The sequence below is a fragment of the Pongo abelii genome, chromosome 11 (assembly GCF_028885655.2).
Source record: "Pongo abelii isolate AG06213 chromosome 11, NHGRI_mPonAbe1-v2.0_pri, whole genome shotgun sequence".
NCBI lineage: Eukaryota > Metazoa > Chordata > Mammalia > Primates > Hominidae > Pongo > Pongo abelii.
This window is the reverse complement of record NC_071996.2, coordinates 121,754,226-121,823,002: the sequence shown is the minus strand read 5'-3', so window position 1 is coordinate 121,823,002 and position 68,777 is coordinate 121,754,226. Positions and strand designations below refer to the sequence as shown.

At 50.8% G+C, this 68,777-nt stretch overlaps 3 protein-coding genes, 1 non-coding gene and 1 pseudogene across 15 annotated transcripts in view; all 5 read right to left on the bottom strand.

The window, feature by feature from the left end:
* SLC11A1 (solute carrier family 11 member 1) overlaps positions 1–7,037 on the bottom strand; it is a 13,228-nt gene extending 6,191 nt beyond the window's left edge. Inside the window, exons 1-8 of one of the 3 annotated variants that reach the window (XM_063713047.1) lie at positions 6,767–7,037; positions 6,040–6,182; positions 4,777–4,899; positions 3,885–4,004; positions 2,393–2,499; positions 1,906–1,976; positions 1,504–1,571; positions 1,181–1,336 (exon numbers count right to left, since the gene is read on the bottom strand). In XM_063713047.1, coding sequence (XP_063569117.1) covers positions 1,181–1,336; positions 1,504–1,571; positions 1,906–1,976; positions 2,393–2,499; positions 3,885–4,004; positions 4,777–4,899; positions 6,040–6,182; positions 6,767–6,773 — 795 coding nt within the window. In that variant the 5' untranslated portion in view covers positions 6,774–7,037. The remainder of the gene's footprint in view (positions 1–1,180; positions 1,337–1,503; positions 1,572–1,905; positions 1,977–2,392; positions 2,500–3,884; positions 4,005–4,776; positions 4,900–6,039; positions 6,183–6,766) is intronic. The other 2 variants (XM_054549836.2, XM_024243856.3) reach the window with 2 other exon arrangements.
* A 9,693-nt stretch (positions 7,038–16,730) lies between these two features.
* Positions 16,731–32,680, bottom strand: CATIP (ciliogenesis associated TTC17 interacting protein). 10 transcript variants are annotated; one of them, XM_054549828.2, is made up of 11 exons: positions 32,559–32,669; positions 32,238–32,400; positions 31,701–31,901; positions 31,343–31,398; positions 28,783–28,869; positions 26,229–26,396; positions 24,381–24,505; positions 22,028–22,104; positions 21,610–21,698; positions 21,126–21,404; positions 16,731–19,313 (listed from the first exon to the last, which is right to left on the bottom strand). In XM_054549828.2, the coding sequence occupies exons 1-10, from the start codon at positions 32,652–32,654 to the stop codon at positions 21,162–21,164; spliced, it is 1,305 nt and encodes a 434-aa protein (XP_054405803.1). In that variant the 5' UTR covers positions 32,655–32,669; the 3' UTR covers positions 16,731–19,313; positions 21,126–21,161. The 10 variants fall into 10 exon arrangements, with proteins under 10 accessions (XP_054405803.1, XP_054405806.1, XP_054405804.1 ...); XM_054549831.2 differs by having other exon boundaries at positions 16,734–19,313; positions 32,308–32,400; positions 32,586–32,679; XM_054549829.1 differs by lacking the exon at positions 16,731–19,313 and having other exon boundaries at positions 21,036–21,404; positions 32,586–32,680.
* Positions 32,681–34,758: 2,078 nt separating this feature from the next.
* On the bottom strand, positions 34,759–35,386 carry LOC100939313 (large ribosomal subunit protein eL19-like; annotated as a pseudogene).
* A 6,495-nt stretch (positions 35,387–41,881) lies between these two features.
* PNKD (PNKD metallo-beta-lactamase domain containing) lies at positions 41,882–65,947 on the bottom strand. The gene is made up of 9 exons (XM_002812848.6): positions 65,594–65,947; positions 48,837–48,952; positions 48,594–48,706; positions 47,939–47,997; positions 47,096–47,188; positions 46,578–46,741; positions 45,136–45,222; positions 44,135–44,250; positions 41,882–43,898 (listed from the first exon to the last, which is right to left on the bottom strand). The coding sequence occupies exons 1-9, from the start codon at positions 65,755–65,757 to the stop codon at positions 43,725–43,727; spliced, it is 1,086 nt and encodes a 361-aa protein (XP_002812894.1). The 5' UTR covers positions 65,758–65,947; the 3' UTR covers positions 41,882–43,724.
* On the bottom strand, positions 60,347–60,447 carry LOC112132515 (small nucleolar RNA U13). Its single transcript, XR_002914278.1, has one exon. It is a non-coding gene; the product is annotated as a small nucleolar RNA U13 (small nucleolar RNA).
* Positions 65,948–68,777: the final 2,830 nt, after the last annotated feature.

Here is a 68,777-nt window from a genome sequence, read left to right as displayed (position 1 = left end):
GTTTTGTTTACTTCAGAGTCCCTTTCACAATTATTATTATTATTATTATTATTATTTTGACAGGGTCTCACTGTGTCACTGAGAGTGCAGTGGTGGGATCTCAGCTCACTGCAGCCTCGACCTCCGGGGCTCAAGCCTCAACCTCCTGAGTAACTAGGACTACAGGTGTGCACAACACCCAACTAATTTATTTTATTTTTTGTTGGTAGAGACAGGGTTTTACCATGTTGCCCAGGCTGGTCTCGAACTCCTGGGCTCAAGCGATCCACCTGCCTCTGCCTACGGAAGTGTTGGGATTACAGGCGTGAGCCACCTCGCCCAGCTCTATAGTTCTTTTTCTTTTTCTCTTTTTGAGACGGAGTCTTGCTCTGTCACTCATGCTGGAGTGCAATGTCACCATTTCCCCTCACTGCAACTTCCGCCTACTGGCTTCAAGTGATTCTCCTGCCTCAGCCTCCCGAGTAGCTGGGATTACAGGCACGCGCCACCACTTCCGGCTAATTTTTTATATTTTTAGTACAGACGGGATTTCACCATGTTGCCAGGCTGGTCTCAAACTCCTGACCTTGTGATCCGCCCGCCTCGGTCTCCCGAAGTGCTGGGATTACAGGCGTGAGCCACCGCGCCCGGCCTATAATTCTTTCCTTTGTTGGTTTACTTGCTTGTCATCCGTCTACCCCACCAGCACGGAAACTCTAGAAGGGCAGAGGCCTTGACTGTCTGTTCCTTCCAGCGCACAGTAGACACTTTTTTTTTTTTTTTTTTTGAGACAGAGTCTCGCTCTGTCGCCAGGCTGGAGTGGTGCGGTGGCGCGATCTCGGCTCACTGCAACCTCTGCCTCGCGGGTTCAAGCGATTCCCCTGCCTCAGCCTCCCAAGCAGCTGGGACTACAGGCGCGCGCCACCACGCCCAGCTAGTTTTTGTATTTTCAGTAGAGACGGGGTTTCGCCATGTTGGCCAGGATGGTGTCGATCTCTTGACCTCGTGATCCGCCCGCCTCCGCCTCCCAAAGTGCTGGGATTACAAGCATGAGCCGCCGCGCCCCGCCTGACCCTCAATTATTACAGGCTCCGAAAATCCTGACGGAAGGAGCCAGAGGGGAGGGGCTCCAGGCTTGGAGGCGGAGCCAGCATGGCTCCGACTGAGTGGGGGTCTCCTTTCCCCTCCCCTCTCTGCTCACCTTGACCAGGGCCGAGTGCAGGTAGATATTGTGGGGCATGATGATGGCGCCAACAATGCCCACCGCCTGCAGCAGCTCGGGGTGGCCGCAGCCCGGGCACGAGGGCAGGAACAGGCCCCGAAGAAGCGCTCCCTGCTCAGGACGCGCCACCACATACTGCAGGGAGGAGCCTGGTCAGGACAAGCCCCGCCCCTCGCAACCATGCCGCGGTCACCATTTCTCAGTCTCCATCCCACCCCAGCCCCCCGCAGCCAGCGGCCAGAGGGAAGGGAGAGGAATGATCTTGGGAGGTCCACAGTGGGGTTGCAGCACTGGCTTCCTACCTCATAGCCAAAGGTCAAGGCCATAATGGTTATAAGGAGTCCAAAAAAAGCTTCCAGCTTCCGCAACCCTACGGAGCAGAACAAACAAACTAAACAAACCAACGAAAAAAATCTGTAACATCAACAATTCGTAATGGCTAATACTACGAGCGCTTCTAGGCACAGTGCCAAGTGCTTAACATATGTTACCTCACTCAGTCTTCACAACCACCCTCTGATGTCTGTGCTATTATTTCCCCACGTTACAGGTGAAGAAAGGGATGTCCAAGTAACTCGCTAGAGGCCACCCAGGGAGAGTGAGGGAGCTCAGGTGCGCTCCCAGGCAGTTCGATGTCAGAGCCCTTCTCCCAGTACAGCACCCTCACCACCACCACTCCCCTATGAGGTGGGGTGTGCACCCACCATAGTTATCGAGGAAGAGGAAGAAGAAGGTGTCCACGATGGTGATGAGGACGCCACCCCAGAGTGGGATTCTGAAACCAGAATGGCCCAGGTCAGCCCAGCCTGGTCCAGGGGTCTCTAACTCCTACGGAGCCTCAGGGCTGGAGACAGGAATCTGGCCTCCTGGGAGCAGGACCCTAAGCGCCCCCAGACAGCTAGGTCAAGGGGTGTGGGAGTGTGGCATAGAACAGTAGAGGCAGGGCAGAGCTAGAGGAGAGACCTGGCACCCGGCGCAGCAGGGAGTTTGGGGCTGCAGTCCCAAAGTCCTGCATGACTCACATCTGTGTGACTTTAGATAGGTCACTTTACATTTCTGGAAAACAGGGCAGCAGCCCTGCTTCAGAGGGGACAGCAGGATAAAATAGACTCTGGGAGGGACTGGGTGGGGGGAAGTAGCAGCAGCTGTTCTCTGCTTGGCCTGAAGAGTTGGGGTACACTGGGGTGGTACCGTCCAGCTGAGAGCAGATTGAATGCAATGGCCGTGCCGATGACTTCCTGCATGTCGGAACCCACAATGGCTAGCTCGATGGTCAGCCAGAGGACGGTGCGAGGCACCTATGGGGAGGAGATGATCCTTCATTAAGGGTGGGCCGGTTATCTGTCTGTCGTCTCAGACTACATTTGTCTGTCATCTCAGACTACATTTACAAGACAGTCTTGCCAATGGGCTTCCTACATTATGTAGGAAGAGCATACAGGAGATGGAAAGGCAGAGATAAACTTTTTTTTTTTTTTTTTTTTGAGATGGAGTTTTGCTCTTGTTGCCCAAGCTGGAGTGCAATGGCACGATCTCGGCTCACCACAATCTCCGCCTCCCGGGTTCAAGCGATTCTCTTGCCTCAGCCTCCCGAGTAGCTGGGATTACAGGCATGCGCCACCATGCCGGGCTAGTTTTGTATTTTTAGTAGAGACGGGGTTTCTCCATGTTGGTCAGGTTGGTCTCGAACTCCCGACCTCAGGTGATCCACCTGCCTTGGCCTCCCAGAGTGCTGGGACTACAGGCATGAGCCACCGCCCCTGGCTGAGATAAACCATTTTTTTCCCCCTGCTTCTTGTGGTATTTCTGGCAGTGGCACCAGGCAACCTGGATTCTGGCAGCACTAGTGGCCATTTCATCAGCATCAATAATGCTTCCAGGAGTTCAGCAGCAAAGGATGGCTCTGGGGCTTGTGCCAGGGGTGTAGCAGCTTTCTGATCTTTGGGTAACACCCTATTCCCTTGCCCCTCAAGCCCTCCCAAACCTTTCAATCCCTGCATTCAATACCTTTGAAATGTCCACTGCTATAATTTCTGTTTTCCAAACTGGACACACAACAACCAAGTCCCCAGGGTCCACCCCAGCCAATGACCATTCCTGAGCTGATGCCTCCCCATTTTTTGTCTTGGGCAAGTCACTTTCCCAAATTTTAATTACCCCTTCTGTGAAATGACATGCCTCTCATGTCCCTCTAGGCTATGTGCTATCAGTTTGAGCCTCAGTCTTTCCATCTATCAAATGGAATTGGGGCCGGGTGCAGTGGCTCATGCCTGTAATCCCAGAACTTTGGGAAACTGAGGTGGGTGAATCATCTGAGGTCAGGAGTTCGAGACCAGCCTGGCCAACATGGTGAAACCCCAGCTCTCCTAAAAATACAAAAATTAGCCGATCATTGTGATGGGCACCTGTAATCCCAGCTACTCGAGAGGCTGAGGCAGAAGAATCGCTTGAACCTGGGAGGTAGAGGTTGCAGTGAGCTGACATTGTACCACTGCACTCCTGACTGGGTGACAGAGCGAGAGTCCGACTGAAACAAACAAACAAACAACAACAACAACAACAAAAACAAATAGACTTGGGATGCCCCATGTGAGATCATGTATTTATTTGATAGTGGAAGCTGAAAATGGCTGTTTGGGGTTTGGGGCCAGTGGTTCTCCCTGTCCAGGCCCCCCAAGCTCACCTTAGGGTAGTAGAGATGGCAGACCTCGCCCAAGTCCTTGCCTGTCACCACGCCCAGACGTGCAGCCAGTCGCTGGCAGAGCAAGCCCAACACCGTGGCCCAGAGCAGCACCCAGAGAAGCTGTGAGGAGGCAGGGAGAGGCCTTCAGCCAGAGAGGCCAGCCTCAGAAAGCCCCTGAGCTTGTGGTACCCTCTAACCAAGGACACTCCTCAGGGAGGGGGTGGGAGAGATGGAGTCCCATCCTGGCTGGGCGCTGGTAGCTCACGCCTGTAATCCCAGCACTTTAAAAGGCTAAGGTGGGAGGATTGCTTGAGTCCAGGAGTTCAAGAGCAGCCTGAGCAACATAGTGAGACCCCATCTCTAAATAAATAAATAAATTACGCCAGACAAGGTAGCTCACACCTGTAATCCCAGCACTTTGGGAGGCCAAGGCGGGTGGATCACTTGAGGTCAGGAGTTCAAGACCAGCCTGGCCCACATAGTGAAACCCCATCTCTACTAAAAATACAAAAATTAGCTGGGCATGGTGGCATGTACTACTCAGGAGGCTGAGGCAGGAGAATCACTTGAACCCAGGAGGCAGAGGTTGCAGTGAGCCGAGATTGTGCCACTGCACTCCAGCCTGGGCGACAGAGTGAGACTCTGTCTCAAAAAATAAAATTAAATAAATAAATAAATATACATATTTTTTAGAGAGGAGTCCAGTCCCCTACCCCCCACACAAATGCCCCACCTTCTGGCAGGGCTGCCCTGGGGACCCTTTTCGGGCCCATTTGAATTTAACACCAGCTCCCAGGCCACACTGGAGAAACATGGCCAGCAGGGGCCTTCAACACTTAGCCTGGTCACCTCCCTCTCGAAAGTGTCCCCACTCAGGTCCCGACTTAGTTACTTTGAATCCCGCCACGGCGCCAGCCTGAAGATCCGACTCGATGTTTCCTGGGTCCAGGAAAGCAATGCTCATGAGGAAGCCAGGCCCCGTGAAGGCCCATAGCTTCCGCAGGCTGAAGGTGCCCTGTGTGGGGGTGACAGGAGTAGAGTGAGGGGGTCCTGGTATAGGGATGGTGGCAGCTGGCCTTGGCCATCCCCTAGAGGAGCCCCAACAGGCTCATCAGCCCAGCCCTGCCCTCCATGGCCCTTTCCTGGGTCTGCCACCCAGAGGATGGGGAGGGCATGGGTGGAGGAAGCAGCATGCTCTGATGAGTCACAGAGGATCTTTTTCTGGATCTGTTAAGCTCAGCAGCCGGCTTGCACCTGAACTGCCTGCCCCTCTCAAGCCCTGACTTGTCAGGTCCTCAGAGACCTCACAGGGGGCTGTCTAAGGGGGTGAGGGGGCCAAGCCTCCCTAACCCAGCTCCTCCCTCGCCAGCTCCTTTTCCGACCACAGGGCCTCCTCTCTGTGGTCCGCTGAGGCTATGGTCCCCCTACCCTGTTCCAGGGCATGGTGTATCGACTTAGAAATCTGCTGAAGATATTGGAGGCTGGGAGCGGTGGCTCGTGCCTGTAATCCCAGCACTTTGGAAGGCGGAGGTGGGCGGATCACTTGAGCTCAGGAGTTTGAGACCAGCCTGGCCAACATGGTGAAACCCTGTCTCTACTAAAAATACAAAAATTAGCCTGGCATGGTGGTGCATGCCTGTAATCCCAGCTACCCGGGAGGCTGGAGCAGGAGAATCGCTTAAACTCGGGAGGCAGAGGTTGCAGTGAGCTGAGATCGCACCACTGCACTCCAGCCTGGGCAAAGAGCAAGACTCCATTTCCAAAGAAAGAGAAGATACTGGAAATGCAGGTGACAGCATCCTAGATGCTAGATGCCAGCCTGCAGCCTCCTTCACTTCTCCCTATGCCCTTTCCTAAATGCTAAAACATGTCCTCAAGGTTCCAATCCCAATTCCCCTCGGGCCTCTTTTCCTTCATAGGAAAGCTGAGATTCATAGAGAAGGCCATTTAATCATTTTTAGACAAATACTGAAGCACCCCAGCTAAGCACTGAGGACGGAAGCAGGAAGGGGCAGTTGCCACTGTCCACCACTGCTGCTCAGAACTGGAAGGGACTTGCCACCCATGATCATAAGGAGACCCCATTCTCCAGCCCATGGGATCCCACAGGATCTTGTCAATCTTGCAAGCCCCCAGGAAGTTTCCAGTATCCCACCGGTTTTGTGTCTGGGATGGGGATCTTCTCACTCAGGTAGGTCTCTCTGGGAGGTGCTTTCTGTGGCCCTGGGCTGGTCGGGCTGGTCGGGCTGGAGATGGAGCCATAGCTGGACCTGCTTAGCCTTTGGGGACCCTTGTCACCTGTGGGGGCCCATGAAGCATGGTGAGTGTCCTGCCTCTTTCTGGTGGCCCAGAGTTAAAGCCGCCTGCTCCCTTCCCTCCTCCTCCCGGAAAAGTGGAGAAACTAAGGTCCCTGGCCCCCATCTTGGGTCCATCACCGCCACCTCTCAACCAAACATTCCAGATGTGTGGGACATGGCAGCTTCAGAATTACTGTCCTCTCATATGAGGACAGATGCCCAGAGGCAGATCTCCTGCCACAGAAAATGCAGAGAGACCCTAGGCTCTAAGAAGGGCAAGCTGAGGCCACATGTCTGCCCCTTGGCCCGACCCCTCACCTTCTCCGGCAGCCCAGAAAGCTCCAGGGGCTTTGATCCACGGACTTCAGACAAAGGAAAGGTAGACCCCTTAGGGGTGTGAAGGACTCCACCCAGTGAGATTGAGTCTGGTGTCCAGAACTGTGTTCTAGACTAGGACTCCCACGGGGGACCAGACGCTTCCACAGGGAACCAAGGGCTTTCTTGCTTCCTCAAGTCTCCACCAGCCTAGTGACCTCCTCCACTCCACCCCCCAATCAGGCTCTGTCCCTAGGGGCCACTACTCACCTGTCATTGAAATGCCGACTTCAGGTACTCTGGGAGTGTGAGCGGTGCTCTGGGCAGCTCCTCAGCCTGCACCCCCTCTCTGGGCACTGGTGCAAGTGAGTGTGCCAGCCCACGCCCTGTTACCCATCCGCAGCTGAGCGCCCTGCCTCTTACATCAACATTCGCTTCACATCGGCCAATTCACACACACACACAACATGGGGTGTTGTGAAACATTTTCCAAAGGCAGAAGTGGCCAGCCCTGGCGGAAGGGTCTGGTTACCCATGGAGTGGACCTTTGTTCCCCTCCCAGCCTGCCCTGTGCCCCACAACACATCTGTTCCCCTTCCAGGCACCCCATGTTCTGTGCCTCCCAAGTTAGCTCTGATTTCAGATGCTTCTTGCCCCTTACGTATTCATGTCAATACCCCATGACCCCCCCCCCGCCACACACACACACACACACACACACACGCACACACGCATACACACACACAAAGTCAGGTCTTTCTTCTTCTCTTCGATCTGGAGTTCCAAGGCCCCTCGTTGGCCTAATGCGAGTCTTCATGTCCTCAAAGGCCTCAGTTTCCCTTTGAGGGCCACAGAGGAAGGCACTGCAGAAGGGACATGCATTGAAGATTCAGACTCAGGATGTCCCCAGAAGATGGGACACTGGGATTTGGTCCTGGTTCAACCACTGATTCACTTGAGATTGTCACCAGATCATGTCCCTTCTCAGAGTTGTTTATTCTATTCCACCCCCACTCTTTTTTTGGTTTTTTTTTTTTTTTTTTGGAGACAAGGTCTCGCTCTGTCACCCAGGCTAGAGTGAAGTGTGAAGTGCAGTGTTGCCATCATAGTTTACTGCGCCTCAAACTCCCTTTTTTTTTTTTTTTTTTTTTTTTTTGAGACAGAGTCTTACTCTGTTGCCCAGACTGGAGTGCAGTGGCATAATCTCAGCTCACTGCAACCTCTGCCCTCCATGTTTAAGCAATTCTCCTGCCTCAGCCTCCTGAGTAGCTGGGACTACAGGCATGCACCACCACACCCGGCTACTTTTTGTATATATGTACGTATGTATTTATTTATTTTGAGATGGCGTCTTGCTCTGTCACCCAGGCTGAAGTGCAATGGCGCGACCTTGGCTCACCGAAACTTCTGCCTCCTGGGTTCAAGCAATTCTCCTGCCTCAGCCTCCTGAGTAGCTGGGATTACAGGCACCCGCCAACTACACCCGGCTAATTTTTGTATTTTTAGTAGAGATGGGATTTCACCACGTTGGCCAGGCTGGTCTCAAACTCCTGACCTTGTGATCTGCCCGCCTCAGTCTCCCAAAGTGCTGGGATTACAGGTGTGAGCCACCGTGCCCAGCCAATTTTTGTATCTTTTTTTTAGTAGAGACGGGGTTTCACTATGTTGGCCAGGCTGGTCTCGAACTCCTGGGCTCAAGTGATCCATCCACCTCAACCTCCCAAAGTGCTGGGATTACAGGTGTGAGCCACCATGCCTGGCTTATAGCCTTAAACTCTTGAGCTCAAGAGATCCTCTCTTCTCAGCCTCTCAGGTAGCTGGGAATACAGACCTATGCCGCCATGCTCGACCGTTTCTTCTATTAACTGAGGGGCTCACAGGAGTTTGAGACCAGCTTGGGCAACACAGTGAGATCTCATCTCTACAAAAAATTTAAAAATTAGCTGGACATGACCGGGCGCGGTGGCTCATGCCTGTAATCCCAGCACCTTGGGAGGCTGAGGCGGGTGGATCACGAGGTCAGGAGATCGAGACCATCCTGGTTAACATGGTGAAACCCTGTCTCTACTAAAAATACAAAAAAAAACAAAACCCAAAAAACAAAAACAAACAAAAAAACCAATTAGCCAGGCGTGGTGGCGGGCGCCTGTAGTCCCAGCTACTCAGGAGGCTGAGGCAGGAGAATGGCGTGAAGCCAGGAGGTGGAGCTTGCAGTGAGCCGAGATCGCACCACTGCACTCCAGCCTGGGCGACGGAGCGAGACTCCGTCTCAAAAAAAAAAAAAAAAAATTAGCTGGGAGTGATGGCCCACACCTGTAGTCTCCATTACTTGGGGCAGGGCTGAGGTGGGAGGCTTGCTTGAGCCCAGGAGGTTGAGGCTGGCATGACCAGTGAGCCGTGATCATGCTCCTGCACTTCAGCTTTGGTGACAGTGAGACTGAGTGAAAAAAAAGAAAGAAAGACTCAAACTGGCTAAGAGGTAAAAAATGTAGCTGCCCAGGATGGCAAGCAGGTAAGATAAACTATGAGAGAGGTTGGGAGTAAGAAAAACTGCATGGGAAGGGAGAAAAAAAAGAAAGAAAGAAAAAGAGGCCAGGTGTGGTGGCTCACGCCTGTCATCCCAGAACTTTGGGAGGCCGAGGCGGGCAGATCACTTGAGGTCAGGAGTTCGAGACCAGCCTGGACAACATAGTGAAACCCCGTCTCTACTAAACATACAAAAAATTAGCTGGGCGTGGTGGCGCATGCCTGTAATCTCAGCTACTCTGGAGGCTGAGGCAGGAGAATTGCTGGAACCCAGGAAGCAGAGGTTGCAGTGAGCTGAGACTGAGCCACTGCACTCCAGTCTGGGAGACAGAGCAAGACTCTGTCTCAACGCCCCCCCCCCCAAAAAAAGCAACAACAACAAAAAACAAACAAATAAACAAAACAAGAAAATACTATGAAATCCAGCTTGACTCATGCCTACTGGAGTGAGTGGTGGCTCACTCCTGTTAATCGCAGCACTTTGGGAGGCTGAGGTGGGAGGATTGTTTGAGTCCAGGAGTTTGAGACCAGCGTGGGCAACATAGTGAAACCTTGTCTCTACAAAAAATAAAATTAGCTGGGCATGGTGGTACTCACCTGCAGTCCCACTCAAGTGATCAGCCCACCTCAGCCTCCCAAAGTGCTGTGATTACAGGCGTGAACCACTGCACCTGGCTGATTTTTTATTTTACTTTTTCTTTCTAAATTTTTTAGAGACCGATCTCACTTTGTTGCCCAGGCTGGTCTCGAACTCCTGGCCTCTGGTGATCTTCCCATCTCAGCCTCGCAAATTGCCAGGATACAGAGTCGCCAGGATTACAGGCCCCCAGCCTTGGCCAATGGCCAATGATTTAATCACTCATGCCTACATAATGGAACCCCCATGTAAATCCTAAATTGTGGGTTTCAGGGAGCTTCCGGGTTGGTGAACATGTTAAGATTTGGGGAGGACGGCATGTCTGGAAAGGGCAGAAAAGCTCTGGGCACTCCCTCCATCCCTTGTCCATTAGGCTGTTCTTGGGTGTATCCTTAATAATAAACCAGAAAGCGCAAAGTGTTTCTTTGAGTTCTATGAGCTACAAATTACCAAACCTGAGGGTCATAGGGACCTCCTGTTTGTAGCTAAATTGGACAGAAGAGTGAGTAATCTGGGAACCCACTACCTGCAACTGGCACCTGAAGTGGGGGCAGTCTCGTAGGACTGAGCCCTTCACCTGTAGGGCCTGTGCTGGCTCCAGGTAGTTCATGTCAGAATTGAGTTAATTGTAGGAAACCCAGTTGTCGTCCACAGAGAGTTGGATAATTTTGCTGGTGTGGAAAATTCATACATTTGGTGTTAGAAGTGTTGAGAGTAGAGAAAGAGAGTTTTTCCTTCTAGAGAGGTTTTCAGGCCCAGAATTGACCTGGGTTATAATTTATCCCCATGTTGAGTCAAAAAATATATATTTTTTTGAGACAGAGTCTCACTCTGTCACCCAGTCTAGAGTGCAGTACCGTAGCCTTGAATTCCCATGCGCAGCCTCCCGAGTAGCTGGGACTACAGGTGCATGCCACCAAGCCTGGCTAATTTTTGTATTTTTTGTAGAGGCAGGGTTTTGCCGTGTTGCCTACGCTGGTCTCGAACTCCTGGGCTCAAGTGATCTGCCTGCCTCAGCCTCCCAAAGTGCTGGGATTACAGGCTTGAGCCACTGTGCCTGACCCAGTCAAAAACTTAGATGAAGTTTGGGAGGCTAGGTTGGGAGAGGCAGCCAATTTTCTGGTTCCTCATTGATGGAAGAGGCTGGAGGAACTAGAGAGGTGTGGGAAGAGGGATGAATGATGGGTCCAGAGAGGAGACAGCAGCATCATGGCTTGTCACTCACTGTGCAATCCTATTGCTCACGGTACTGTCACCATCCCTTGCCTCAGAGGTTTGCACGTATTTCCTAATCACTGCTTTGGGCTCATGTGGGGATGACTGGGGTTGAGGCTGGGATGTCTTCCTTTTTTGCATCTTTTGTGGGACCTTTCCTATTGTTAGGAACGCAGTAAGTGTAATTGATCAGCCATTGATTAATACGCTGCACAACCTCTAACTTAAGAGGCCATATAGTGTAATAGTTAAGAACAGAGGTCCTAGGCTACGTATCAGAGAGCAGGAAGCTACGTGAAGAGTTACAGTAATCTGCAAGGGCATCTCCTTGGGTCTGGAGCTGTTGCTGAAGACTAAACCTTGCATGGGTGGGGTGATAGTTCATGAAATCTAATTCACTCAAGATTCCATATATAGCTAAATATAAAGCTATAGAATGTTTAGAAAAAAAACCTAGGAGAAAATCTTTAGGATCTAGGGCTAGACAAAGACTTCATAGACTTGATATGAAGACCATGGTCCATAAAGGGAAAATTTGATAAATTGAACCTCATCAAAATTAAAAACTAATTAAAGGCCAGGCGCGGTGGCTCACGCCTGTAATCCCAGCACTTTGGGAGGCCGACGCGGGTGGATCACCTGAGGTCTGGAGTTCAAGACCAGCCTGACCAACATGGAGAAACCCCATCTACACTAAAAATACAAAGGGAGGGGAGGTTGCAGTGAGCCGAGATGGCGACATTGCACTCCAGCCTGGGCAACAAGAGTAAAACTCGGTCTCAAAAAAAAAAAAAAAATTAAAAGCTTTTGCTTGGTGAAAGACCCTGCTACAAAGATAAAAAGACAGGATACAGACTTGGATGACATATTTGCAAATCACATGTCTGACAAAGGTCTAGTATCTATAAATATAAGAATCTCTTAAAACTCAACAGCTAGGCTGGGCGTGGTGGTTCATGCCTGTAATCCCAGCACTTCGGGACGCCGAGGCGGGCAGATCACCTGAGGTCAGGAGTTTGAGACCAGCCTGGCCAACATGATGAAACCCCGTCTCTACTAAAAATACAAAAATTAGCTAGGTGTGGTGGCACATGCCTGTAATCTTCGGAGGCTGAGGCTGGAGGATCACTTGAACCCAGGAGGCGGAGGTTGCAGTAAGCCAAGATCGAGCCACTGCACTCCAGCCTGGACAACAGGGTGAGACTCTGTCTCAAAAACAAAAAAAAATACTCAGTAGTTAAAAAAAATAGGCCAGGTGCGGTGGCTCACGCCTGTAATCCCAGTACTTTGGGAGTCCGAGGTGGGTGGATCACGAGGTCAGGAGTTCAAGACCAGCCTGGCCAAGATGGTGAAACCCTGTCTCTACTAAAGATACAAAAAATCTGCTGGGCGTGGTGGCATGTGCCTATAATCCCAGCTACTCGGGAGGCTGAGGCAGGAGAATCACTTGAACCTGGGTGGCAGAGGTTGCAGTGAGCTGAGATCACGCCACTGCACTCCAGCCTGGGCAACAGAGTGAGACTCCATCTCAAAAAATAAAAAATAAAAATAAAATAATAATAATACAACAGCCAGTGACGGTGGCTCATGCCTGTAATCCCAACATTCTGGGAGGCCGAAGCAGGTGGATCACGAGATCAGGAGATCGAGACCATCCTGGCTAACATGGTGAAACCCTGTCTCTACTAAAAATACAAAAAATCAGCTGGGCGTGGTGGCACGGCCTATAATCCCAGCTATTCAGGAGGCTGAGGCAGAAGAATCGCTAGAAGCCAGGAGGCAGAGGTTGCAGTGAGCCGAGATCGCACCATTACACTCCAGCCTGGGTGACAGAGCAAGACTCTGTCTCAAAAACAAAAAACAAACAAACAAAAACCACAACAATGAGCAATGAGAAATAGGCAAAAATCATGAACAGATATTCACCAAAGATGATGTACAAATGGCAAATAAACACATGGAAAGATTTTCAACATCATTAGCCATTAGAAAAAAATTCAAATTAAAATCATAACAAGATTCTGCTATTCAATTATCAGAATGGCTAAAATAAAACATAGTGATAACACCAAATGTTAGCAAGGATATGGAGAAACTAGATCACTCATATGTTGCTCGTGAGACTGTAAAATGGTAGTCAGTCTGAAAAGAGTTTGTAAATTTATTTTTAAAGGTTTTTTTTTTTTTTTTAGATATAGTCTTGCTCTATGGCCCAAGCTGGAGTGCAATGGTGCGATCTCGGCTCACTGCAACCTCTGCCTCCTGGGTTCCAGCGATTCTCCTGCCTCAGCCTCCTGAGTAGCTGGGACTATAGGCATGTGGCACCATGCCTGGCTAGTTTTGTACTTTTAGTAGAGATGGGGTTTCACCATATTGGCCAGGCTGGTCTCGAACTCCTGACCTCAGGTGATCCATCCACCTCGGCCTCCCAAAGTGCTGGGATTACAGGCGTGAGCCACCATGCCCTGCCTAAAATTTTTTAATTATTATTTTATTGTATTTTTTAGTGACAGGGTCTTGTTCTGTTGTCCAGGTTGGAGTACAGTGGCACAGTCATAGCTCACTGCAACCTCAAACTCCCGGGCTCAAGTGATCTTCCAACTTCAGCCTCCCAAGTAGTTGGGACTACAGGAATCCGCCACCATACTCAGCCTATTTATTTATTTATTGCAGAGACAGAATCTTGCGATGTTACCCAGGCTGGTCTTGAATTCCTGGGCTCAAGCAATCCTCCTACCTCATCCTTTCAAAGTGCCAGGATTACAGGAAGGAGCCACCACATGCAGCCCCCGTAAATTTCTTAAAAACTAAACATGCAACTACAATACGACTTAGCAATTGCATTCCTTGGCATATTTCCCAGAGAAATGAAGATTTATGTTCACATGAAAATCTGTGTACAAATTTTTATAGCATCTTTATTCATAATAACCAAAACTGGAAACAACCCAGATGTCCTTCAACAGAGGAATGGTTAGTCAAACTATGGTCCATCTATCCCACAGAATACACTCCTGGGCATTTATCCCAGAGAAATTAAAATTTGTGTTCACAGGAAAACCTGTACATAAGGCCAGGTACAGTGGCTCACACCTATAATCCCAGCACTTTGGGAGGCCAGGGCAGGTAGATTGCTTGAGCCCAGGAGTTTGAGACCAGCCTGGGCAGCAGAATGAGACCCCCATCTCTACAAAAATGCAAAGATTAGCTGGGCATAGTGGCATGTGCCTGTAGTCCTAGCTACTCTGGAGGCTGTGGTGGGAAGGGCGCTTGAACCTGGGAGGTGAAAACTGTAGTAAGCCGTGATTGCATCACTGCACCCAGCCTGGGTGTCAGAGCAAGACCTCCCTCAAAAAACAAACAAACAAAAACCAAATAGTTAAAAATTACAGTAAAAAAAACCCCAAAAACACCTGTGGGCCAGGCGCAGTGGCTCACACCTGTAATCACAGCACTTTGGAAGGTTGAGGCGGGCCAACTGCAACCTTCACCTCCTGGGTTCAAGCAATTCTCCTGCCTCAGCCTTCTGAGTAGCTGAGATTACAGGTGTGTGCCACCACTCCCGGCTAAGTTTTGTATTTTTAGTAGAGACGGGGTTTCACCATATTGGTCAGGTTGGTCTTGAACTCCTGACCTTGTGATCTGCCTACCTCGGCTTCCCCAAATGCTGGGATTACCGGTGTGAGCCACCACACCCGGCCAGCTAATGTATTTTCATTGTACCTTTTCTCTGCTTAGATTTAAAAAAAAAATTTTTTTTTTTAATTTACTTTTTTTTTTTTGAGACGGAGTCTTGCTCTGTTGCCCAGGCTGGAATGCAGTGGCCTGATCTTGGCTCACTGCAAGCTCTGCCTCCCGGGTTCACGCCATTCTCCTGCCTCAGCCTCCCGAGTAGCTGGGACTACAGGTGTCCACCACCACGCCCAGCTAATTTTTTGTATTTTTAGCAGACAGGGTTTCACCATGTTAGCCAGGATGGTCTCGATCTCCTGACCTCGTGATCCGCCTGCCTCGGCCTCCCAAAGTCCTGGGATGACAGGCATGAGCCACTGTGCCCGGCCTGCTTAGATATGTTTAGATACACAAATACTTACCATTGTGTTACAATTACCTACAGTATTCAGTACAATAGCATGCTATACACATTTTTAACCTAGGAGCAGTGGGCTATACCATACAGCCTAGGTGTGTAGTAGGCTATGCCATCTAGGTTTGTGTATGTAAAACTCTATGATGTTTACAGGATGGCAAAATTTCCTAATGACACATTCCTTAGAACATATCCCTGTCATTAAGTGACACAAGACGGCATATCATAAAACAAAATGGGAAAACCATCCAACTGAACAAGAACGGATTTTATAATGCTGGTGTTGGAATAGCAGATTATTAAAGGAAGAGCCTGACAGATTCAATAGGCTAGGTCTGCACCTTCCAGGGACACTCCAGCCCTGGCTTTTTATTTTGTCTAGCTGGGTGTCAAAATGCTAGACTCTTCTTTAGTTTTTTTTTGTTTTTTGGGTTTTTTTTGAGACGGAGTCTTGCTCTTGTCGCCCAGGCTAGAGTGCAATGGCACGATCTCGGCTCACTGAAACCTCCTGGGTTCAAGCGATTCTCCTGCCTCAGCATCCCAAGTAGCTAGGATTAAAGGCGTGTGACACGCCTGGCTAATTTTTGTATTTTTAGTAGAGACGGGGTTTCGCCATGTTGGCTAGGCTGGTCTTGAACTCCTGACCTCGTGATCCACCCACCTTGGCCTCCCAAAGTACAGGGATTACAGGCGGGAGCCACCGCACCTGGCCTAGACTCTTTTTTTTTTTTTTTTTGAGACGGAGTCTCGCTCTGTTGCCCAGGCTGGAGTGCAGTGGTGCCATCTCGGCTCACTGCAAACCTCTGCCTCCTGGGTTCATGCCATTCTCCTGCCTCAGCCTCCTGAGTAGCTGGGACTACAGGCACCCGCCACCACGCCCGGCTAATTTTTTGTATTTTTTTAGTAGAGATGGGGTTTCACCGTGTTAGCCAGGTTGGTCTCGACCTCCTGACCTCGTGATCTGCCCACCTCGGCCTCCCAAAGTGCTGGGATTACAGGTGTGGGCCACCATGCCCCGCCCGGCCTAGACTCTTCTTGTAGGACTCCATCTGTAGCATTGCTCTTAGCTTATCTGCTCTCATTAAGGCCTTTTGTGGGAGGGGAAAAAACAACACAGACACAGGTATGCATTTGGGCATTTGCCTAACCCACTTCCAGAGTTTCTCAGTCTCTGGGGCGGCAGGCAATGCTTTAGTTGGGCTCCCACACTCTTCACTATCTTCTCCTGAGTTCCTTGCAGTAGCTCAGACTCCTTCCCTCAGTGCTCCCTCCCTCTCACCTCTAGGCCTTTGCATATGCTGCTTCCTCCTGAAACAGCCTCTGTACCCTTGGCCTGGTAAGTGACTTCTTGTCCTTCAGGATTCAGTTCTGGTGTGACCTCCTCCAGGAAGCCATCCTTGATCTCTCCCAGGCCAGGCTATGTGCTCCCTTAGCACAATGCCCTCCTCTTCTACCCAGGCAAGCCATAGCAGTGAGGCTGCCAGTGGTGACAATGCACTAAGGAACAATGCACTGAGGCTGGGCCCAGTGGCTCACAGCTATAATCCCAGCACTTTGGGAGGCCGAGGCGGGCGGATCACCTGAGGTTGGGAGTTCGAGACCAGCCTGACCAACATGGAGAAACATCATTGCTACTAAAAATACAAAATTAGCTGGGCGTGGTGGCGCATGCCTGTAATCCCAGCTACTCAGGAGGCTGAGGCAGGAGAATCGCTTGAACCCGGGAGGCGAAGGTTGCAGTGAGCCGAGATCGCATCGTTGCACTCCAGCCTGGGCAACAACAGTGAAACTCCATTTCAAAAAAGAAAGAAAGAAAGAAAGAATGCACTAGTTTCTGGGTGCCTGGGGAAGGAGAAAGTGTAAAGTCAAGCCTACTCTGCATGTATTAAAGCAGGAAGGTGACTCGTCTCTGTTCTGGGATCTACCTCCAGGGAGTGACATTTGATCTGTTTAGGAGAGTGGATTGGCACATGGGCTCTGGAGCCAGACTCTCTGAGTCCAAATTCTGGCTCTGACACTAACCAGTGTGTGGCCATGAGCCTTGATCTCTTCCTCATCTGTAATATGCGAATAGTAATAGAAACCACCTCATAGGGATATTGTGAGAATCACATGTATTATGGGTTTCCTCTTAATATTGTTACTATTTTAAAAAATATTTTTATTTTATTTTGTGTTTTAGAGACAGAGTCTCACTCTGTTGCCCAGGCTGGAGTGCAGTAACAAGATCATAACTCACTGTACGCTTGGACTTCAGGACTCAAGGTATCCTATCTCCTCAGCATCCTGAGCAGCTGGGACTACAGGTAACTGCCGCCATGGCTGGCTAATTAAAAAAATTTTTTTTGGTGGGGCGCAGTGGCTCATGCCTGTAATCTCAGCACTTTGGTAGACCTAGGTGGGTGGATCACTTGAGGTCAGGAGTTTGAGACCAGCCTGGCCAACATGCTGAAATCCCTTCTCTACTAAAAATACAAAAATTAACTGGGTGTGGTGGCCCATGCCTGTAGTCATAGCTACTCAGGAGGCTGAGGCAGGAGAATCGCTTGAACCTGGGAAGTGGAAGTTGCAGCAAGCGGAGATGGCGTCACTGCACTCCAGCCTGGGTGACAACGCAAGGCTCTGCCTCTAAATAAATAAATAAGTTTTGTTGTAGAGGCAAGGCCTCACTACATAGCCCGGTCTCCTACTCCTGGCCTCAAGCAATCATCCGGCCTCGGCCCCCAAATTACTGGGATTACAGGCGTGAGCCACTGAGTCCAGGCTGTTATCACTACTTATTTCCTTCCTCCTCCCTGGAGCCCCATACTAGGACACGGCTGCATTAGGCACTCTCACTGCATGTCTAGATTCCCTTCTTAGCCCTTCCCATGCCCTATACTTTTATATCCCCCCATGGGATTACTGAGGGCTGTCACTTCCTCTCTAGGCTGACTGTGGGCCATGCAAGTGGCCCCTGGCCTGTTTGCTGGCCACAGCATCCCTAGACCCAGTGCCTGGCACTTCAGAATTGCTCAACATGTTTTTTTCTTTATGCCGAAAAATGCATCTGTTTTTTTTTTTTTTTTTTTAACTTTTTTTAGAGACAGTCTGTCTTTGTCACCCAGGCTGGAGTGCAGTGGCGCAATCACAGCTCACTGCAGCCTTGAACACCTGGGCTCAAGCAATCCTCCCCTCTCAACCTCCTGAGTAGCTGAGACTATAGCCTTGTGTCACCTTGCCCAGCTGACTTTTTGTATTTTTTGTAGAGACAGGGTCTCGCTGTGTTATCCAGGATGGTCTCAAAATCCTAGACTCAAGTGATCTGCCGCGTGGGCCTCCCAAAGTGTTGGAATTACAGGCATGAGCCACTGCTGCCGGCTGAGAAATGTACGTCAGTATTATGGAGCAAGAGGACGGAGTCATGGTGGTTCTGGGAACAAATACTAAGATTTTAAAATAAACCAGTTTTGAAATAGACGTCACAGAGGAGACAGGGAAGTGGCTCAGCTCCTCCCTATTGCAGGCACCTGATGTAAGAGTTCAGTGAAGGATGAACCTGGGTGGGTTGCAAGCTGCTGCCTTGGCCTCCTCCAACCGCTGCAGGGTTTCTGGGACTAAAGGGAGCTCTGTGGATCTTTCTGGGAATGTTCTGGGTGCATGGGGTTGGGTCAGCCTGTTTCCGTTCTCCACAGATGAAGAGAACTTGCCAGGGCCTGGGCGACCCTCTGTGATCCTGCCCTGCGCATCTTGCAGTTACCGCGTGCTTTTCTCCCGCCCCTTCATGCTCCGGCCTCAACGGCCTGTTCCCAACATGCCGTGCTCACAGCCTTTGCACTTGCTGTTCCTTCTGCCTAGAAGGCTTTTCCCTCAACTCTTCACAAGTCTGACTCCTTATCATTTAGGTCCCAGCTCAACTGAGACCCTAGAGAGGGCTTTCCTGAAGTCCCCACCCTCAACTCTCCATCATTACAGAAAGTTCTATTGCGTACCACTGCTCTTGACCACAGACATGCATTACACTTTCCTACTTCTGTCCTTTGCTCATGTTATTTGCTTTGTCTGGAATGCTTTACCTCACCTTAACAGAAATCCAACCCCTGTAGAATTTGGCAATATGCTAAAATAAAAGTCTTAAAATTAGTTCAGCAATGTCACTTGTCAGAATGTATCCTTAAGGAAATAACTGTTGATATATGCAAAGATTTAGCTACAAGGATGTTCAGTGCAACACTGTTTATAATAGCAAAAATAGAGGCTGTCTGCAGTGGCTCATGCCTGTAATTTCAGCACTTTGGGAGGCTGAGGGAGGTGGGTTGCTTGAGCCCAGGAGTTCAAGAGCAGCCTGGGCAACACAGGGAGACTGGTCTCTGAAAAAAAAAGAAAAAGGAAATTGAGGCTGGATGCAGTGGCTCATGCCTGTAATCCCAGAACTTTGGGGGACCAAGATGGAAGGGTCAGTTGAGGCCAGGAGTTTGAGACCAGCCTGGGCAACATAGTGAGACCCTCATCTCTTAAAAAAAGAAAAAAAAAATTTAGCCCAGTGTGGTGGTGTATGCCTGCAGTCCCAGCCACTCAGGCTGGGGTGGAAGGATCGCTTGAGCTCAGGAAGTCAAGGCTGCAGTGAGCAGTGATTGTGCCATGGCACTTCAGTCTGGGTGACAGAGCAAGACCCAGTCAAAAATAAATAAATAAAGTCCCCTGGAGTTATAAAGACCAGATCAAACAATCTAGAAAAGGGCTTGACAGAGTGAACACTCAACAAACACCAGCTGCTTTTATGCATAGGAGAGTAGAGAGGATATTTGCCAAAACGGTGAGCAGCTGCTTCTAGGTAGAGAGAGTAAAATGATTTCGTTTTCTTCTTTTGGTTTATCTCCCTTTCCCAAGTTTTATCTTATGAACATGTATTTCTTTTGAAATAAGGGAGAGGGACAATAAGAAATATTTTTTAAAAATTCTTCAAGGCTCAACTCAAGTGATGGTCCTCCATAAAGCCTTTTGTCTGTGATTCTCAGGTCCTCCCCCCACCCCCGCATCCCACCCAGCCTTGTAGGTGTCTGGTCATACTGTCCACTAGAGAGCAAAGCATCTCTGGAGTCTGCAGTAGCAGGTCTGATGAAGGAACAAGGGAAGGAGGGAGCCTGCACCCCCACCACTCCCTCAGGGGAGCTTGCCTAAAGTTTGCTACTGAGCATCCGGACAGAAGCCACTGGCCAGCACTGACGTTCCACGAGGAGCCCAGAGGATGTGACGATCATCTGCCCATTATTTTTACTCTCGGACCCCCCACCTCCGGAGTCTGGGGGTCCCTCTGTGTCAGTGGGAACAGGGAGGAGCTCGAGCGTTGAGTGCTAGCTGCGTTTGCGAGATTTCAGGGGTTTTGAGCTAAGCCAGCGGTGGTCCGCGTTGGCCCTCCTCCCTCCCCAATCCCCCGCCGCGTTTTATTTTTCTTTGGGCGGTGGGTTGGGCAATTATGCTCTGCGACCGTAAGATCTGAGTGCCAAGGCGCCCCGCCCCGCCGTGCTAACCTAGTAAGACTGTGGGCTTTTTCATTTTCTTTTCTTTTTTTTTTTTTTTTGAGACGGAGTCTCGCTCTGTCGCCCAGGCTGGAGTGCAATGGCGAGATCTCGGCTCACTGCAACCTCCGCCTCCGGGGTTCAAGCGATCCTCCTGCCTCAGCCTCCTGAGTAACTGGGATTACAGGCGCGCGCCACCATGCCCGGCTATTTTTTGTATTTTTAGTAAAGATGGGGTTTCACCGTGTTGGCCAGGCTGGTCTCGATCTCCTGACCTGGTGATCCGCCCGCCTCGGCCTCCCAAAGTGCTGGCAATACAGGTTTACGCCACCGCGCCCGGCCGAGTGTGAGCTTTCAAGTCCAATGTTCAGGTTCAAATTCTGCCTCCCCACCTGCTAACTCCAAAAGTTAAACTTTCTGTGCCTCTGTGTTCTTATCTGTGGAATGGGGATCATGATGAAAACAGCATCTAGGAGGAAAGGCTGAAATCTACTCGAGGTACGACGGTAACGGTTCCTATTTGTCGCCCGAGACACTAGACGCTAGCCAGGGAAGCTGTCGGCGGGCACTGCAGAGCCGCGGGAGGGCCCCTTTTATTCCCCCAAAACCGCAGCCCGGAAAGCGCACCCGCCCCGGCGCGTCCCACCCGCGTCCCAGCCCTACCCCTGGTTTCCTGCCCTGTCCCGGCCTGGGCCCCGCTTAGGCCGCCCCCGAGCGGGCGTCTCCCTCCGGCTCCAGGGAGCGGAAAGGGTTGGGCCGGTGGGAGGAGCCCAAGGCCGGTGACGACGGACGCCACGGGTCGAAGGGGCCGAAGAACTCGGCAGCGAAGGTGACCACGTCCTCCGGCTGGCGCAGCAACAGAAAGAGCAGGAAGTCGGAGATGAGCGCGTGGGCTTCGGGGTGCTGCCGCAGATAGCTGGCGTGGCCGAGCCGGAGCTCCTCCTGGCGGGGGACAGAGCCCGAGACTCAGCCGGACGGGAACCCCGCGCCCCAGGAGACCCCACCCACTCGCTCCAAGGAGAGCTAAGGGGCGCTGGAACCTTCCAGCCCCTACGGGTGTGCATTTCAATCAGGTGCAGAGAGATCAGTAATGAATTTAAGGCCCATGGGGGAATGGGAACCCCAGGCTGGTGGAGCCTCCCCTCACCTTCCGGTCCAGGAACTTCGAATAGAGCTCCATATCCTCCTCCCATACCAGGGGCTTCTTCTCAAACACTGGGCGTGGCTCAATCTCATCTGGGAGGGGAACAAGGAAGGCTGGGCGTCCGCACCCCAGAACCTTCCTTGGATACACAGCGGGATCCCGAGAACACCCAAACAGAAGGCTCAGGTGAAACCCCAGGATTCTGCCCACATGGGCAGAGTTGCAGGAAGGGGCTTCCAGTAAGAAAGATCCTCCTCTTACTGCTTAGGGTCAGGGGCTGGAGGGCAGATGTTCTCCAGCTGATTCCAGGCTCCTGTCCCGTTTACAGCACGCTCAGTCCAGCCCCCTGCATCCTGGAAGGCCCAGGTTTCCCCACTCCCCTTCACTCTCCCTGGCTGCCCAAGGCCTGGGCTTCACTCACCCTCTTCCCTCAAGATAGGCATCTTGGTGATGATGCAGCACCCTGGGGAGCCCACCTGTATTCTCTTGGCCAGGTGCCTGGAATGCAACACAACATGTGAGAGTGAGAATCTTCCTAGACTGCCTGCTATGGACTGAATTGTCTCTCTAACCCCCAGTGTGGTGGTATTTGGAGGTAGGGGTTTTGGGGAGGTCATTATGTTTACATGCAGTCATAAGGGTGGGGCCCTAATCAGATAGGATTAGTGCCCTTATAAGAAAAGGGAGATGCCAGAGAGCTTTCTCTTCACTCATGCACGGAAGAAAGGCCATGTGAAGACACATTGAGAAGGCAGTTGTCTGCAAGCTAGGAAGAGAGCCCTCACCAGAAACCAACCCTGATGGCACCATGATCTTGGACTTCCAGCCTTCCAGCAAATATATTTCTCTTGAAGCCACCTAGCCTGTGGTATTTTGTTATGGCAGCCTAAGCAGACTCATACATGACAGTGCCCCTTGAGAGACCTGTCCTGGGCCTCTTTACTTCTGCCTCCCTCTCTTGTTTTTTAAGTTCCTGGGTGGTGTTCATTTCTGGATCTCCAAATAACACACAGGGCTTGGCAAGTATTAGGTCCCCCGTTTAAAAAAAAACAAAAAGGATCTTTAGAGGTACAGCACTAGAAAATCATGGAGCCTCTTGGCCAGGCACGGTGGCTCAGGCCTGTAATCCTAGCACTTTGGGAGGCTGAGATGGGTGGATCACTTGAGGTCAAGAGTTTGAGACCAGCCTGGCCAACATAGTGAAACGCCGTCTCTGCTTAAAATACAAAAAACTAGCCAGATGTGATGGCGGGCGCCTGTAATCCCAGCTATTTCGGTGGCTGTGGCACGAGAATCACTTGAACCCGGGAGGTGGAGGTTGTAGTGAGCCAAGATTGCATCACTGTACTCCAGTCTGGGTAAAAGAGCAAGACTGTCTCAAAAAGAGAAAGAGGCCTGTCGCAGTGGCTCACACTTCTTGCAGTGGCTCATGCCTGCAATCCCAGCACTTTAGGAGGCCAAGATGGGCAGATCACTTGAGGTCAGGTGTTTGAGACCAGCCTGGCCAACATGGTGAAAGCCCGTTTCTACTAAAAATGCACAAATTAGCCAGGCGTGGTGGCAGGCACCTGCAGTCCCAGCTACTTGGGAGGCTAAGCAAGGGAATCACTTGAACCTGGGAGGCGAAGGTTGCAGTTAGCCAAGATCATGCCACGCATTCCAGTCTAGGTGACAGAGCGAGACTCTGTCAAGAAAGAGACAGAGAGAAAGAGGAAGGAAGGAAGGAGAAAGAGAGAAAGAAAGAAAAGAAAAATTGTGGAATCTCCTGCTATGCGGCATTCAAAATAAAAAAGGTTGGCCTGGAGCTGTTGTGCATACCTGTAGTCCCAACTACTAGGAAGACTGAAGCAGGCAGATTGCTTGAGCCCAGGAGTTGGAGGCTGCAGTGGGCTAGGATCGCACCAAAACCGAAAACATACTAGGTTATGGAATAAAGCCAACAACGTTTTGATTACCTTTTCCCCAGTGTAGTGATTATGTCAATACCTATGCTGAAATTTTAAGAAATAAACTTGGCTGGACTCTGTCTCAAAAAAGCAAAACAAAACAAAACAAAAAAACAGAAACTCTTTCTTCCACCTGAATTTTCTTTTTCTTTCTTTTTTTCTTTTTTTTTTTTTTTTTTTTTTTTTTGAGATGGAGTCTTGCTGTCTCCCAGGCTGGAGTACAGTGGTGCGATCTCGGCTCACTGCAAGCTCTGCTTCCTGGGTTCACGCCATTCTCCTGCCTCAGCCTCCCGAGTAGCTGGGACTACAGGTGCCCACCACCATGCCCGGCTAATTTTTTGTATTTTTAGTAGAGACGGGGTTTCACTGTGTTAGCCAGGATGGTCTCAATCTCCGCCTCGGCCTCCCAAAGTGCTGGGATTACAGGCGTGAGCCACCACGCCCGGCCCTGAATTTTCTTATGATTTGGAGCCAGTGCTTTGCTGGAAAGTGTGCAGCAGCCTGCCACAGGCAATTCTTCCAGCACAGTGATTTCATCAAGTGTGCAGTCATTCAAACCTTGGTGTTTTTCAGTATTACGCCTTACACAGTGGTGGCTGCACTAGCTACCCCTCAGGGCTGTGGTGTGCAGTGAGAAGGTTTGGAAGGCACTGTGAGGGTTAAGAGGACGAGCAAATAAATGAAGAAAGAGTGAATGATATGGGTAAAGTGGAGGGACACTCCTATCTCAATGCCACCTCTTCCTGGTGCTATCCCCAGAAGCAGCCGGTGTCCTTGAGCACCTACAAGCTCAGCACCACCCCTCTGGGCCCACCATCAGCAGCTCACCCATCGGAGAGCAGGTAGTACTGGCAGGACATGGGGATGCCCTCCTCCGAGTGGACAGTCTGCTCCACGATGAAGACTTCAGCCTGCTGATGGTCTACCTGGATGGTCTGGAAGCCCAGGTCTTGCTGGCAACAGCCAAAATTGGGGGATGGGAGGTAAGGTGGATGCCCGCCACGGGCTCCCCATCATCTTACCTTAGCCCTTTCTCCATCTCATAACAACCTCACAACATTTGAGGTTGCGTCTCCCAACCTCCAAGCTGAGTTGGCAACCCCTCATAGGGAGCTATTTCCAGGTTGCCCTGCCCTGACCCCTCCCATGTCATCTCACTGACCAAGTGCTTCTAGTTGGCAAATTCTGTTACAGGGATGAGAAGCGGTATGGGGAGGGGTGTGGGAGCGGAGAGGGAGGATGAGCTACTAGGGCCAGTGGGTGGAGGTAAAGTGAGGCTCAGAGGTGTGAGACTAGACAGATTTGTGGCCACCTCAGATCTGTACTGTTGCTGGCAGGCTGTCCCTGTTGTGATTAAAACTTAAACACCTGTTATAGCTGCAGCTATGGAGAAAAAAGTGCTAATATTAAACACATGTTTCAAAGAACACGGAGGGGAATGGATTGTGCTTGTTCATGTCAAATGCATTGCTGCTTGGTGTGTTTTGATAGACAAGCCTGGAATGTAATTTACAAAGATGGTCAAAGAAACACAAATCAGCCCCCAAAGTGTTTCACTGGAAATTGTGTGTTCAGTGGCATGGCTTTAAAATCACCTATTGCAGGAAGTCCTAGGCATGCTGATTATGAAATTTTAGTTAAAAACAAAAAACGAAACAAAAACGGAACACCCTTTGGGGTTAAGAAATAATAAAGGAATATTTCAGTAAAGTTGGACATGTTACACTTCCTAAAGTTAAAAAATGATTTATTTTTATTTATTTATTTTTTTGAGACAGAGTCTCCCTCTGTTGCCCAGGCTGGAGTGCAGTTGTATGATCTCAGCTCACTGCAACCTCTGCCTCCTGGGTTCAAGTGATGATTCTCCTGCCTCAGCCTCCCGAGTAGCTGGAATTACAGGCGTTTGCAACCACACCCAGCTAATAATTTTTGTATTTGTAGTAGAGACAGGGTTTCACCATGTTGGCCAGGCTGATCTTGACCTCCTAACTTCAAGTGATCTGCCCACCTTGACCTCCCAAAGTGCTGGGATTACAGGCATGAATCAGTGCGCCCGGCCAAAATGACTTTTTTTTTTTTTTTTTTTTTTTTTTGAGACGGAGTCTTCTCTGTCACTCAGGCTGGAGTGCAGTGGCGCGATCTCGGCTCACTGCAAGCTCCGCCTCCCAGGTTCACGCCATTCTCCTGCCTCAGTCTCCTGAGTAGCTGGGACTACAGGCACCTGCCACCACGCACCGCTAATTTTTTTTTTTTTGTATTTTTAGTAGAGACGGGGTTTCACCATGTTAGCCAGGATGGTCTAGATCTCCTGACCTTGTGATCTGCCCACCTCGGCCTCCCAAAGTGCTGGGATTACAGGCGTGAGCCACCGCGCCCGGCCCAAAATGATGTATTTTTAAAATCAGCCTTGCACTATATTTATTTTTCCTGGACTGACTTCTGTGTGGAAGGGTTGCTTCTCTGAACTGTTCCCACCTCTCAGTCACTCTCAATTCATCTGCCCCACACTCCCAGACAAACATGCTTTCCTGCCCTTGAAAGCCCCATTCCCACCTGTGCTGTTTTCTCCCCACCTGCCGCCCTTTTCTACTCCACAGCTGTTCCCCATCTCAGTGCTTTTCATGCCCTTTCTAGTTTGTTCCCAAGCCAAGTCCCCTGCCCAGGGAGACCCCTCACATAGGTCAAATAGCAGAGTTTGCCCTCGGTGTCCAAGGTAAGGAAGCGGGCATTGCTGGGCACCATCCGCCGCCAGGCCATCACCCTGAGCAGCACCAGGTTGGCGGCCTCTGAGATGAATCCCTTGATTGAGCTCCAGGGGAAAGAAGTCACTCTAGTCTTCACTTCCTGTTCAGAACAGATCTGGGTCAGGGTCCTGGAACCAGGAAGGGGCAGGGGACACGGGGATGGGCAAGCCAGGTGTTGGGCATACGGTTTTTTTTTTTTTTTTTTGAGACAGAGTTTCGCTTTTTGTCACCCAGGCTGGAGTGCAATGGCGCGGTCTCAGCTCACTGCAACCTCCGCCTCCTGGGTTCAAGCGATCTCCTGCCTCAGCCTTTCAGGTAGCAGGGATTACAGGCTACCATGCCTGGCTAAATTTTGTAATTTTAGTAGAGACCCGGTTTCACCATGTTGGCCAGCTGGTCTTGAACTCCTGACCTGAGGTAATAGGCCCGCCTCGGCCTCCCAAAGTGCTGGGATGACAGGCGTGAGCCTTTTTTTTTTTTTTTTCTTTTGAGACAGGGTCTTGCTCTGTTGCCCAGACTGGAGTGCAGTGGTGCAATCTTGGCTCACTGCAACCTCCAGCTCCTGGGTTCAAGCGACTTTCCTGCCTCAGCCTCCTGAGTAGCTGGGATTACAGGCTCACGACACTACGCCCGGCTAATTTTTGTATTTTTATTAGAGACAGGATTTCACCATATTGGCCAGGCTGGTCTCCACTCCTGACCTCAAGTGATCTGCCCGCCTCGGCCTCCCAAAGTGCTGAAATTACAGGCGTGAGTCACCACACGCCTGGCCTTCAGCTGGGCATATGGTTTTTAATGAATGAATCCTTCTCTCTTTTTTTTTTTTTCCTTTTTCTGGAGAACGGGATCTCGCTATATTGCCCAGGCAGGTCTCGAACTCCTGGGCTCAAGCTATCCTCCCGCCTCTTGCCTCTGAGAGCTGGGATTACAGGCGTGAGACACCACGCCCCGCCTAATGAATGAATCCTTAGTCCGGACTCCTGGCTTCATCTAATCTGGTCCCCGCTCAGGGTTCTGAAGAGGACATTGTGAAAGAAAAATAAATCTTGGGACCCCAAATCACTAAGCCAAAGGGAAGTCAAGCTGGGAACTGCTTCAGGCAAAGCTGCCTCCCATTTTATTCCTAAACAAGGTAGCTACTAAGAGACAAAAAAGCTATATACCTCCCTCACTATTTGCCCACAAGGAAATTCCTTGTGGACAAAGGACAGACAGAACTCAAAGTCATCCCTCTGCTCACGTGAGATAAATGCATATCTGATGGCTTTCTCTGCTCTATTGTTTCACTAAGCCAGACTAAGGCGTAAGCGACTACTTTTCTACCCCCCATTGCGTGTAAATTGTGTATTCAGTGAAAGGCTAATCAGAAACTTAAAAGCATGTCTCTTATCTACCTATGACTTGGAAGCCCCTTCACCACCTCCAGTTGTCCTGCCTTTTCCAACAAACCAATGTACATCTTTTTTTTTTTGAGATGGAGTCTTGCTCTGTCGCCCAGGCTGGAGGGCAGTGGCGTGATCTCGGCTTAGTGCAATCTCTGCCTCCCGGGTTGCTTTCTCTGCTCTATTGTTTCACTAAGCCAGACTAAGGCGTAAGCGACTACTTTTCTACCCCCCATTGCGTGTAAATTGTGTATTCAGTGAAAGGCTAATCAGAAACTTAAAAGCATGTCTCTTATCTACCTATGACTTGGAAGCCCCTTCACCACCTCCAGTTGTCCTGCCTTTTCCAACAAACCAATGTACATCTTTTTTTTTTTGAGATGGAGTCTTGCTCTGTCGCCCAGGCTGGAGGGCAGTGGCGTGATCTCGGCTTAGTGCAATCTCTGCCTCCCGGGTTCACGCCGTTCTCCTGCCTCAGCCTCCCAAGTAGCTGGGACTACAGGCACCTGCCACCACGCCCGGCTAATTTTTTGTATTTTTACGTCTGGTGAAACAATGTACATCTTACACGTGTTGACTGATATTTCATGTCTCCTTAAAATGTATAAAACCAAGCTGTGGGCTGGGCGTGGTGGCTCACGCCTGTAATCCCAGCACTTTGGGAGGCCAAGGCAGGCGGATCACCTGAGGTCGGGAGTTTGAGACCAGCCTGGCCAACATGGAGAAACTCCCTCTCTACTAAAAATACAGAATTAGCCGGGCGTGGTGGCGCATGCCCGTAATCCCAGCTACTTGGGAGGCTGAGGCAGGAGAATCACTTGAACCTGGGAGGTGGAGGTTGCAGTGAGCCGAGATCACGCCGTTGCACTCCAGCCTCGGCAACAAGAGTGAAACTCCGTCTCAAAAAAAAAACAAAAACAAAACAAAAAAAAAACAAGCTGTGCCGCAACCACTTTGGGCCCATTTCCTCAGGACCTCCTGAGGCTGTGTCATGTGTGCGTCCTTAACCTTGGCAAAATAAACTCTCTAAATTGATCGGGACCTGTCTCAGATATTCTGGGTTCACAGTGTGGAGTGCAACTCCCATCTGGCTCTCATCCTTACCTCACCCTCCTTGATACTTCTGGTCACAGCCAGCTGATCATCCTGCTTCAGCAAACTCGTCTTCCGTTCCATGGGGAGGATGAGGAACTGAGGGCCAGAGCATGCGGGGCAGGATCAGGGACTCCCTGGGTCCCCCAGAGGTCACCTGACCCTTCTCCATTAATGAGAAAACTGAGGTTTAAAGATTGTGACTTAAAAAAAAAGCAGCCAGGCCGGGCGCGGTGGCTCACGCCTGTAATCCCAGCACTGTGGGAGGCCGAGGAGGGCAGATCACGAGGTCAGGAGATTGAGACCACCCTGGCTAACACGGTGAAACCCCGTCTCTACTAAAAATACAAAAATTAGCTGGCTTTGGTGGCACATGCCTGTAGTCTCAGCTACTTGGGAGGCTGAGGCAGGAGAATCGCTTGAACCTGGGAGATGGAAGTTGCAGTGAGCCGAGATCGCGCCACTACACTCCAGCCTGGGCAACAGAGCGAGACTCCATCTCAAAAACAAACAAACAAAAAACCAAGCAGCAGGGCCGGGTGTTGTGGCTCATGCCTGTAATCCCAGCACTTTGGGAGGCCCAGGCGGGCAGATCACTTAAGGTCAGGAGTTCAAGACCAGCCTGGCCAACATGGCAAAACCCCATCTCTATTAAAGGTACAAAAATTAACCAGGTGTGGTGGTGCACGTCTGTAATTCCCAGCTACTTGGGAGGCTGAGGCAGGAGAATTGCTTGAACCCGGAAGGTGAAGGTTACAGTGAGCTGAGATTGCACCACTGCACTCCAGCCTGGGTGATAAGAGCAAGACTCTGTCTCAAAAATAATAATAGTAATAAAATATAAAAAAATAAAAAACAGCAGCAACAAAAACCAAAAAACACCTTTCATACACAGTGAAGCTGAAGAATAGCAGTCGTGTTATGATGCAATATAAAGTTCAAAAACAATGCACTTCAGAACACTGGTTTTAAAAGATGGGGGTGGGCCAGGCGCAGGGACAGCAGGTTGCCACTGATAAGTTCTCCTGATACCCAAACTCTGAACCCAGCCCACACCAGCCCTCCTCCAGCCTGAGAGCCCTGTGCCTCCCTGGAGGCCTGGTGGGCTGGCCTTTCCCAGAGCCTAGTCTTCCCTGGGGGCCTTTTTCACCTGGCCTCCAAGTCTCCCAGCTCTGTGCCCCTCACATCCAGCCCCAGCCACTTAATTAACTTGTGGAATGTGAACATGACCTGTTTACATACTGGAAACTACTCAAGGCTAAAAACCTTCCCACAGAAACCAGAAACCATCCCCCAAGCTTTTTTTTGAGACGGAGTCTTGCTCTGTCACGCAGGCTGGAGTGCAGTGGTGCGATCCCAGCTTACTGCAACCTTTGCCTCCCGGGTTCAAGTGGTGCGATCCCAGCTTACTGCAACCTTTGCCTCCCGGGTTCAAGCGATTCTCCTGTCTCAGCCTCCCGAGTAGCCGGGATTACAGGTGCCCACCACCACGCCCGGATAATTTTGTTTTTGTATTTTTAGTAGAGGTGGGATTTCACCATCTTGGCCAGGCTGGTCTTGAACTCCTGACCTCGTGATCCACCTGCCTTGGCCTCCCGAAGTGTTGGGATTACAGATGTGAGCCACTGCGCCTGGCTAATTTTGTGTTTTTAGTAGAGACAGGGTTTCTCCATGTTGGTCAGGCTGGTCTTGAACTCCCGACCTCAGGTGATCGGCCTGCGTTGGCCTCCCAAAGTGCTGGGATTACAGGCGTGAGCCACCGTGCCCAACCTCCATCTTTTTTTTTTTGAGACAGGGTCTCATTCTGTCACCCGGGCTGGAGTACAGCGGCACACACACTGCTCACTGCAGCCTCGACCTCCTGGGCTCCACTGAACCTTCCACCTCAGCCTCCCAAGTAGCTGGGACTACAGGCAAACATCACCACACCCAGCTACTTTTTGTATTTTTTGTACAAAAATTTTGTTTATATTTGGGTTTTGCCATATTTGGCTCAAACTCCTGGGTTCAAGGGATCCTCCCACTTAGGCCTCCCAAAGTGCTGGGATTATAGGCCTGAGCCATTGTGCCTGGCCCACCCTCATTGTTTTTTAATTTTTTTCTTGAGACGGAGTCTTGCTCTGTCACCCAGGCTGGAGTGCAGTGGCGCGATCTCAGCTCACAGCAACCTCTGCCTCCTGGGTTCAAGCGATTCTCCTGCCTCAGCCTTCCGAGTAGCTGGGACTACAGGCGTGCGCCACCACGCCTGGCTAATTTTTGTAGAGATGGGGTTTCGCTATGTTGGCCAGGCTGGTCTCGAACTCCTGACCTCAGGGTGATCCGCCCACCTCTGCCTCCCAAAGTGCTGGGATTACAGGCGTGAGCCACTGTGCCCAGCCCACCCCCATGTTTTAAAATCAGTGTTCTGAAGTGCGTTGCTTTTGAGCTTTATATTGCATCATAACACGACCACTATTCTTCAGCTTCACTGTGTATGAAATAGGTTTTTTGGTTTGTTGTTGCTGCTGTTTTTTAAGTCAAAATCTCTCTTCTCTCCCCTGGATTGGGTCAAGGCTGGGGCCCTGGGAAGTACCTTGATGAAGTCTTGGCTGTGCTGTTCCATGAGCTCCAGCTTCTCTGAGAGATAGCCTGGGGTGCAGGAACACAGGTATTGACATCACAGGAGATGTGGGTCAGAGGCTGAAGGAAGGGAAGGTGGTGGCGCAGGCTGGAGGACTAGGTGTAATACGGTCCTAGAAAAACTACAGGATGGGTAAGAGGTGCCCTCATCCCGAGTCCATGAGGAACTCGCTCGTCCCTCCCCCACCCTGTGCCTTGTCCTGGTCCAAGGCAAAGCCAAGGGCTTGGTCCTGAAAAAAGATTCTAGGAATGGTGGAGGGGAGGGGTGGAGGAAGGGGAGGGTGACGGGCATCAGGCAGCAGGAACGCTACCCAGGAGGGAATTTCCGCAGAGCATTTTGTCCAAGAAGCCTCGGCTAGAGGCATGCACGAAGAGGCAGTATGTCAGCACGCCGAGTTTTTCCTGGTATTTCCCTCTCTGCACCTCAATGGTCAGCTCTCCCTGAGGCTCCCCGGTGTCTGAGACCATGGCCAGCGTCTCAGAGAAGAACAGCATCTGTAGCTCTTCCTCGTCTGGGGTGAGGGGCCCGTGGGAACAGATAAAGCCCCTGTTCCTGGGGCCCAATCCAATCCTCTGACCCCATGACCACCAGTGTCCCCACAGTCCCCACCTGCCTCCTCATCCCACAGCCTTCCTCACTGGCACGGACAGGTGGAGACTCCTGCCCCATGTCCCCATGTCCCCGGGGGGCCTTCCCTTGAAGAGTGTCAACAAACAGGCCTCAGGCCTTTTCTGAGTCCCAGGAGAATCAAGGAAAAGAGAGAGAGAGAGAGAGAGGGAGAGAGACAGAGACAGAAAGGGAGAGAGAGGGAGAGAGAGAGAGAGAGACACAGACAGAGAGACTGGACCTTCTTTCTTCCCTCCTCTCCAGACTTGCACCCCTCCTGCACCCCCAACTCCGACACTGTCTGAGCTCACGGAGGGAGCTGAGGAAGTCGATGGCTTCAGCATTGGCCTCTGGGAGTGGCAGACACTCCGCACCCGAGGGCTGGTGGTCCTTAGCTCTGGAGCCTACAAAAGGATGAGAGGCTAAGATGGCAGACCCTGGGGAGAAGGGCAGGGGTCAGGGAGGCAAGGCAGGGTACCTCAGTCCTGGCCCCAGCACCCAAGAACAGAATCCTCTAAGACTACCCCGAGGGTGGATTGGGAAGAAAGAAGAGGATCCCCACCTCCAGCCCCAGCAGTCCTCTTCCCACCTGTGGAGTAAACCTTGGAGGACATGCTGTGGGCCTGCCTCCACCGGGTCTGTGTCCAGCTGTATCCATGGCAACCAGAGCTGGCCAGTGCCTCTTAAAGGGCCATCAACCCACTTTACTGACACTGCAGGTTTGGGGCTCAGCACAAGTTTGAGGTGTTGTCCAGCAGAGGGAGCATTTGATATTCTTTTTTTTTTTTTTTTTTTGAGACGCAATCTCGCTCTGTCACCCAGGCTGGAGTGCAGTGGCGCAATCTCAACTCACTGCAACCTCTGCCTCCCAGGTTCAAGCAATTCTGCTTGAGGCCTCAGACTCTTGAGTAGCTGGGACTACAGGCGCGCACCACCGCGCCCAGCTAATTTTTGTATTTTTAGTAGAGATGGGGTTTCACCATATTGGCCAGGCTGGTCTTGAATTCCTGAGCTCGTGATCCTCCTGCCTCAGCCTCCCAGAGTGCTGGGATTACAGGTGTGAGCCACCGCGCCTGGCCCACATTTGATATTCTTAAGAGGCAGAGTGAAGAAATGGATCATTAGAATGACCTTAGAAGAGGCCAGGTGCAGTGGCTCACGCCTGTAATCCCAGCACTTTGGGAGTCCCAGGCGGGTAGATCACTTGAGGCCAGGAGTTTGAGATCCAGCCTGGCCAACATGGTGAAACCCATCTCTTCTAAAAATACAAAAATTACCAGGGAGTGGTGGCACATGCCTGTAATCTGTCTCAAAAAAAAAAAAAAAAAAAATGACCTTAGAAGATATGAACGAAAGTCAGACAGAGTCTCAAATGCACACTATCCAATTAGCTGCTACATGAATATCTCTGCAAATTACAGTTCTAATACATGTAACAATAATGATAACAACAATGACAACATAGCAAACTCTTCGACTGGACTTATTCCTGGTGAGGCGCTTTTTTGCCAGTCTGGAGTGCAGTGGCGCCATCTTGGCTCACTGCAACCTCTGCCTCCTGGGTTCAAGTGATTCTCCTACCTCAGCCTCCCGAGTAGCTGGAACTACAGGAGTGTGCCACCAAGCCCAGCTAATTTTTATATTTTTATTTTTATTATTTTTATTTATTTGTTTGTTTTAATTATTTTTGAGAAAGAGTCTCACTCTGTCACCCAGGCTAGAATGCAGTGGCATGATCTCAGCTGCAACCTCTTCCTGCCAGGTTCAAGTGATTCTCCTGCCTCAGTCTCCCAAGTAGCTGGGACTACAGGCACCCGCCACCACACCTGGCTAATTTTTGTATTTTTAGTAGAGACGGGGTTTCACCATGTTGGCCAGGCTGGTCTTGAATTCCTGACCTCAAGTGATCCACCTGTAGGGTCCAGCCCTATGGGGCTTAGCGGGTGTTCTGCCCGTGTGCGGAGATGAGAGATTGTAATAAATAAAGACACAAGACAAAGAGATAAAGAGAAAACAGCTGGGCCTGGGAGAACACTACCATCAAGACATGGAGACTGGTAGTGGCCCAGAACGGCTGGGTGCGCTGATATTTATTGCACACAAGACAAGGGGACACGGTAAGGAGGGCGAGTCTTTTAAGTGATTGACAAGGTGAAGCAAAGTCACATGATCACAGGACAGGGGGCCCTTCCCTCTTAGGTAGCCGAAGCAGAGAGAGAGAAGGCAGCATACATCAGCGTTTTCTTCTATGCACTTATAAGAAAGATCAAAGACTTTAAGACTTTCACTGTTTCTTCTACCGCTATCTATTACGAACTTCAAAGAGGAACCAGGAGTACGGGAGGAACATGAAAGTGGACAAGGAGTGTGACCTTTGGAGCACAGCACCACAGGGAGGGGTTTAGGCCTCCGGATGACTGCGGGCAGGCCTGGATAATATCCAACCTTCCACAAGAACCTGGTGGAGCAGAGTATTCTCTGACTCCTCCAAGGAAAGGAGACTCCCTTTCGAGGTCTGCTAAGTAATGGGCGTCTTCCCAAACACTGGCATTACCGCTTAACCAAGGAGCCCTCAAGCGGTCCTTATGGGGGCGTGACAGAGGGCTCACCTCTTGCCTTCTAGGTCACTTCTCACAATGTCACTTCAGCACCTGACCCTATACCCGCCAGTTATTCCTAGGTTATATTAGTAATGCAACAAAGAGTAATATTAAAAGCTAATGATTAACAATGTTTGTAATAATGATTGATAATTATCCATGATCATCTCTATATCTACTTTGTATTATGACTATTCTTATTCTAACTATTTTCTTTATTATACTGAAACAGTCTGTGCCTTCAGTCTCTTGCCTTGGCACCTGGGTAATCCTCTGCCCACACTTCCTTGGTCTTAGACCTGCGGGCCTCAGCCTGGTCAGTCAGGAGCTTCTTGTAGGCCTTGTCTGCTTTCAGCTTGTGGATGTGTTCCAGGATAATCCGCTTGTTTTTGAACACATTCTCCTTCACCTTCAGGTACAGGCTGTGATACATGTGGCGATCAGTCTTCTTAGATTCATGGTATCTTCTGAGTAGCCAGCGCAGAATTCTCATTCTCCTTATCCACGTGACCTCTGGCATTTGGACGTTGGCTGTACCCTTCCGCTTACCTATGCCTGTGTGCCTGCCCTTCTGGGAGGCCAAGGTGTTTTTCCGGCATGGAGCCTGGGAATGGACCATCACAGGCTTGCGGATGATCAGCCCATCTTTGATTAGTTTTTGGATCTGCTGATGGGAGCTGGCATTGGCAATTTCATTGGTCTCATTGGGGTCCAACCAGACCTTCTTGCCACAGCAGAGGACACTAGAAGCAAACCTCTTCTAAAGCCTGAGCATATTTATGGCTGCGGCTGCAGCAGCGAAAGGAAAGAAATCTGTTATTTCAGGTTCTTAAAATGTTTAAAATTGGTATATTAGAGTGCTTAAAAGATACGTCTGCAGATTCAAGTTTAAATTGGGTTATTGAATAATTGATTTAGAATTTTAAAGTTTCTTACTGAGATTGCAAGTAGAATCAGAACATTAAAAAAAAAATTAAGATTTACTGTATTTATATGTTTACTTTTATTAGGTTGCAGTAAAGGTATTTGGGAGGCTGGTTTATCAATCAATCACTTTAAAAAAGGAAATAAAATATATTGGATGAACAACTGCAGTATAAGCTGCCTAAAGCAGTTTTAATTTTGAAAAGAAGACCAACCAATTATTAATTAAAGCCCCCTTGGCTGGGTGCAGGGGCTGACACCTGTAATCCCAGCACTTTGGGAGGACAAGGTGGGTGGATCATTTGAAGCCAGGAGTTGAAGACCAGCCTGGGCAACATAGTGAGACCCTGTTTCTAAAAAATGTTAACATTCACTAGATTTATGATGAGAATTATATGACTGGTAAGTTGAACTTAAAAGTTTTAAAAATACTTTTGTTTGTTTGTTTGAGATGGAGTCTCTCTCTGTCCCCCCAGGCTGGAGTGCAGTGGCTCAATCTCTGCTCACTGCAAGCTCCGCCTCCCGGGTTCACGCCATTCTCCTGCCTCTCAGCCTCCTGAGTAGCTGGGACTACAGGCGCCCGCCACCACACCTGGCTAATTTTTTTGTATTTTTAGTAGAGACGGGGTTTCACCACGTTAGCCAGGATGGTCTTGATCTCCTGACCTCGTGATCCGCCCGCCTGGGCCTCCCAAAGTGCTGGGATTACAGGCGTAAGCCACCGCGCCCAGCCAATACTTATGTTTTAAAATTTATATTTTCCTATTCAACATAGTATTGGAAGTTCTGGCCAGAGCAATCAGGCAAGAGAAAGAAAAAAAAGGGCATTCAAATAAGAAGAGAGGAAGTCAAACTATCCCTGTTTGAAGATAACATGATCCTGTATTTAGAAAACCCCATCATCTCAGCCCAAAAACTTCTTAAGCTCATTAGCAACTTCAGCAAAGTCTCAGGATACAAAATTAATGTGCAAAAATTGCTAGCATTCCTATATACTGACAACAGACAAGCAGAGAGCCAATTCATGAACGAACTCCCATTCACTATTGCCACAAAAAGAATAAACTACCTAGGAATACAGCTAACAAGAGAAGTGAAAGATCTCTTCAAGGAGAACTACAAACCACTGCGCAGAGAACTCAGAGATGACACAAACAAATGGAAAAACATTCCACGCTCATGGATAGGAAGAATCAATATCATAAAATGGCCATACTAGTCAAAGCAATTTATAGATTCAGTGCTATCCCCATTAAACTACAATTGTCATTCTTCACAAAACTAGAAAAAACGATTTAAAATTCATATGGGATGAAAAAAGAGCCCAAATAGCTAAGGCAATCCTAAGCAAAAAGAATAAAGCTGCATCCATCACACTACCTGACTTCAAACTACACTACAGGGCCACAGTAACCAAACAGCATGGTACTGGTAAAAGAACAGACACATAACTTTGTAACAGGTCTGGAAGCTCTGAGTTTATCTTGGGACCTCAAGAGAGGATCACCCAACTCACAGGTGTTAGAGGATACAAACCCATGGCTGGGCTGGGCTTTAAAAGTCTTATCTGAAATTCCTTGTGAAACAGAGTTTCATTAAAGCCAATGCAAAAGGCCTATGTAAGTAAAAATAACCATTATTGCTGCACTTCATGCAAATAATCAGGTGAAGTATAAGATTGTAGGATATAATAAATTCCTCTTCAAAGGTTTTAGCCTATAAATTGTTAAGTACAATGAGTTCTGAGATCCTCTTCAAAGAACCAATGTATCAGTATGTTCAGCTCTCCTGTTCTTTGTTCTTCATTTTAAAGTTTCTCGTTCTTTACGTCTCCTTGCCCCTAGTTATAGTAAACAACCCCCTCCTAGCCTCTATCACCTGCTCTGACCTTAGTCACCCTTGGTCACCTGCTCTGTTCTTAGTCATCCTGAGTCACCTGTTCTGTAACCATCCTTCCTGCCAAACTACCTATCCCACCACTCTGGCTCATACCCCTGCTCTCTTTAAAATAGCCAATCGGAATTAGCTTAGACTGTGTGGTCCAACCCTAGCCAATAGGGGAAAGACACAGCAGTAGGGACTAGCCGAGTTAGGATAAGAACCCCTTCCCCTCCCTTGTTCAGGTGTGCTCTCACCATTGCTCCATCCATGAGACACACCCTTCTATAGAAGTAAAATTGCCTTGCTGAGAAACTTAAATTTATGTTTGAGTGCTATTTCTTTTATTTTTTCTTTCTTTTTTTTTTTTTTTAGAGATGGAGTCTCACTCTGTGGCCCAGGCTGGAGTGCAGTGGCGCGATCTCGGCTCACTGCAAGCTCCGCCTCCTGGGTTCATGCCATTCTCCTGCCTCAGCCTCTTGAGTAGATGGGACTACAGGCGCCCACCACCACGCCTGGCTAATTTTTTGTGTTTTTAGTAGAGACGAGGTTTCACTGTGTTAGCCAGGATGGCCTTGATCTCCTGACCTTGTGATCCGCCCACATCAGCCTCCCAAATTGCTGGGATTACAGGTGTGAGCCACCGTGCCTGGCCTTGAGTGCTATTTCTTTTGCAGCACTGAAAATTTATTTCTAACAAGACTAAAGTTTATTCATAATTAGTGTTTACCAAAAATGAGGACTGAAGAGAAAAATTTTGATCCAAAGCTTATCATATGTTTGTCATTAAATCCTAGTTTCATTAATTGTTTTTAAACTTTTTGCTTACATTTTAGACGAACCCCGCTTATTCCTGTGAATCAAGAGGTGATCTTCTGCAACTTGGAAAAAAAAAAGCGATGGGTAAGGTAAAAAGGTGAATCAATATGCTAGTTCTGGGCAATTATCTTGCAAATTTTGCCAGGTAAAGAAAGTGAGTAAGGTGCTCATAACCTGGAGGTTTCTTTGTTTGGGAAAATAAAACCAAGGAACTTCAGAGACCCTCAAAGGGGAATTCTATATCTTGGCAAGTAAAAATTTTTTTTGGAGGCAGAATTTCGCTCTTGTTGCCCAGGCTGGAGTGCAATGGCACAATCTTGGCTCACTGCAACCTCCGCCTCCCAGGTTCAAGCAATTCTCCTGCCTCAGCCTTCTGAGTAGCTGGGATTACAGGCATGCGCCACCATGCCCTGCTAATTTTTTGTATTTTTTTGTAGAGACGGGGTTTCTCCATGTTGGTCAGGTTGGTCTTGAACTCCCGACCTTAGGTGATCCACCCACCTTGGCCTCCGAAAGTGCTGGGATTACAGGCGTGAGGCACCGCGACCGGCCGGCAAGTAAAATTTTAGATGGAAATTATCTACCACACCACACTTGTGGAAACTGCTGTCCTCAATCTAATATTTGCAATAGTGTTATACACAGTAGCACCTTCTAACTAAAATATTGGACAGTTTCCATTGCTGTCCTGTTTTGCTTAATTATTATTGTTATAACCGGGATAATAGTTATTGACAAAAAGGAAGCATAAAAGTTTTACTATCACTAAGTCAGCTAGGACTTTTTAATTGGGTTTAGTGATGCACTTTTTTTTGGGGGGTGGGGATGGAGTTTCGCTGCCTTGTCCAGGCTGGAGTGCAGTGGTGCAATCTCGGCTCACTGCAAGCTCCGCCTTCCGGGTTCACACCATTCTGCCTCAGCCTCCAGAGTAGCTGGGACCACAGGTGCCCGCCAGCACGCCTGGCTAATTTTTTGTATTTGTTTAGTAGAGATGGGGTTTCACTGTGTTACCCAGGATGGTCTCGATCTCCTGACCTCGTGATATGCCCGCCTCGGCCTCCCAAAATGCTGGGATTACAGGTATGAGCCACCGCACCTGGCCCTAGTGATGCACTTTTAAATGAAACATGCTGCTTTTGGATTAACACCTAGTAAAGTAAAGGAAAATCTACAGGTACCTAAAGATAAAATCAAAATTATTAACAGGCTCAGGGAAAATGCCAGCTTCAGCCCTCAGTGGCTACAATCTCTCTTTAATAAATTACAGTCTTCTTTATGGAATTGGTTAATCCCTTTATTAAGCCCTCTCTTGCTTATATGTCTTGTATTGATATTTGGACGAAGTCTACTCAGTACTATAACTCAAATTGTTTCTTCTTGCCTAGAAGCAATCAAACCCCAAATGGTGCTGCAAACTGAACCACACATGGACACATCATTCTTCCAAGAACCCCTAAATCAACCCCAGCAGGAGCCCTAGCTGCTGTTCGCCATTCAACACCTCTTTTCAGTAGGAAATAGCCAGAAAGAGTCGTTGCCCAAAACCCCCTAACAGCAGTTAGCGTGATATCGCCGCAGGGAGGAATGTGGTAGGAGTTATTAAGAATAAGAAATTGAGGCCAGGCATGGTGGCTCATGCCTGTAATCCCAGCACTTTGGGAGGCTGAGGCGGGTGGATCATGAGGTCAGGAGATCGAGACCATCCTGGCTAACTTGGTGAAACCCCACCTCTACTAAAAATATGAAAAATTAGCCGGGCGTGGTGGTGGGCGCCTGTAGTCCCAGCTACTCGGGAGCCTGAGGCAGGAGAATGGTGTGAACCTGGGAGGTGGAGCTTGCAGTGAGCGGAGATCATGCCACTGCACTCCAGCCTGGGCAACAGAACGAGACTGTCTCAAAAAAAAAAAAAAGAGTAAGAAATTGGCGGGTGAGGTGGCTCACGCCTGTAATCCTGGCACTTTGGGAGGCTGAGGTGGGCGGATCACGAGGTCAGGAGATCAAGGCCATCCTGGCTAACACAGTGAAACCCTGTCTCTACTAAAAATACAAAAAATTAGCTGGCTGTGTGGCATGCACCTGTAGTCCCAGCTACTTGGGAGGCTGAGGCAGGAGAATTGCTTGAACCCGGGAGGTGGAGGTTGTCCAGCCTGGTGACAGAGGGAGACTCTGTCTCAAAAAAAAAGAAGAAGACATACAAGTGGACAACAAACATATGAATAAAAGCTCAACATCACTCATCATTAGAGAAATGCAAATCAAAACCACAATGAGATACCATCTCACACCAGTCAGAATCGCTGTTATTAAAAAGTCAAAAAATAACAGACGCTGGAAAGGTTGTAGAGAAAAAAAGAACGCTTATACACTGTTGGCGGGAGTGTAAATTTGTTCAACCAATGTGGAAGACAGTGTGGTGATTCCTCAAAGACCTAAAGACAGAACTACCATTCGACCCAGCAATCCCATTACTGGTTATATACCCAAAGGAATATAAGTTGTTCTATTTTAATGATATGGTATGGCTTTGTGTCCGCACCCAAATTTCATCTTTTCTTTTTTTTTGAGACAGAATCTCCCTCTGTTGCCCAGGCTGAAGTACAGTGGTGCAGTCTTGGCCTACTTCAACCTCTGCCTCCCAGGTTCAGCAATTCTCGTGCCTCAGTCTCCTGAGTAGATGGGATTACAGGCGCTCACCATCATGCCTTGCTAAGTTTTGTATTTTTAGTAGAGACGGGGTTTCACCATGTTGGCCAGGATGGTCTTGATCTCCTGACCTCGTGATCTGCCTGCCTCGGCCTCCCAAAGTGCTGGGATTACAGGCGTGAGCCACCACGCCCGGCCCTTTAATCATTTTTATGAACTGAAAACCAGTGTCACTTGTCAAAAATAAATATTGAACCCAAATATAAATACAATGAAAACAAAACCATGTTGTTAAAGCTTAACTAGAGACATTTCCAAACTAAAGTATGAACCTGGATCCCGGGTCTGTCTTTCCAAAGACATTAAAGACACACTAGTGCCAAGACCATGTCCTTGAAGTCCGATTGATTGCTGTGCTGTGGCCATGTACAGCCACCCTACTTCGGCCAGTGGTACACTTGTGTATCTCAAGCTTTGGGAAACATTGAGATAAGCAAATTGTAAACCCTGAACAAATGCCCATGGGCCTTGGGAGGAACATATTTTAGGCATCATTTCTCTCTTTTTTTTTTTAAAGTTTTTGTTTGTTTTTTTTTTTGAGATAGAGTCTCATTCTGTTGCCCAGGCTGGAGTGCAGTGGTGTGATCTCGGCTCACTGCAACCTCCGCCTCCCGGGTTCACATGATTCTCCTGCCTCAGCCTCCCCAGTAACTGGGATTATAGGCTCCTGCCATTATGTCTGGCTAATTTTTTGTATTTTTAGTAGAGATGAGGTTTCACTATGTTGGCCAGACTGGTCTCCAACTCCTGACCTTGTGATCCGCCTGCCTCAGCCTCCTGAAGAGCTGAGATTATAGGTGTGAGCCACTGCGCCTGGCCCGTGGGCATCATTTCTCATCAAAACTCTTGAAGTGCCATAACTGCAAGTTAGCAGGCCTGGAACTGAGATGGGAAAACTGCGAGAAAGTTCTCTGCTGTTTTCACTCATGTAGCAACAAAGACAAGCTGTTGGGTGATCAAGTCTTGATTAAATCATTCATTCATTCAACATTTATTGAGCGCCTACTGTGTGCTAGGCACCGTGCTAGGCGCAGAAATAGAGATGCATAAGATACAGTCCATGCCCTTAAGGATTCACAGTCTAGAAGGGGAGACAAACATGTAAACAAGTAAAATACAGTGTGATAAGTGCCACAAGAGAAGCATTGACAAAGTGCAGAGGTAGCCTGGAGGGGAGGGGCACAGGGGTTGCCTTCCTGGAGGAGGGGGCCTTTGAGGGGATCGTGAGAGATGAACTTGCCAGGCAGACAAGGCAGGAGGAGCAGGGGAAGGCATTCCAGTCGGAAGAAACAGCATGAGCGAAGGCACAGAGGCATGAAACTGCATGTCTTGCTTGGTGCGTGGGGAACTCTAACTAGTCTGGTGGTATTGCTAAAGTGTACTAGAGGCTGTGGCTGGAGAAGGGGGCAGAGGCCAGATCATGAGGGGAAACTGAGGGCAGGGACATCTCGGAGCGTCACCAGAGGTGAGCAGAGCCCGAGGGCAGGCTTTGACACAGGAAAAGAGGGCTCCTGGCTGACCCAAGGTACACCTGCCTGAGGACCACAGGGTTCCTCACTGTGGCTCCAAAGGGATCTCGACCCAAGAGTAGAGGAGCAGCAGAGCTGGAGGTGGAGTAAGCAGAGGGGCCGGGCCAGGTCTGGGACCCAGAGCTGCCATGCACTCCTGCGCTCTGCTCACAGACTTCTGATTTCCAACCTGCACGTCAGAGCCCCCTCCTCCCAGCCGGGTGGGGGCCTGGATCCAGTGGGAAATCACATGGGAATGTGGCTGGCAAACTGCAAAGGGCCAGATGAGTGTCAGGTTACAGAATAAATCTTTACTAACTCAAAGAAGAAAAGGGCTGCGGATAAAACAGGAGAGATTAGTTAGATGGAGGAAGGCGGGCAGATGGGCCTAAGAACAAGGGCCAAAATGAGAAAACCGCAGCGGCCAAAGAGGACCGTGGCTGTCTCTCCCCTGGCAAGGAGGGGTCCTTTTGGCCCAGGGCAGAGGCAGAGGCCAGTGGGCACAACCAGGCCAGATGTGCAAGGAGAGCGTGTGACCTGCAAGACTGTGGGGCTCCACACTCCAGACTCCAGTGTTTCCTTAGCCCAATGAGGAGGTTTCCTTGGCAACCAGGATCCTCCTTCTTCCAGGCTGTAGGGAGGCCACTGAGGCAGAGAGTGGCCAGCCAGCCTTCCAGCCCCTCAGTGTTCTCAGGAATGGCTCTGTCTGAAAAATGGCTTTGCAGGGATGGGTGGGGCAGGGAGGCTGTGGGAGGAGGGCAGAGTCTCAGGACATCAGAGTCCAGCTGCCCCTCTGAGTGGTGCTTTTGCAAGGCATCACACTTGAGGCCCCTGTGAGGGGCTGAGCTTCTTTCCCAACCCTGGATGAGGGAAGGGCAAGATGGACTCAACCTGATTGTGGGCCCCTCTGCCCTGGGTTCCAGGGCTACAGTGAGATGAGGCCTCCCGACGGAGAAGCTAACAGCAGCCCCCATGTCCTTGCTGCCGTCCCAGGAGTAGGGAAGGAGGAGGGGACCTTCCCAGTTGGTAGGGTCTAGAGATGTCCCGAGACCCCTCCTTTCCTCTCGCCGTTGATGAGGCAGCCTCGCGCTGCAGGGTTCCCAGCCTCCGACCGGCCCCCTTCTCTTGGCCTCAGTCTCATCGCTTGATCCCTCCCCTCCCCTGAGCAGTGTGGGGGATGATGCCCGCTTGGGCGCCGATGGAGGTGGTGGTGTTAGCGATGAGGAGGATGGTGAGGTGTTGGTGGCGGTGGCCTCCCCATGCGGGGAGTGGGCTGGGCTGGGGGCGCTGGGGGCATCACTTGCTCTTGTGCATATCCTTCAGCCGGCGGAGCTCTTCCAGGAGCTGGGCCCGGGAGCAGTCATCATCCCCAGTGGGGCCCGGCCCTGGCCCCAGAGCCTCCTGTAGCGCCAGGCAGTGGGTCCTCAGGAACGGGTTGTAGGAGCGCTCCTCTCCCAGGGTAGATGGGCACTGTGGGTGAGAGGAACCAGGTTTGGTGGAGAGAAGCTAGGAAATGGATCCAAGACAGAGAAGTCTGACCCGACCCCTGCCCCATCCTGGAGTTCAGGAGTTCTGACTTGAGGGCCCATGGACCAAACAGGTCAGAGCTTTGGGGAGGTGCTCGCAGGCCTGGGGTCAGCATGGATGGGTTCCCGTTGGGGCTGAGTGCCTGCCCACACAGCTCCTCCCGGACCCCGAGTCCTCACCGTGCCCTTGCGCTCCAGCCGCTGCCGCTGCACCCACTGCATCTTCCTCTCCCGGGCCAGGTTATCGGGCTCCACCACACCTGCAAAGCCCAGGTTCTCCTCCGCATACTCATGACCTACCGACAGCCACGGGGGTGAGACACAGAGCAGAGAGAGATTGGTGGTATGGTCAGAACAGTCTTCCCTGCCCCAGGTCCAGGCTGATGGGCACCTGACAACCAGAGATGAGGTCAGCACTTCCAGGAAAACCCCAACTGCCAGGAGCCGCTTCTCTAACTGTGGGCACAAGTCAGCCACGGGTGAAAAGGTGGCAATAGTTCCAGGGGAAAAAACCACTAGACCTGGAGCCGGCAGGCCTGCATCTAGCCCTGACTCCACCACTGCCTAGCATGTGATCTCGGTCTAGTCATGGCACCTCTCTGAGGCACAACTTTCTCATTTGGCAAGTGGAGAGAACAATGATGCCACCGGACACAGATGTACCTGCTGTGTTCCTGGTGCCTGGAACAGAGCCTGGTATGTGTTAGGTGCACATAAAGTACTTGCTGAATGAATGAATGAATGAATGAATGAATGAATGAATATATGTTCTGAGGATTAACAGATATCTGTGAATGTTTTTATGCACCACAAGGCAATGGTTACATGCAGAGTGGATTTACTGACTTCTCCCCAGATAAGCAAAGGCTATTTTCTGTTCTGGGCTCCGGCTATGAACAATTAGACATCTCTCTGGAATGCCCTGGGGCCTGCAGGGCTCCCAAGAGGCTGAAGGCTGGCTGGCAGGGGAAGGTAGTGTGAGAAGCAGATGTGTTACGGAGCCAGCACTCCAGGAAGAAGGGAGGCCAGAACTCTGTCCCTACCCCTAGAGGTGGAGCTGTGTCGCTTCTGGGCCAGGAACTGGGCTGGCCTGCTTTCTAGGGGAGTGAGGGGGTGGGAAGGCCCTTGTCCCAGGCTGAGCGTGGGGCTGGAGGATGGGGAGTAGTAAGGGGGTGTCTCACCAGGCCACAGCAGGGTGTCATCCCCTAGCCCCAGCACAGTGTCCAGTGAGCTCAGCATGGTCTCTGCGTTGCCCTCAAAGGTCCGTCCTGGGTAGGGGTTGGAGGGTATGTCACAAGGTGCCAGGATAACACAATATGGCATAAGGCACACCCAGACAGGTGGGAACCAGCTTGTAATGCTCTGGCTGGCCACCAGCCCTGACCGTGCCCTTTCCAGACCCACCCCAGGCATCTATTCCCTCCTCACTGGGAGCTGGGCCCAACTGGTCACCCCCCGACCAAGCCCATCTGAGGCCTCCGTTGCACACAGTGACACCTGAAGGGAGGGGCTGCAGAATCTTCAGGCTGCAGGCCCCAGGCTTGGTAGATGCAGGGCTACTCTTTCCTACGGAACACTTCTTCGCCTAGGCTGCCCTTTGGGATTCCATGCAGCCTGGGACTTGTGATCCTCACCCACCCCCTCACCTAGCTGTTCTTAACTTTTCATAACCTAGTCCTGCCAGTCACTGTATCAGAGAACCAGGCTCCACCCAAGGGAAACTAATTCCCTGCAGGGCTTTATTCAGCTACAGACATTCTCTCATTCTGTCCAGCAGCTGGTGGAAGTCTTTTTTATTTTTGACACAGAGTCTCGTTGTTGCCCAGGCTGCAGTGCAGTGGCACAATCATAGCTCACTGCAACCTTGAACTCCTGGGCTCAACACCACACCTGGCTAATTTTGTATTTTTTGTAGAGACGGGGTTTCACCATGTTGCCCAAGCTGGTCTTGAACTCCTGGGCTCAAGCAATCCACTTGCTTTGGCCTCCCAGAGTTCTGGGATTACAGGCCTGAGTCACTGCTCCTGGCCTATATTATTTATATTATTTAAAATTTTTTTTCTTTTTTGTGACAGAGTCTCGCTCTGTCTTCCAGGTTGGAGTGCAGTGGCGCGATCTCAGCTTGCTGCAACCTCTACCTCTCGGGTTCAAGCAGTTCTCCTGCCTCAGCCTCCCTAGTAGCTGGGATTACAGGCATGCACCAGCATGCCCGGCTAATTTTTGTATTTTTAGTAGAGACGGGGTTTCACCATGTTGACCAGGCTGGTCTTGAACTCCTGACCTCAGGTGATCCTCCCACCTCAGCCTTCCAAAGTGCTGGGATTACAGGCATGAGCCAACATGCCTGGCCTATTTTTAAATTTTTTTGTAGAGACAGTCTTGCTATTTTGCCCAGTCTGGTCTCCAGCTCCTGGCCTCAAGTGATCCTCCTGCCTCAGTATCCCAAGGTGCCCCAAAGGAAATCTCAAGGATTAAAACCAATCTGAGTAACACAGATGGAAGTAACTGCCACGACAATATCTGTGCTAAAACTAAGGCTTCAGTGGTCTCCATGGGACTGTGGCTGCCCTAGCTTCTGTCTCTCCCTCCTCTCCCAGCTCCTCTCTCTTTCGGGGAAACTCACCACAGCCAGAAAGGAAGAGCAGGTCCCCTGAGAAGAGGCAGGAGGGACCCTTGTAGGGCTCCCCATCCAGTAGGTAGACCAGATGGCCTTGTGTGTGGCCAGGTGTAGCCAGGGCCCGGATCTGAAGCCGTCCTACGCTGACCACATCTTGATGACACAGGGGACTGGGGAACAAGGGAGCAGGGGAGAGAAGGTATTGGATCTGTGCCATGCTGATCCCTGCCCCCATCCCAGGCCCAAGGGGCTGGGTGATTCACAACAGAGTGGGCTTCCATACAAAAGAAGATAACCCAGTGCCTCGGGTCTCAGGTCCGAACCCTCCCCCTTCCCTCTTTTGGGGACTATGGCTGGATCAGTTGGGGGATGGGCAGTGCCAGTCTTCAGATAGGCTGGGATTGGGCCAGGAAGGGCACTGGCAAAGATCCACCTGCTGATACCCCTGAAACACTTCACTGAAGGCTGGGGGTGGGGGAAAGGGCCCATGGAAGGGCCATCCCTTGCCTAGGTCAGGGACTTACTGGGTGAGGTAGGGGATGCCGTCCTGAGGGCTCCCGTACACCCGACAGTCCCGGTGCCGCCGGCTGAGGTCACGGTTCCCTCCACTGTGGTCCCTGCAGGACGGCAGAGACAGGCAGGGGGCTTCGAGGGGCAACAGTACCTAAGCCCCCCTCTTTACCACACCATCTCCAGGCCTTTAAGTGCTGGGGCTGTGGCTTCTGGACTGAGCCAAGTTGTCCACACCTCTAGGCCTTTGTTCAAGCTGTTCCCTTGCCCAGAACATCGCCCCCAACAACTCAAGCTGGCCAATGCCAGCTGAGCTTCCTGGACCCTCAGCTCAGGTCATCATCTTTCAATTCTCCAAGTGGATCTGATCACACCGTGCCTGGGCCTCCCATCCCTGTTCCCTGTGCCAACTGTTACCTAAATATTACATACTTCTTTTTTGAAGACAAGGTCTCACTATGTTGCCCAGGTTGGGCTTGAACTCCCAACCCTCTTGCCTCCGCTTTTATATACTTTGATACAGGGCTATCTCCCCTATTGGTCTTAGAATTTCCTTGATGGAAGAGTCATAACTTTTGTCCATGCCCAGTGTGCAGTAGGTATCTAATACATGCCCATGAAATGAAAGAGAAATGACTGCCCTGCCCTCCTCTGGGGCTTCAGAAGCTCGATCAATGGAGTGGTGGGAGACTGTCCCTTCTCCTCCCTCCCTGCTGGTGTCTGGGTGACTTCACGAGGAAGGTGGGTGCCGGCCCATACTGACTTCTTGACCTCTGGCCCCGGCCGTCCTCAATGGGCCCAGTCCTGGCAAGCCCAGCCGGGACAAGGGTGGGCCAGAGAAGACGGGAGCCCCTTACCAGTGCTTGTGAGTACAGAGAATGGCGACCAAGGTGACCCCTTCCTTTTCAATGGAAGCCTGCGAGAGAGAGGAGGTTTGGAGACTGGGGAGCAGGATGCAAGGGACACTTGAAGCAGCAAGAGCCAGGAGTGTGGGTGCTGGAGGAGAGGAGAGGAGAGGAGAGGAGAGCAGGGAGAGATGAAGCGGAGGAAGGGGATGGAGCTGGAGGGGAGAGATCCGGGAATGTGAAGCACGGGGCACATGGAGGCAGAGGGACACTTGTACATGGAGAGAGGCAGACACAGAGAAATAAGGAATGGGAGGCAAAGACAGAGAGACCCAGATACTGACAGACAGAGGTGACAGAAAGAAAGGGGGTCTGAAGGGGGCCAATGGGAGTGAAAGCCAGCCTGGAAACTCACAAGACCCAGACTCCTGGGCCAACACCCCCAGCCCTCTGGCTCTGCATCCCCCACTCCTGCTCTCCCCTTCTGCCTAGCCATGCGCTGTACCCCCCTTCCCCAGGCTATGTGTGCGCATGTGCACGTGTGAACATGGAGCATATGGGACACATCCCACGGGCAGACGGACAAGGGTCAGCCCTCTCTAGCAAGGGGAAACTGCCAGTCCCCAAGGTGACTCCAGACACCCCCTGCTCCCTGCCCTCCCCTCACCTGCACAGCCCGAGGGTCTGAAGGATCCACAGCCACAGCCAGCTGGGCCTGGGTGTCGATGATGAGGTAGCTGTAGTTGTCCGAGAGGACAGGGATGGGAAGCACCTTCACTCCTGGGGACAGAGATGGGCTGTGGGCGGGGTAACAGGCAGGGAGCCCAGGGGCTGGGCTATGTGAAGTGGAGCAGGTGGGGAGGGTGGGGGCACAGAACGGGGGATGCTGGCCGGGGCAGTCAGAGCTCACCATTGAAGAGGCGGGGCTGGGTTTTCGAGTGGCCTTTAGGGTAGCGATTCCGAGCCCTGCGCAGCTGCTGTCGGTAGAAGAGGTACCCGAGCCAGGTGCGGGTGTACAGGCTGTACCTAGAGGGCGAGTGGGTGGCCTATGATTAGCCTTTTCTCCCTAGCTCTCCTAGACTCCTTCGTGATGCCTGCAGGCCCCACATCTCCATTCCTTTGGTCACCCCGTGAGCCAATGCAATTCCAGTCTCACTTATTATGTGCCTACTGTTTGCCCGCTTAGCACTCAGGACAAGATGGAGAATGAGACGGACACACCTAGAACTCAAAATCTATCAGGGAGACGTGAACTGAGGAACTCACAGAAGAAAATTGGAGAGGCCGGGCGCGGTGGCTCACACCTATAATCCCAGAACTTTGGGAGGCCGAGGCGGGTGGATCACCTGAGGTCAGGAGTTCGAGACCAGCCTGACTAACATGGCGAAAACCTGTCTCTACTAAAAATACAAAACTTAGTCGGGCGTGGTGGCACACGCTTGTAGTCCCAGCTACTCAGGAGGCTGAGGCAGGAGAACTGGGCATCGCACCACTGCACTCCAGCCCAGGCCAAAGAGTGAGACTCTGTCTAAAAAAAAAGAGAGACTTGGAGAGTGAGGGGTTTAATCTAGCCCAGGGTCTAGCACCTCTGATGAAGTGACGTTTGCAGGGAAGAAGGAGTAGGAATTAGGAGGCTGAAATGAGGTAGAAAAAATATTTCAGAAAGAGCAGTGGTGGTCAAACTTTAGCATGCATCCTAATCATCTGAAGAAGGTTGGGTACAGTGGCTCACACCTGTAATCCCAGCACCTTGGGAGGGAAGGGGAGAGGATCACTTGAGCCCAGGAGTTCGAGACCAGCCTGGGCAACATTGTGCCCTATAGGGTCTCTACAAAAAAAATAAAAGAGTAGCTGGGCATGGTGGCACATGCCTGTGGTCCCAGCTACTCAGGTAGCTGAGGCAGGAGGATTGCTTGAGCCTGGGAGGGCAAAGCTGCAGTAAGCCATGATTGCGCCACTGCACTCCAGCCTGGGTGACAAAACAAGACTCTGTCTCAAAAAAAAAAAAAAAAAAAAAAAAAAATCATCTGAGGCTGGGTGTGGTGTCTCACGCCTGTAACACCAGCACTTTGGGAGGCCGAGGCGGGTGGATCATCTGAGGTCAGGAGTTCGAGACCAGCCTAACATGGTGAAACCCCGTCTCTACTAAAAATACAAAAATTAGCCAGGTGTGGTGGTGGGCACCTGTAATCCCAATTATCTTTTTTGTAGAGATAGGGTCTCAATTTGTTGTCTAGGCTGGTCTCGAACTCCTGGGCTCAACAAATCCTCCTGCCTTGGCCTCCCAAAGTATTGGGATTACAGGTGTGAGCCACTGTGTCCCACCTGAAATTCTTTTTTTTTTTTGAGACAGAGTCTCGCTCTGTTGCCCAGACTGGAGTGCAGTGGTGCAATCTCGGCTCACTGCAACCTCCACCTCCCAGGTTCAAGTGATTCTCCTGCCTCAGCCTCCCGAGTAGCTGGGATTACAGGCTTACACCACCATGCCCGGCTAATTTTTTGTATTTTTAATAGAGGCAGGGTTTTGCCACGTTGGCCAGGCTGGTCTTGAACTCCTGACCTCAGGTGATCCACCTGCCTTGGCCTTTCAAAGTGCTGGGATTACAGGTGTGAGCCACTGTGCCTGACCAAGCCTGAAATTCTTTTTTTGTTTGTTTGTTTTTGCGAGGGAGTCTCGCTCTGTCGTCAGGCAGGGGTGCAGTGGCACAATCTCAGCTCACTGCAACCTCTGCCTCCCAGGTTCAGGCGATTCTCCTGCCTCAGCCTCCTGAGTAGCTGGGACTCAGGCGTGCACCACCACACCCAGCTAATTTTTGTATTTTTAGTAGAGATGGGGTTTCACCATGTTGGCCAGGACGGTCTTGATCTTTTGACCTCATGATTGGCCCACCTTGGCCTCCCAAAGTGCTGGGATTACAGGGGTGAGCCACCATGCCCAACCCTGAAATTCTTAATGATTTTTTCTTTGACCTTGTGTCTTGTAAGTGGAGCCTTATAGGACAGTGGGACATGCAGGGAGCAAGAGACACACATAGTGAGTGTGCTCCGTTCCTCGCTTATCATACCTATACAGAGTCTGCAATGCCCATGAGCACACAAATCTGGGGGACCCACAACGCATGGGAGTTCAACAAGACTCAAAGTGAGTACAAGGCGAGTGCACACCTATGACTGACCCAAGAGGCCAAGCTTTCAGTTCAAACTAGAACGTGCTTCAAGTGCACAAAGACAGAGGTGTTCTAAGAAACACGAATGACCAAGGAACTCTGCTGCATCCTTTCCTGCTTTTGTGTTATCCACCTATTTATGCTGCAAATAGCGATATAGAAAGGAAAGGGAAGATAGGGTAACCAATCCATCCTTTTCCTTTCCATCCTTCCTTATTAACCGGCAAGCCAACAGTGCTGGCAGAACGTGCACGTATTAAGAATCGAAGGCCGGGTGCCGTGGCTCATGCCTGTAACCTCAGAACTTTGGGAGGCCAAGGCAGGTGGATCACATGGTCAGGAGTTCAAGACCAGCCTGGCCAAGATGGTGAAACCCCATCTCTACTAAAACTACAAAAATTAGCTGGGCGTGGTGGTAGGCACCTCTAATCCTAGCTACTCGGGAGGCTGAGGTTGCAGTAAATGGAGATCTCACCACTGCACTCCAGCCTGGGTGACAGAGTGAGACTCCATCTCAAAAAAAAAAAAAAGAATTGAAGGCCGAGTGCAGTGGCACACACCTGTAATCCCAGCTCTTTGGAAGGCGGAGGCTGGTAGATCACTTGAGGTCAGGAATTGGAGACCAGCCTGGCCAACATGGTGAAACCCCATCTCTACTAAAAATACAAAAATTAACAGGGTGTGGTGGTGGGCGCCTGTAATCCCAGCTACTTGGGAGGCTGGGCAGGAGAGTCACTTGAACCTGGGAGGCAGAGGTTGCAGTGAGCCAAGATCACACCATCCAGCCTGGGCAACAAGAGTGAAACTCTGTCTGGAAAAAAAAAAAAAAAAAAGAATTGAAGGCCAGGTGTGGTGACTCACTCCTGTAATCCCAGCACTTTGGGAGGTGGTGACAGGAGAAGTGCTTGAGCCCAGGAGTTTGAGACCAGACTGGGCAACATGGCGAGACCGTCTCTACTAAAAATGCAAAAATTAGCCAAGCATGGTGGCATGCACCTGTGGTCCCAGCTACTTGGGAGGCTGAGGTGGGATGATCACTTGAGCCCAGGAGGTCAAGGCTACAATGAGACATGTTTGCCCCACTGCACTCCAGTCTGAGTGACAGAGGAGACCTTGTCCTGGTAAGAACTAAATACACATCCATGTATAAGCTAAGAAATATTAATTATGTAGTTTCTGTGATTCTACAGGAGTTAAATGTTCTTATATTTGTATTTAAAACAGGCATTGCACAATATTAAGCAAATGGTAAAATTCCTGCTAATAATTTAAATGCTTCTTACTTAGAATGACATTAAATAGCAAATTGAAAACATCACAGGTCAAAATAGAGATTGTAGAAGAAAAAAAGCTTCATATTATAGTACTTTTAATGGTTATTTTTTCCAAACTTTTTTTTTTTTTTTTTGAGACGGAGTCTCACTCGGTCACCACGCTGGAGTGCAGTGGCACGATCTTGGCTCACTGCAACCTCTGCCTCCCAGGTTCAAGCGATTCTCCTGCCTCAGCCTCCCAAGTAGCTGGGATTACAGGCACCCACCACCACGCCCAGCTAATTTTTGTACTTTTAGTAGAGACGGGGTCTCGCCATGTTGGCCAGGATGGTCTCAATCTCTTGACCTCATGATCCACCCGCCTTGGCCTCCCAAAGTGCTGGGATTACAGGCATGAGCCACCATGCCTGGCTGACCCTAAGTCTTTACAAGGATTGACTGTGTATGTGGGGGTGGGTGCAGCTGCTCTTCAGACCCCTTAGGGGAGAGCTAGCTGATTTGTCTGCAAGCAGTTGGGTCAAAACCAAGCAGGTTTCCATGGCAATTTGTAGAAATGATTTAGGTAAAGTTTAATCAATGCACTGTCTGCTCTATGTACCCATGGGTTTATATTGATTGGCAATCTGGGCACATGGTTGAAGGGCTTTGCCAACCTTTATTTGTCTTTATGTTCCTTTCTCGTAGGCCTTCTTTTTTTTGGTTTTATTTCTAAATTAGATTTCGCCAACTTACATTTTCATTTCTTCAACAATATTTACTGAATCCTTGCTATTGGCCAGGCACTGAACACACACTGAGCAAGGCAAACTCACTGTCCTTGTGAAGGTTCTATCTAGTAGGACAGACAGGACAATTAATATTTTTTTTTTTCCAGATAGAGTTTCACTCTTGTTGCCTAGGCTGGAGTGCAATGGCGTGATCTTGGCTCACCGCAACCTCTGCCTCCCAGGTTCAACCAATTCTCCTGCCTCAGCCTCCCAAGTAGCTGGGATTATAGGCGTGCGACACCACGCCCAGCTAATTTTGTATTTTTAGTAGAGACAGGGTTTCTCCATGTTGGTCAGGCTGGTCTCGAACTCCCAACCTCAGGTGATCCACCTGCCTTGGCCTCCCAGAGTGCTGGGATTACAGGCGTGAGCCACCGCGCCCAGCCCTTTTTTATTTATATTTATTTATTTATTTTTTAAAGAGATGGGATCTTGCTCTGTCAGCCAGGCTGGAGTGTGGTGGCTCAGTCACAGCTCACTGAAGCCTGAAACGCTGGGGTTCAAGCAATTATTCCGCCTCACTCTCCCGAGTAGCTGGGACTACAGGCATGAGCAGACATGCCCAGCTAATTATTTTTATTATTTTTTTGAAGAGAAGATGTCTTGATTCGCTCCCAGGCTAACACCGAGAGTTTCTAACACACAAGAGCACACTCTAACACCTGGAGACCCCAGTCAAATCACCCAAGTACAATGAGAAAGGATATTTGCATAATCTCAAAGTATCTCCTTCAGAAAATAACCACTAATTATAAAGGCCATAGAAACCTGGCTGACTCCACCTTAAGCCAGTGATCAAAGTTAATCTCACCAGTAACAATATATAGACATCATTTGCCTCTTGGTATGATGCACCGAGGAGGGCATAAGATCACTTCTGTGGTATTTGTGCCAAAAATGCAAATCTATAATTCTTTTTTTGGGTCTTGCTCTGTCGCCCAGGTCAAGAGTGCAGTGATGTGATCCACAGCTCACTGTAGCCTTAATCTCCTGGGCTCAAGCGATCCTCCTGCCTCAGCCTCCTGAGTAGTTGGGACTACAGGTGTGTGCCACCATGCCAGCTTGTTTTTTAAATTTTTAGTAGAGATGAGGTCTCACTATGTTGCCCAGGCTCTACTCTTCAAATGTATTGACAAGATGAAAGATAGATAGACTGAGAAACTGTCCCAGACTGGAGAAGACCAGGAGAGAAATGCAACGTGGGATCCTGGACAGGATTCTAGATCAGAGAAAGGGCAACAGCGGGGAAAAATGGTGAATTTGAGTAAGCTCTGAGAGTACTTCATAGGATAGTATTGATGTTAATTTCTTGGTTTTGATGACTGTACTGGGATTATGAAAGGCGGTAGTATTCAGGGGCGAGAGGCATATGGGAATGCTGTGTACTATTTTGACAAGCCTGAAATCATTTCAAAATGAAAAGTTGTGTTTGTTTGTTTGTTTTTAGACTGAGACTTGCTGTGTCACCCAGGCAGGAGTGCAGTGGCATGATCTCAGCTCACTGCAACCTCCATCTCCCGGGTTTAAGCAATTCTCCTGCCTCAGCCTCCCTAGAAGCTGCTATTAAAGGTGCCCGCCACCACGCCCGGCTAATTTTTGGTTTTTTTTGTTTTTTTTTTGAGACAGAGTCTTGCTCTGTTGCCTAGGCTGGAGTGCAGTGGCACGATCTCGGTTCACTGTAAGCTCCACCTCCCGGGTTCACAACATTCTCCTGCCTCAGCCTCCCAAGTAGCTGGGACTACAGGCGCCTGCCACCATGCCCGGCTAATTTTTTGTATTTTTTGTTTAGTAGAGACGAGGTTTCACCATATTGGCCAGGATGGTCTCGATCTCCTGACCTTGTGATCCGCCTGCCTTGGCCTCCCAAAGTGCTGGGATTACAGGCGTGAGCCACCATGCCCAGCTAATTTTTGTATTTTTAGTAGAGACAGGGTTTCACCATGTTGGCCAGGCTGGTCTGGAACTCCTGACTTCAGGTGATCCACCCGCCTTGGCCTCCCAAAGTGTTGGGATTATAGGTGTGAGCCACAGCGCCTGGCCCAAAATGAAAAGTTAAAAAATAAAATTAAATAAAATCACCCTTTCCTCTGACAGACACCACCTTGCACCGATGCCTGAGTCCCATTCCTGTCTTCATTTCTTGCTACATGGGCTTATGGAAAGAAGAGAGGCTCTGGCAACAGAAAGATCTGGGCTCCCATCATAGCCTGGCCCCTGTTGACTCTGTGACCTTGGGCAAGTCATGAGTTTCACAGATGAGGTTCCTCATCTATAACATGGCAATGCTGTGACTTACCCCGAAGGACTGTGTGAAGATTAAGTGCCTAAAATAAGAAAACTAATGTAAAGCACTCAGCTGAGAGCCTGGCAAGTGGAAGATGTTTAGCAACTGTTGTTTCCTTCCCAAATTCAGCCAGGAAGTCCTCCCAGCTGCTAGAGCAGGGTCATGCACATCTGGGAGGGGTGATAAGCTCCCCGCCTCCCCTTACTAAATGCTGACTACATGTGCCCAGGTTCTGTCCCTAAGAAAAGACAAGATCTGTGGGGGCAGGGACTGTGTACCAAGAAGCTGCAGTAAACAAGGCCCCTCCCTGTCACTCGCTGTATCTGGCAAATACTGTGCATGATGGACACAGTGCAGACAGCAGAAACAAGGCAGAAGGGGCCCTTGCTTTCAGGGAGCTTGTAATGTGGGGAAAGGGAGGGCCAACAGACATTAAACCAGAAACCGGATTAGTCAGCAAACTGCCAGTTAACTATGGCTGGGGGTGGAAAAGAGGGGCCGGAAGGGAAGAGGCTCTACTGTAGACAGGGTGCCCAGGGAAGGCCTCATCCCCAGAGGGTGACATTCGTGCTGGAAACTGCAAGACCGAGCCAGCGGCATGGACGGTTCTGGGTGATGTGGCACCAAGCCAGGAGGAGTGTGGAATTTTAGGAATTGCCAGGAGGCCTCGGAGTCTCTAGGCAGGGCTGGAGGGACCAACAGTGCTGGAGAAGGGGTTGGTGAGGTGGGCCGGGGCCAGGCCACGCAGAGAGTAGAAAATGGCTGGTGGGTGTTAGAACAGAGTGCACAGGATCAGACTCCCTTTCTGAGAGCTCACTGGGCTGCTGAGTGGAGAAAAGCGGCATGAGGTACTGAGTCATCCAGGTGGGAGAGAGACAGGGGCCTGGATAGAGGGGGTGCTGAAGGTGGAGAGGGTGCGGTGGCAGAGGGATGGGAGATCTGTGCCTGGCTTGGATGTGGGCTAGGGACAGGTTGCAGTCCTTGCTGGCCTGAGGTCTTGATCTTTGGGCAAAGCAGGAGAAGGCAGGGCTGAGATGGGGAAGGAGGAAGGGAAGGGGAGAGCAGCCTGAGGACCTAGTGGCTCTCCCCAGCCCTGTGCCCTGCCCTGCTAAGGGCTTCCACACGACTCTCTATGCCACTTAGCTCAGGCTCTTCCTCCATCTGCCTGCAGAGTTGGCGAGTGACAGTCCCCATGGTCAGCTCCCCATCCTGCTCCTTCTCTTTCTGGGAAAGGCCCCCTGTCCTCACAGTTGCATTTAGCCCTCTCCCTGGCATATGCAACCAAAACAGGATCCCTCTCAATTTTGCCTTCCACTGCCCCCAACGCAGCCTCACCTGTGGGAACAGGCCCTGGAAACTCACCTAGGGCCTTACAAGAGCCTCTGTCCCCCAGCTCTCTATCTCCAACCCAAACTGCAAACCACTGGCAAAAAGAAGTTCCTAAAGCACCGCGTTTTGCTGAGGCTTGCTCCTGTTCAAGTCTTCAGTGGCTCCTCACTGCTTATTAGCAAATGTCCAACTTCCAGTCAGGCCTTCTGGAAACTGAGACCACAGCAGGCGCTGCCTACTCCCCTCCTGTACCGCCCAATGATAATCCCGTGCTCCCAAGAGTGAAAGGGCGGAAACCCCCTAAATGACTGCCACCAGCGAAATGTACAAATAAATCCCAACATACTCAGACCTTGGAAAACTCCACAGCAAGGGAAACACATGATCTAGAGCAACAGGTTTCAACATTCACAAAGTTCAAGCACGTATCGTTATGCTGAGACATACCACAGAGAAAACAATATGACTATATTCATTAAAAATACAAAAGCATGGCTGGGCGCGGTGGCTCACACCTGTAATCCCAGTGCTTTGGGAGGCTGAGGCGGGTGGATCACCTGAGGTCAGGAGTTGGAGACCAGCCTGACCAATATGGTGAAACCCCGTCTCTACTAAAAATACAAAAATTAGCCGGGCATGGTGGCGCATGCCTGCAATTCCAGCTACTTGGGAGGCTGAGGCAGGAGAACTGCTTGAACCTGGCAGGCAGAGGTTGCAGTGAGCCAAGATCATGCCACTGCCCTCCAGCCTGGGTGACAGAGCGAGACTCCTTCTAAAATAAAAAAATAAAGAAAGAAAAATAAAAATAAAAAGCATGCAAAACAGTCCTGTATATATATATATTTTTTTTTGAGACAGAACTTCACTCTTGTTGCCCAGGCTGGAGTGCAATGGCACGATCTCAGCTCACTGCAACCGCTGCCTCCCGGGTTCAAGCGATTCTCCTGCCTCAGCCTCCCGAAGTAGCTGGGATTACAGGTGCTCACCACCACACCCAGCTATTTTTTTTGTATTTTTAGTAGAGACAGGTTTCACTATGTTGGCCAGGCTGGTCTTGAATTCCTGACCTCAGGTGATCCACCCGCCTCAGCCTCCCAAAGTGCTGGGATTACAGGCATCAGCCACCATGCCAGGCTGGAACCTGTGCCCTTCTGTCTCCAATCACTCCCACCCCACCTTCCCAGGATGTCACTGCCCCATGTTATGGCCCCTGGTTTCTTAAGCCATTACCAGAGATACGGCTTCTTCTGTTGCTGGAGGCAAGAAGCAGGAACTCACTCCCCTAACCTCAGTTTCCCTTTCTGTCAAATTGAGTGCTCCCTTGCATCCTGGGCCAGTAAGTTCATGTGACTCACAAGAAAATACTGATGCCCTAGGCCCAGATGTGGGTTCATACTCTCTCCATGGGTTTCCCAGGCACAGTCAGCAAGCTGGGATGTAGGACAGTGCTTCTCTAAGATGGGCCTTGGCCCATCTATATTAGAATGATCTGGGGGTGCTGGTTAAACAAGAAGATTCTGACCTTCTTCTCCCCCTCCCTCTTCCTAGATTTTGATTCAGCAGTTCTGGGGACAGGAACTACCCATCATCACCTCACCAAAAAGAAAATAAAGTTTCCTAATTGGTCCTCTGCAACTTAGGTGGGAGGCAGAAAAACCATTCTGCAAGATGGGAAGCAGCCGGCCTGGGCAAGTAGGAGCTGCCCCAAGGGACCCTCCCTGTGGGGTTACAGCTGCAGACAGTGCCAGCACCTCCAGCGTAGGGTCAAAGTGCACCTTCCACTCCTTGCCTCAGTGAGCCAGCAGTTGGTGTCTCTGGTATCTGAATGTGAGCCTCCAGCCCCATGGGAGGCAATGTGGGACAGCTGGGGACAGTGAGCCACTGCCCTCCCAGACACCCCTCCCTCTGGCACACAGTGGAAAACACACAATGAAGCTCTTCTTCTCTCCTCTGTGGGGCCATTTCACCATCCTGGGCAGCACTGAGAGAAGCCTGAAGGTTTTCAAGCCTCTGTCCCAGCTGGGCCCAGGGCTGGCCTCAGGCCAGGAGGAGTAGGAGGGAGGGTGGAGGGTAGGGGAGCAGCATAACAGGGGCTCTGCCTCTCACAGAATGATCTGGAAAGCCCCTATTGCCAGAGTCACCTGCCTTGACTCCTCCCTTCCTCCTGCACCCCTTAAATGGCCCCCCGATCCCACAGGGCCCCAGACTCCACTGGGACCCAACAGGCAAGCTCAGGCTGGTAGTGGGGCCCTGGCCGGGGACTGTTCTGGCTTCTCCCTTCATGTCCTCAGGACCCAGACTGCCCAGGCTCTGCATCTCACCAACGACAGGGCACTCCTAATGAAACGGAACTGAAAGTGCCTGTCTGAGAGCTGAGGGACCTGGGGGGCCACCAGGACACAGGGTTCTATGGGACCCGAGGTCTGCTCAGAGGCCCCTCAGGAATGCAGAGAGCAGCTCCATGTTTTGTGCATTCTCAAAACTGAGGAAACTGAAGAAGATAACAAGACAGCTAAAAAGCCCTTGAGGGTAAGGGTTTCCCGAAGTTGCCAGCATGCCTGGGGGCGCGGGGACTTCCTCATGCGCAGGAGAGGGACAGGGCTGCTCCGTGGTCAAAACAGGAGATCCCCGGGTCAGGGTCTGCCATTGCCCTGCCCACCCCAGGACGGGTTCTTCCCCAGACTTCACAGCCCTCTTCAGAGGACGCCCATCTGTCACTGACGGAAGGGGAGGGGCTGCTGAGGGCTCTTGGCTAGGACCAGAAGCACAGTAAGACCTGGTGGCCTCTCCATGGTGTCTCAGCCCTGGCTGGGAGGCCTTGGCTAGTTCTGTCTCCATGGGTGTAATCCCAGGCCACCTGCCCGCCAAGGGCTCTGGGCTTTGTTTAGTTTTGGTTTGTTTCTTGTGGCTTTCCCCTTCCCTCCTCGCTCATCCCAATCCCAGGCCTTCCTGATTCGATCATGCTCGCTGAGCTAGGCCTGAGGGTCCCAGAGGGCCACCAAGGACACAGGGTTCTAGTGGAGCCAGGTCTGCTCCAAGGCCCCTTAGTTTTTGCTTGATTGTTTGTTTTGACACAGAGTCTTGCTCTGTCGTCCAGGCTGGAGTGCAGTGGCACGATCTCCACTCGCTGCAACCTCCGCCTCCCAGTTTGAAGCGATTCTCCTGCCTCAGCCTCCTGAGTAGCTGGGATTACAGGGGTGTGTGACCATGCCCAGTTAATTTTTGTATCTTTTAGTAGAGATGGGGTTTCGCCATGTTGACCAGGCTGGTCTCAAACTCTTGGCCTCAAGAGATCCGCCCGCCTTGGCCTCCCAAAGTGCTGGGATTACAGGCGTGAGCTACTGCGCCCGGCCCCAAGACCCCTTAGGAACACAGAGAGCAGCCAGAAGTCCGATCTGTGAACACCTAACTCCAGTACAAGCAAGAATGCGCACGGGAAGCTCGAAGAGGGAAGACAGTGCTGGGGGTGGTCTGGACACAGAGGTTCATTTTGACTGAGGAGGCCGGGCAGGCTTCATGGAGAAAAGGGCACCTGAGCCAAGCTTTTCATTCATTTACTCATGCACGCATGCATTCATTCAGAAACTTTTTTTCTTTCACATCAGACGGATACCGTGCTGACATCATCACAAGGTTTGAGGGAGGCGCATCTTACCTATGCGTGTGAAAACCCAATCATACTTAGGAATTACAAAAGGATCATTCAGAGGCATTTAGTAAGGGCCACCTAGGTGCCAGGCACTGTTCTGGAATCTGGGATACAGTCTTGAACAAAGTTTCTCCCCCTGTGTAGCCATATTCTGGTTGAGGGAGAAAAACAATCAACATTTAGTGTGTCCCATGGTGATGTGAATTAGGGGGAACATAAAGCCAGAGAGGGGACAGGGTGCAGGGGTGGGGGTGGTGCTATTTTTATGCGGGGTGGTCAGGGCAGGGCTCTCAAATAAGGCAAAATTTGAGCAGAGACCTGAAGGAAGTGAGGCAGCAAGCCATGTGGAGCCACAGAAAGGCCTGATGGTAGGGTTGTCTTGGTGTATTTGAGGCCTGGGATTACAACCGGCAGAAACAGAATTAGCCCAGACCTCTCAGCTAGGACTGAAGCACCGTGGAGAGGCCACCAGCTGTGGCTGAGGCAGAGGAACAGGCTGAAGGGTGCTAAAAGATGTGGTAAGGATGGGCAGGTCACAGAGGGCCCTGAAGCCACACTTCGAATGGACTTGGACTTCATGAGAGAGGTGGGAACTCGCTGGAGGAGTTTGAGCAGAGAAGTAATCCATTCCTGACTTAAATAACAGTTTCTTTTTTTCTTTTTTTTTTTTGAGATGGAGTTTCACTCTTATCACCCAGGCTGGAGTGCAATAGCGCAATCTCGGCTCACTGCAACCTCTGCCTCCTGGGTTCAAGTGATTCTCCTGGCTGGCCCAGAGTGGTGGCAGTGGAGGCAGGGAGAAGTGTTCACATTCTGGGTACCTTTGAAGGTGAGCTTTGAAGATGCAACAGAATTTGACAGTAGAGATGTAGGGAGGAAGGAAGGCAGGACAGGTCAGACAGAAGTGCAGGAACAGCTCAGGCCTGGGGGAGATGAAACTGGGCAGGTCTGTGGGGGGGGTGGGAGGGCTGCAAAGGCCTGGGCGAGGGGCGTGGCTCCATACTGTCGGCAATGTGGCTTGCAGAAGGGAAATTTGCTCAGAGCCACACTTTGAAGACCAACCAGGCAGCAGGGGGAAGCTGTGTCAGTGGGGAGAGCAGAGAACAGCAGGGAGGCATGAGGCTGCTGTGGGTGCTCTGGCTGCAGTTCTCCACAGTCCCACAGGCCCCAGAAAGGAAAAGGATCCTGCTCCCCTCCTGCCAGGCTGCGACATGGATAGCCCAGCTCACTGCATCTACCTGGCCTCATTCAGGGGGCTGGGAGGATTCACTCAAGGACCCTCCCATCAGGCTCCTGCCACTCTTGAAATCAAGCCAGTGGGACGCATTGGCCCCAGATAACGGCTTTCCTCTTGCAGAAGTAGAGCAAGCTAGGTCCGTCCCAGAGAGGGTTGCCAAGGTCAGGAAGAACCTTCTATGCCTAGGAATGGAGAGGGGGCTTGGTCAGGGAGGGAAGTCTGTCACTAGGACTGGCTTTCCCCACAGGCCAGCTGCTACCCACCTCCTCGGCTCTGCAAGACCCTCCCAGACCTGCCTGTGTCCTATTCGTCTCCCCTCTGCAGACAGAGGCTCTCCTCAAGACTCTGTTCTGCAAAACCCCCACCACTACCCCTAAGAAGGCAAAAGGGCAACAGAGGCATGAAGCAGGGGGCACGCACAGGGGAGTCCCACATTCCTGATCTGACTCCCCAGGCGTATCGTGCTGCTTCTGGGGAGCTTGCCACGGCCTGCCTCCTCCCGGGTTTGGGCCCTTGTTTATATCTGTTCACCTGTGCTTTCCCCTTCCCTGCAGAACAGCGATCAGAACCTGTTCATATCTGGGAACCCACAGTCCTTACCCAGGGCAGCTAGGTGTTCCCTGGCTGAATGAAGGCATACGGAGTTTCCTGCTGGATGGTGGGTAGGACAGGCTTGGAAGACAGGGGTGGAATTAAGTAAGGAAGCTCCAGGAGGACACAGGGCCATAGATACTCTCCCACTCAACTCTAGGCCACATCAAGAACACCTGCTAACATTTCCTGAACACTCTCTTAGAGCCAGGCCCTGTGTATTTTAGGTGCAGTATCATTTGATCGTCACAGGAGCCCTATGAGGTAGGCATCCCCAACCCCACTTTATAGATGCAAACAACCAAGGCACAGAGAAGTTATTTGTCCAAGGTCACATGGCTACTAAGCAACAAAGCTAGGATGCAAAAGTAGATTTGTTCGACCCCACATGCTATGTACTTTGCTACTATCCACACTGTCTCCCAGGCCCCACAGAGCCCCAGATGCATGTGTCTCACATCAGTTTTGCCTGTGGCCACTGTGCTCAGTTATCCTCATCCTAAGACAATTGTAGTTATGGTTAAGGACAGCCTTTTATAAAATTGTCAAACACCAGGGATGATGATTATTAATGATAACATGGCCAACAGCTCTCCTCCCGGTGAGCCTGGTGTTTCCATCATTTCCTTTCCACCCCCAATAGAATCCTCTATTTGTGATCCTCCCAGCCACACCTTCAGGTCGGTAGCGCATGTGCCCTCCCCATCCCCATCATGTCCTGTTCCATCCCATTCCCCCTCCCTCCCCATCCTTCCTGGAGGCACCCCTAGCACCAACACTTGCCCATTTCCCCCCTACAGTTTCCTGCAAATATCCCCTTTCCCTTCGAGCAGCCAGCAGCATCTCCCCCTGGGGACTGGACTGATTGTTTCCCAGACTATGAGGAGCAGGATCTGGAATTCTGACTCCAGGCACCCTTCTGACACCCTTCTCTCTGCAAATTTGAGGAATGGATTCCAAATCAACCTTGAAATCCAGACACAGGAAAGCCTGTAGAAATACTGCATTTTGAAGAAGCTCTCCAATGATTAGAGTTTTGGAGATTTGTAAAATCCCAAGTCTCAAGTTCCAGGCATACCCACACTCTCAAGATTCTGAGATAGTGATCCTGGCATTCTGATCTCAGGAATTCTGATTCCAGTTCCTTATGGAAACTTCTGTTTTCCACTTCCTCAGGCCATTTGTATGACCTCAAACTTACTAATTTTGAAAGCTAGAAGTAGATTTAAAAATCTTTCCCCAGATAAGGCTGTAAAATTCCCAGAAATTTTGTGGGGAGAAAATGTTTTCATTAAAAATCCCAAATATGGGCCGGGTGCAATGGCTCCCACCTGTAATCCCAGCACTTCGGGAGGCCAAGGCGGGCAGATCATGAGGTCAGGAGTTGAAGACCAGCCTGACCAACATGGTGAAACCCTGTCTCTACTGAAAATACAAAAATTAGCTGGATGTGGTGGCAGATGCCTGTAGTCGCAGCTACTCAGGAGGCTGAGGCAGGAGAATTGCTTGAACCCTGGAGGCGGAGGTTGCGGTGAGCTGAGATTGTGCCACTGCACCACTCCAGCCTAGGGGACAGAGCAAGAGCCTGTCTCAAAAAAAAAAAAAAAAGGCCGGGTGCGGTGGCTCACGCCTGTAATCCCAGCACTTTGGGAGGCCGAGGTGGGCAGATCATGAGGTCAGGAGTTTGCAACCAGCCTGACCAACACGGTGAAACCCTGTTTCACCATGCCAAGATCACGCCATTGCATTCCAGCCTGGGCGACAGAGCGAGACGCCGTCTCAAAAAAAAAAAAAAAAAAGAAAGAAAATTATTTAGATACCTTCATATTTGGAATTTTTTTTTCTTTTTCTTTTTTTTTGTTTTTTGAGATGGAGTCTCACTCTGTCACCCAGGCTGGAGTGCAATGGCCATGATCTCGGCTTACTGCAACCACCCCCTCCCGGCTTCAAGCAATTCTCCTGCCTCAGCCTCCTGAGTAGCTGGGATTACAGGCGCTCACCATCGTGCCCAGCTAATTTTTGTACTTTTAGTAGAGATGGCGTTTCACCATGTTGGCCAGGCCGGTCTCGAACTCCTGACCTCAGGAGAGCCACCCACCTCAGCCTCCCAAAGTGCTGGGATTACAGGCGTGAGCCACCGCGCCTGGCCTAAATATTTTTCAATCTCATTATTTTAATGCAACGTGCAGAGCAATGGTAACTTACTTGGCGCATTATCTAAACTACGACCAAGGTTTAGGATATCAGAGATGTGAATGCCCCAAAAGGCACAAACACAAGATCCCCACCCCACCCTCCAGCACCGTGTTTTTCTAGTTTTCCTGCCTTTATATCTCCATTTCTTAGGCTGTGAGTGGAATCCTGGGCCTGAAGCTTCTGGGCGTGTGGGGTGGTCTGGGGAGGAGAGGGTGAATTGCACAATGTCTGCTCGGAAGCTCGGGAAATTCCCAGGCTTAGGCTCTCCCCACAACCTGGCCTGTGGCCAGGGCTCTCACAATTCCCATCCCCAACATTACTGTCCCTAAACTGGGGCTTGAGGTCCTGACCCATGGCCAGGCTGGTAGTAGGAAGGGGACAGGGGCCCTCGGAGGCCTGTCTTCTTCCCTGCCTCTCAGTGTCCCTGGGGCTGAACAGTACTTGCTAGTCGCCACCCTCCCCTGGGGCCAGGAAGGAAGGGGTAGAGGGAGGCAGGAGGGCAGAGTGAGCGGGGGAGGGTCGATGGAGACAAATCACTGGAAAAGCGGGCAGAGTCCGTTGGGTCAGATTTCACAGCCTGGGGCTTCTACACGGGCCAGGCTTTGGTTAGAAGGAAAGGGACATACTGGAATCCAACAGGGTTGGGACTCTTGCTTGGGACAGAAGAACCTAACTTGACTGGTGAGGAGTTGGGTGCTGGGGAGTGGGACAAGGACATACGAAAGGAGTTGGCAGTTTTAAATGTCAGACGGTGGGAGGCATTCCTTCTCTCCAGCACTTGCCATCGGAGCCCGGGCATCTGCTGACCTCACCCCCGGACAGGGACAGTCTTCCCAGCCCTGGCTCCTGCACTATCCCCCTGTCCAGCGTCCTGGTCTCCAGCCCCTTCTGTGGCACTTTTCTCCAGACGTCCTTTCACGCCCCCTTCCGTGGCCACCCTGGCCCGCCTCTCCGATCCTCCTTCCCCAGCTTATCCCAATTGTCCAGCCCCCCAACTCCCTCAGGCCCCCCAACTCAGTGGCTTCTCCAGTCCGTCTCCTCGATCCCTCTTCCCTTAGACCAAGCCCCGTCCTAACCGCCACGCCCACCTCCAGCTCCGGCCCCCGCCTCCCAGTCCCCTCTCCCAGCTCTCCCGCCTCCCGAGCCCGCACGCTTCGGAGCCCGGGCACTAACCCGATTCGGAAGAGCAGCTGCTGGCTGTGCGCCATGAGCAGACCGCGGAGGCCCCGCCGCGCTCGGCAGCCGCGGGGGCTCACAAGTAGGACGAGGACAAGGACGAGGAAGAGCCAGCAGCCGGCGACCCACTGCCACGCCGCGGGCCAGTCCTGCCAAGCCATGCTGGGGGCAGGCGCGAGCCGGCCGGGCGGGGCTCGGCGTTGCTAGGCAACGGCCCGGCCCCGGCCCCCGGCGGGGAACCTGCCGGCCGGCTCGGGACGTGGGGGCGTTGTGGCCCCGCCCCGCCCATTGACCTCTCCTTTGGACCTGCCCCCTTACCACCTCCAGCCGGGCAAGCACCCCGAAGGCCACCCGGCTTGGGGGGCGGCCTGGCTCCACCCCCGGCTGGAGGCCAGGAGGCGGGGCCACAGCGGGCCGCGAGCCTGCGCTGATCGGGGTCCACAGTCGCCTGAGCCCTGGGAAGGGGTAGGAGCTCGCAGTTCGCCCCGCCCGCCTCCCCGTCCAGGGCTACACTTTCTCAACTGGCAGAAACCTGAGAGATCATCTGGGTCAGCTGCCATTCATGGATTTATTCATTCGCCGAATTACTCTTCTAGCTCCTCCTATGTACTTGGCACTCTGCCAGGCTCTGAGGAGGATGCAAGGGTCAAAGGCACACCGTCTGCATTCCTGGAGCCCACAGTCCGGAATCTAGTGAGGAGACGAACCAAATAAGCAAGCAAACAAAATTATATCTGTTTATGCACACACATACATATGCGCGTGATAAATTGCGAAAGGAAGTCAAGGAGGGGACAATGATATGGAGCACAGAGAGGGCCAGCTTAGATGGGGGAGGGCCTCCCCAGCAGATGACATATAAATCCTGCCCTGAAGGATAGGAAGAGGCCACACAAGCTCTGGAGGAGCAACATGACCTAGAATATGTAGCCATGGGTGGCACAGAGGGGCCTAGGGCTGGGGCATTCCCACTCCCAAACCCAGGGCGATTTCCACATCACCGTTCCCAGCTCCCTACTGCTGCCCTCCTGATGGATTCTAGAAGTTGTTAAGGTCCCTGGAATGGAAGTAGGTGTGAGGGCCGGCGTGGTGGTGGTGAAATCTACAAATTTAGGCACAGGAGCCAGGGCTGGGCTTGTTTTGGCTCCAGCCCTAGCTCTGACCCAGGACAGGAAGGGAAGGAAATGCTCTAGTCAAGCTCAGCAACGGTGGCTCACGCCTGTAATCCCAGCACTTTGGGAGGCCGAGGGGGGCGGATCACGTGAGGTCGGGAGTTCAAGACCAGCTTGACCAACATGGAGAAACACCATCTTTACTAAAAATACAAAATTAGCCAGGCATGGTGGCGCCTGCCTGTAATCCTAGCTACTCGGGAGGCTGAGACAGGAGAATTGCTTGAACCCAGGAGGCAGAAGTTGCGGTGAGTCGAGATCGTGCCATTGCACTCTAGCCTGGGCAACAAGACCAAGACTCCGGCTCAAAAAAAAAAAAAAAGAGTCAAGCTCAGCCTAGGTGACAGGGCGAGACTCCGTCTCAAAAAAAAAAAAAAAAAAAAAAAAGTCAAGCTCACCTCTGCTGCTGCTGGGAGGTTCTGGGAGGGATATGTTAAATTATCTTCAAACTGAATTGTAATTCCAATACCTGAATCTGGGTTTAATCCAGAAAACCCAGACAGACATGGAGTTTCTCCTATGTGGGTACATCTTGAGGGACAGAGCCTATGGCCTGCTCCCTCCCTGTCTCCTCGCCTGTAATTAGGTTGCTTCTCAGTGCCTGGCATATAAAGGGCTGGTACTGCAGAGGAGGCAGAGGAGTAAGAAAACTGATAAGCCAATTTGCAGATGGCCCTTGTAGGATGCAGGAGTTTGCATCTCCAAGTCTGTGTCTGTACATGCAAAGTGAAGGATCATGGGGCATCATCAAAAGTCATTGTGCACACATCTTTCTGCAGGTAAGGCTGTGCCAGGTAAGGCTATATCAGGCATTCTATTGAGAAATTAAAATGCAGTCCTGTAATCTGAAACAGGAAATGCATTCTCAAGCATGAGCTTGCAGAGAACAGAGATGACCAAATTCTAAATCTCAAGCCACACAATTAACAAGATTATAGATAATAAATCCAAGATATGTTTGATGAAACATAGGGAGTCAAGGCGGGACTGGGAAAAGGAGTGAGGGTGTGTGTTTTAGGGGACTCATGCAGGCCCAGGGAGCCTTAACCCCACCCTTAGACTGTTCTGGAAGACTTCTAATGTCTGCTGCAAGTTGGCTTTAGTTTCACCTCCTCTGCCATAAGAATTTTCTATCCCATCCAGGCTGATGCCTTATGATTACCCCTCTTCTGCACTTTATACCCTAGAATACCTAACTACTTAGGTATTGTCTCAAGCTACCATATTGTTTCACATCCCCATGCCTTTGCACATACTGTGCCTTCTGCATGGAGTGCCATTTATCCTTTGTTCCCCAAAGACTCAAATTGGGTGTGGTCTCTCCAAGAAAGCTCTTCTTGAACCCTCCCAGCTCCTTCATGGGCTTAAGCATGTCCCCTTTTGTGCCAACTCTAGGTCTTATTCATACTTTTTTTTAAAAATAGAGACAGGGTCTCACTCTGTCACTCAGGCTGGAGTGCAGTGGCACGATTATAGCTCACCACAGCCTCAAACTCCAGGGTTCAAGCAATCCTCCCGCTTCAGCCTCCTGGGTAGTTGGGACTCCAGGCATGAGCCACGGGCACTGGCCTGCATATTTTCAAATAGCTAGAAGAGCAGACTTTGAATGTTCCCAGCACAAAGAAATGATCAATGTTTGAGGTGATGGATATGCTAATTACCTTGATTTGATCATTACGCATTATATACATGTATCAAACTATCACACTGTGCCCTATAAATATTTACCATTATTGTGTGTCAATTAAAAATAGTAATAAAAGCAAAAAAGAGTAGGGCCAAGGATTTAATTTATTCATCTTCAACTCTCCAGTGTCTGGCATAGTGTCAGGTACATATTAAATACTCACAAACGTTCTTTGAAATGTCAAACTCCTAACCATATTCCACAAAGCCCCTGCTCGATAGGGCCCAGCCTGTCTCTTCAGCCTCCTCAGATGCCTTTCCCTTGTCACCACGGACCAGCCACACTTCCTCAAATGTGCCACGCTCATTCCCACGTCAGGGCC

What these genes read in the sequence shown, in the direction of transcription:
- CATIP (XM_054549828.2), bottom strand. Translation starts at nt 32,654, where the DNA reads ATGGATACAGCTGGACACAGACCCGGTGGAGGCAGGCCCACAGCATGT. An exon ending in GAGAGGAGGGAAGAAAGAAG is followed by an intron (nt 31,902 to 32,237) that starts GTCCAGTCTCTC and finishes CCCTCACCCCAG; the next exon opens with ACGAGGAAGAGCTACAGATG. An exon ending in CGAAGTTCCTGGACCGGAAG is followed by an intron (nt 21,405 to 21,609) that starts GTGAGGGGAGGC and finishes GTCCCCCGCCAG; the next exon opens with GAGGAGCTCCGGCTCGGCCA.
- PNKD (XM_002812848.6), bottom strand. Translation starts at nt 65,757, where the DNA reads ATGGCTTGGCAGGACTGGCCCGCGGCGTGGCAGTGGGTCGCCGGCTGC. An exon ending in GGCATCCCCTACCTCACCCA is followed by an intron (nt 46,742 to 47,095) that starts GTAAGTCCCTGA and finishes CTTGTTCCCCAG; the next exon opens with TCCCCTGTGTCATCAAGATG. An exon ending in GCTCTTCCTTTCTGGCTGTG is followed by an intron (nt 45,223 to 46,577) that starts GTGAGTTTCCCC and finishes ACCCCTACCCAG; the next exon opens with GACGGACCTTTGAGGGCAAC.